Source organism: Oncorhynchus mykiss, chromosome 10 (assembly GCF_013265735.2).
Source record: "Oncorhynchus mykiss isolate Arlee chromosome 10, USDA_OmykA_1.1, whole genome shotgun sequence".
Classification (NCBI taxonomy): domain Eukaryota; kingdom Metazoa; phylum Chordata; class Actinopteri; order Salmoniformes; family Salmonidae; genus Oncorhynchus; species Oncorhynchus mykiss.
In genome coordinates, this window is record NC_048574.1 from 19,732,136 (window position 1) to 19,793,083 (window position 60,948).

The 60,948-nt window shown below is 43.6% G+C and overlaps 2 protein-coding genes across 3 annotated transcripts in view; one reads left to right on the top strand and one right to left on the bottom strand.

Annotated features, from left to right (window-relative positions):
- Positions 1–10,069, bottom strand: part of LOC110533464 (protein PRY2) — a 10,508-nt gene extending 439 nt beyond the window's left edge. The window contains exons 1-4 of one of the 2 annotated variants that reach the window (XM_021617693.2): positions 9,999–10,069; positions 2,443–2,535; positions 1,867–2,157; positions 1–1,102 (exon numbers count right to left, since the gene is read on the bottom strand). The exon at positions 1–1,102 is cut by the window's left edge and continues 439 nt beyond it. In XM_021617693.2, coding sequence (XP_021473368.1) covers positions 1,053–1,102; positions 1,867–2,157; positions 2,443–2,488 — 387 coding nt within the window. In that variant the 5' untranslated portion in view covers positions 2,489–2,535; positions 9,999–10,069 and the 3' untranslated portion in view covers positions 1–1,052. The remainder of the gene's footprint in view (positions 1,103–1,866; positions 2,158–2,442; positions 2,536–9,998) is intronic. The other variant, XM_021617694.2, reaches the window with a different exon arrangement.
- An 8,419-nt stretch (positions 10,070–18,488) lies between these two features.
- On the top strand, positions 18,489–59,859 carry LOC110533465 (ceramide synthase-like). The gene is made up of 5 exons (XM_021617695.2): positions 18,489–19,115; positions 44,130–44,216; positions 53,326–53,545; positions 55,338–55,433; positions 57,511–59,859. Exons 1-5 carry the CDS (start codon positions 18,994–18,996, stop codon positions 57,853–57,855), a joined length of 870 nt encoding a protein of 289 aa, XP_021473370.1. The 5' UTR covers positions 18,489–18,993; the 3' UTR covers positions 57,856–59,859.
- The last annotated feature ends 1,089 nt before the right edge of the window (positions 59,860–60,948 follow it).

Sequence of the window (60,948 nt, forward strand, 5' to 3'; positions counted from 1 at the left end):
GGGAGGGGAGAGGGGCCACATCCCTCAACTGGCACCTTCACCGCCACAAATAAAACACAACAAAGTCACACAACTACTCTTGGTCTTTATTTCAAAATGAGGTGTTTACATTGTGACCATAATACCATAATTATCATGGTATTTTGTTGTGAAATAAAGTGTGTGCATAATCATTTTTGAGGAAATAACATTCAAAATCCCATGTGATCATCCATTCTCATCTTAAAATGTTTAATGACAAAAAAACTAAATCATTAAATCAATCAACAAAAATCATTGATCATCTAAAAATGTTTAAAAAGACACTTAGCAGAAGGTTCAAAGCACGGTTAAGCTGTCACCACAAGATGTGCGGTGAACCATAATATTAAAATATATTTGCTACCATATATTAAATAAATACTGTAGCTATCATGTTATTTCATATTATCATTTGTCTTTTTCAGACACTGTTCTCCTTTTTCCCCATATACTGTATGCTCTCACTAGATAGGGAAAGCATATGCATCAACAGCTGAATGCTACATTGTGGCCATGCATAACATGTGATATACAGTTCAGTGTGTAATCGAATGCAAAGACACACACACACACACACACACATATATATATATATATATATATATATATATATATATGCATATCCTTTCCCTATATATATATATGCAGATTGCAGATTGCATTACAATCTGGAATTTTATACTGTGCTCAGTCGAGATAATATACTACTTCTACTGCTATATATATATATATATATATATATATATATATATATATATATATAGCAGTAGAAGTAGTATATTATCTCGACTGAGCACAGTATAACATTTCAGATTGTAATGCAATCTGCATTCCTGTATAGTTGTAAATTAAGGTCTCAATGTGTTGGTTGGCAGTGGTTTCAGATAGAGGAAGGTGAGAGGGCTCTGTTTTTTCCCACAGTGGTTGTGCAGTATGTAGAGTCTTGGACTGGTCTCAGGCCAATCGAATCTCCGATTACCAACCCACTCAGCTTATCTTTACCCAGCACTGTCCAGTCCCGTCTAGCAACACTAACCTGCCAGCTTACCACTAAACTTCAGACCAGCAAAGATCCCTCCACCTAGAGGGGAGAGGGGAGAGGGGATTATATAGATATTATATCATTATATTAGAAAGTTCGGTTTTATTTTTTGGGAAGAAAGTTGTAAGTCAATGTCATTAAGGAAGGCTATCACAAATGTTACATTTCCACACTACTGTACAAATTACATGAAACTGAGGGTTCACTTCACATAGAGGTGTTAAATATTTAGTTAGGCTCAGGCTTAGAAGGGAGGCTGTTATAACCCTGATATGCCTACATCCAGCCCATGTTAATGAAGAACCAAATGGAAGACAACAGACAGATGAATGATTACTTGGACTTCTCCATTAAGAAACGTTAATTTTGGTTTTCAAATCCTATTTTTTTTTAAAATTGCGCTGACAAACAAATTGCTGTTGCAGGAGTAGCCTGGAGCAGGCATTCTCATTGACATATGCATGTTTGTCTGTTTTGTTTGTAGGTCATCTTGCATTCTTTTTGAATCCTGTTGTGACCACAACTACTAGAGTTAGCCTTAGTAAACCAGGCCCTGCCCTCAGTATAGTCTGTTTACTTCCTTTGTCCTCTGATTTGGTAGTTGGGGCTGCCATAATAGAAGCATTTACATTAATTTGGTTACACAGGAACAGCATGAAACCATGATGATACCAGTGTGGTATCACTTTCATGGTTCAATATTGGGTTTGCCCTTCCTCTGTTCTGTTAATGAATAGATAAGGCCCAGGGTAATTGCGGTGAATGTGTTTGCGTGCATGTGTCGGTGTGCGTATTACACTCACCAATAGCCGCCACTCCAGCAATGCTGCCGACAGCAATGCCGGCTATCTCGCCAGTTGACAATATTGTCTCTGTGGCTTCTTCATTTGCCTGGTCGGATGTGGAGACCATGGTGCTCTTGGCCTCTGTGGGGTTAGATGTGGGGTCAGTCCCTGGAGCAGAGGTGTTAGTACCAGTGGTGGAAGGTGCGAGGGTGGACACATTGGCAGGAGTATCCTCTGGGCTTACAGATGGTGCTGTTGGGGTAGATGTATTGTTTGAAGATGCAGGATAAATGTCTGCACAGAGAATGGCTGACAATAAAAGAAGAGGAAAGAGTTAACAGTCACCATTGTTCACACAAGCACCTTCAAAAACATATAAAATTGTAGTTTTTTCAAATGAATTCATTACTCAATGCTCATTTGTTTTGATATGTGTGTAAATACATATTTATTTATATAGATTTGTGTAGATTTTTACAACTAATCAGGGTGGTATTCATTAGGCACCAAATGTAAGAAAATTGACTAAATGGTACAATAAGAAATGCTACATTTGTACTGAACACGTCACATGTCTAGGTGTCAAACCATTACCTGTGCCTAGCAGGCAAACAGTCAGAGTGGATAGGTTCACAGGCATGACCCTGGGTATGAAGTCTCCAAGCTAAGGAAGAAGCCTTGGTTTGTCTAGGGAGAGAGAGACAGAGAGCGAGAGAGAGAGACAGAGAGTGAGAGAGACACAGGGGGAGAGAGAGAGAGAGACCGATAGACAGGGAGAGAGAGACAGAGAGCGAGAGAGACAGGGAGAGAGAGAGACAGAGAGTGAGAGAGACAGGGAGAGAGAGAGACAAAGAGTGAGAGAGACAGGGAGAGAGAGAGACAGAGAGTGAGAGAGACAGGGAGAGAGAGAGACAAAGAGTGAGAGAGACAGGGAGAGAGAGAGACAGAGAGTGAGAGAGACAGGGAGAGAGAGACAGAGCGTGAGAGAGAGAGAGAGATACAGAGAGGGAGAGGCAGAATGTGGAGAAATAAATGTAATGTAAACTGATTTCCATGATAGTAGATTATCAAAGATAGGAGACATTGACAGACATATTCTGGAACAATTCCCCACGGGGGTTTAAAGATAAAAATCCCAAACAAGATGTTACAGTAGAGGGAGAATAAGGAGGTGAATTGTTGAAGGTTTGCCTCACAGTCAATAAGGTGTGGCAGATTTTTTTAAATCTTCATTAAAAGACTAAATGTAGGTACATCATCAATAGAAGGTCACAGTGCTCATGTAGTCTTGACTGTAACCAGACAGAAATAATTAAAATACTTTTATTTCTGTATATGAGACATGTTTTACAGTGATACTTCACTCCAGTGGTTCCCCACTGGTGTGCCTTGAAACTTTTCCTAATCTTTATATTTTTTTTGAAAACTCCCTTATAAATGTGACCTGTGGAATGCACATGGAATTTTGATATGGGAGCACTAGTGCCTGGTCAGATAATACATTCAATGGTTACATCTGTATCGTTGTTTCAAGTCCAGTGTGCTCAGGCTGTTACATTTTAAGAGTTTAATTCAGAAACGCTATGTATCCATTTTCAGAAATATTGGTAAATGAGCTTTATTGTTTAAAGAAAACATGAACGAGATGTGTGTGTGTTTTTTCACTAATTAATCATGGCATTGGGTTGTTCAATGCCATACAGTCACAGTTAAAACTTTGGACACACCTTCTCATACAAGGGTTTTCTTTATTTTGACTATTTTCTACGTTGCAGTAATAGTGAAGACATCAACACTATGAAATAACACATGTGGAATCATGTAGTAACAAAAAAGTGTTAAACAAATCAATATATATTTTATATTAGAGATTTTTCAAAGTAGCCACCCGTTGCCTTGATGACAGCTTTGCACACTTTTGGCATTCTCTCAACCAGCTTCATGAGGTAGTCACCTGGAATGCATTTCAATTAACAGGTGTGCCTTGTTAAAAGTTAATGCTGAAAAGAAACCACTACTAAAGGACACCAATAATATGAAGACACTTGCTTGGGCCAAGAAAAATTAGCAATGGACATTAGACCAGTGGAAATTTGACCTTTAGTCTGGAGTCCAAATTTGAGATTTTTGATTCCAACCGCCGTGTCTATGTGAGACGCAGAGTAGGTGAACGGATGGTCTCCGCATGTGTAGTTCCCACCGTAAAAGCATGGAGGAGGAGGTGTGATGGTGTGGGGGTGCTTTGCTGGTGACACTGTCTGTGATTTATTTAGAATTCAAGGCACACTTAACCAGCATGGCTACCACAGCATTCTCCATCTAATCTGGTTTGCGTTTAGTGGAACTATCATTTGTTTTTCAACAGGACAATAACCCAACACACCTCCAGGCTGTGTAAGGGCTATTTGACCAAGAAGGAGAGTGATGGAGTGCTGCATCTGATGACCTGTCCTCCACAATCACCCGACCCCAACCCATTTGAGATGGTTTGGGATGAGTTGGACTGCAGAATGAAGGAAAAGCAGCCAACAAGTGCTCAACGTATGTGGGAACTCCTTCAAGACTGTTGGAAAAGCTTTCCAGGTGAGGCTGATTGAGAGAATGCCAAGTGTGTGCAAAGCTATCAAGGCAAAGAGAGGCTACTTTGAAGAATCTAAAATCTGAAATATATTTTGATTACATATGTGTTCTTTAATAGTTTTGATTTCTTTACTATTATTCTACAAAGTAGGTGTGTCCAAACTTTTGACAGGTAGTGTACATGTACAGTGCCTTGCGAAAGTATTCGGCCCCCTTGAACTTTGCGACCTTTTGCCACATTTCAGGCTTCAAACATAAAGATATAAAACTGTATTTTTTTGTGAAGAATCAACAACAAGTGGGACACAATCATGAAGTGGAACGACATTTATTGGATATTTCAAACTTTTTTAACAAATCAAAAACTGAAAAATTGGGCGTGCAAAATTATTCAGCCCCTTTACTTTCAGTGCAGCAAACTCTCTCCAGAAGTTCAGTGAGGATCTCTGAATGATCGGCATATTCAGTTCACCCGCCACTTCCGGGCAGTCTTCGACCACCGGCCTGAGGGTAGGGCGGCGGGTGAGCGCCTCTTCCATCTGAGACAGGGGATGAGGAGAACCCAGGAGTTTGCCCTGGAGTTTCAGACCCTGGCTGCCGGCGCGGGATAGAACGACAGGGCCCTGATCGACCATTACCGGTGCAGTCTGCGCGAGGACGCCCGTCAGGAGTTGGCCTGCAGAGACACAACCCTCACGTTCCACCAGCTGGTGGACCTGTCCATCCGGCTGGATAACCTGCTGGCTACCGGCGGACGTTCAGATCGGGGTCTGTTGGTTCCATCCCCCCGCACCCCCTCTCCGATACCCATTAAGCTGGGAGGGCGGTGCGCAGGGAGACTCCAGCTCGTGCACCATCTGTGGCCGCAGAGGTCACACTGCCGGTCGGTGCCGGGTTGGTTCCTCTGGGTATCGAGGCAGCAGGCAGGGCGCTCTGGCACCACCCCAGGTGAGCCGGCACCATTCTCACCGAGAGCCCTCTGTTGCACATATGTTTGTGTATGTCACTTTCCCTGAGTTTTCCCCGCATTCCCAGCATAAGGCACTCGGTGATTCAGGCGCGGCTGGGAATTTTATAGATAAATCGTTCGCCCATAGTTTAGGGATCCCCATTGTTCCCGTGGCTATGCCCTTCCCCGTTCATGCCTCAGATAGTCGACCATTAGGGTCAGGGTTGATTAGGGAGGCCACCGCTCCTCTGGGCATGGTGACACAGGAGAGTCACAAGGAGAGAATTAGTCTCTTCCTTATTGACTCTCCTGCGTTTCCCGTGGTGCTAGGCCTACCCTGGTTAGTTTGTCATGACCCCACTGTTTCTTGGCCACAGAGGGCTCTCACGAGTGGTCGCAAGAGTGCTCGGGGAAGTGTTTAGGGGTTTCCGTTGGTGCTACTACGGTGGAAAGTCCAGACCAGGTCTCCACCGTGCGCATTCCCCCTGAATATGCCGATTTGGCTCTCGCCTTCTCCAAAAAGAAGGCGACTCAATTACCACCCCATCGACGGGGCGATTGTGCAATAAATCTCCTGGTAGACGCTGCACTTCCCAGGAATCACGTGTATCCCCTCTCACAGGCGGAGACAGAGGCTATGGAAACATATGTCTCAGACTCCTTGCATCAGGGGTACATTCGGTTCTCCACTTCACCCGCCTCCTCAAGTTTATTTTTTGTGAAGAAGAAGGAGGGAGGTCTGTGTCCGTGTATTGACTATCGGGGTCTGAACCAGATCACTGTGAGGTATAGTTACCCGCTACCGTTCATAGCCACAGCGATTGAGTCAATGCACGGGGTGCGCTTCTTCACCAAACTAGATCTCAGGAGCGCTTACAACCTGGTGCGTATCTGGGAGGGAGACGAGTGGAAGACGGCTTTCAGTACCATCTCAGGGCAGTATGAGTACCTCGTGCTGTACGGGTTGATGAATGCGCCATCAGTCTTCCAAGCCTTTGTAGATTAGATTTTCAGGGACCTGCACAGGCAAGTTGTAGTGGTGTATATTGATGATGTTCTGATATACTCCGCTACAGGCGGCGAGCATGTGTCCCTGGTGCGCAGGGTGCTTGGTCGTCTGTTGGAACATGACCTGTACATCAAGGCTGAGAAATGCCTGTTCTTCCAGCAGCCCGTCTCCTTCCTAGGGTATCACATTTCCACCTCAGGCATGGAGATGGAGAGTGACCGCATTTCAGCTGTGCGTAATTGGCCAACTCCCACCACGGTAAAGGAGGTGCAACGGTTCTTAGGGTTTGCCAACTACTACCAGAGGTTTATCCGAGGTTTTGGTCAGGTAGTGGCTCCCATTACCTCACTGCTGAAGGGGGGCCCGGTGCTTTTGCAGTGGTCAGCTGAGGTGGACAGGGCTTTAGTCACCTGAGGGCTCTGTTTACCTCGGCTCCCGTGCTGGCCCATCCGGATCCCTCTTTGGCGTTCACAGTGGAGGTGGATGTGTCTGAGGCTGGGATAGGAGCCGTGCTCTCTCAGCGCTCGGGTACGCCTCCGAAGCCTTTTTGTCGAAGAAGCTCAGCCCGGCGGAGCGAAACTATGACGTGAGGGACAGGGAGCTGCTGGCTGTTGTCAAGGCCTTGAAGGTGTGGAGACATTGGCTTGAGGGGGCTAAACATCCTTTTCTCATCTGGACTGACCACCGCAATCTGGAGTACATCCGGGCAGCGAGGAGACTGAACCCTTGCAAGGCAAGGTGGGCCATGTTTTTCATCCGTTTTGTGTTCACCCTTTCCTACAGACCAGGCTCCCAAAACGTGAAGGCAGATGCATTGTTCTGGCTGTATGACACAGAGGAGCGACCCATGGATCCCACTCCCATACTCCCTGCCTCCTACCTGGTGGCGCCGGTAGTGTGGGAGCTGGACACGGACATTGAGCAGGCGTTACGTGCAGAGCCTGCTCCCGTCCAGTGTCCCGCTGGGCATCTGTACGTCCCATCTGCTGTTCGTGACCGGTTGATCTATTGGGCCCACACGTCACCCTCCTCTGGGATCGGTCGGACAGTGCGCTGTTTGAGCGGGAGGTACTGTTGACCTATCTTGACTAAGGATGTGAGGGTTTATGTTTCCTCCTGCTCGGTGTGCGCCCAGTGTAAGGCTCCTAGGCACCTGCCCAGAGGGAAGCTACAACCCTTACCCGTTCCACTACGGCCTCGGTCGCACCTGTCTTACCGATCTACCCCTCACAGGGCAACACCGCGATCCTGGTCGTTGTGGATCGGTTCTCTAAGTCTTGTCATCTCCTCCCTCTGCCCAGTCTCCCTAAGGCCCTACAGACTGCAGAGGCCTTGTTTACGCATGTCTTCCGGCACAACGGGGTGCCTGAGGATATAGTGTCTGATCGAGGTCCCCAGTTCACGTCTAGGGTCTGGAAGGCGTTCATGGAACGTCTGGGGGTCTCGATAAGCCTTACTTCAGGGTTTCACCCCGAGAGTAATGGGCAGGTGGAGAGAGTAAACCAGGATGTGGGCAGGTTTCTGCGGTCCTATTGCCAGGACCGGCCGGGGCATTGGGCGGCGTTCGTGCCCTGGGACAAGATAGCACAGAACTCGCTTCGCCACTCCTCCACTAACCTCTCTCCCTTCCAGTGCGTACTGGGGTACCAGCCGGTTCTGGCGCCTTGCATCAGAGTCAGACCGAGGTTCCTGCGGTGGACGACTGGTTCAGGTGTGCGGAGGAGACATGGGAAGCTGTCCGTGTTCACCTTCAGCGGGCCATGCTGCGCCAAAAGGAGAACGCAGATCGCCACTGCAGTAAGGCCCCGCGGACCCTGCCGGAAGCTGGGTCCACGGTTTGTGGGGCCATTTATAGTCCTGAGGAGAATGAACGAGGTTTGTTATAGGTTACAGCTTCCAACCCAATTACCGTATTAACCCCTCGTTCCATGTGTCTCTCCTCAGGCCCGTGGTGGCTGGCCTGCTCCAGGAGTCTGAGGTTCCGGGACGTTCCTCCGCCCCCTCTGGACATTGAGGGGGCCCTGGCGTACTCCGTTCGCTCTATACTGGATTTGAGGCGTCGTGCTAGGGGCCTTCAGTATCTCGTGGAGTGGGAGGCGTATGGTCCAGAGGAAAGCTGCTGGGTTCCGGTCAAGGACGTGTTGGACCCTTCAATGCTGCAGGAGTTCCACCGTCTTCGTTCGTATCGCCCTGCACCTCACGCCATGACCGTAGAGAGCTTTTTATGTCTCTATTTTGGTTTAGTCAGGGTGTGATTTGGGTGAGCATTCTATGTTCATTTGTCTATGTTTTGTATTTCTTTGTTTTGGCCGGGTATGGTTCTCAATCAGGGAAAGCTGTCTATCGTTGTCTCTGATTGGGAACCATACTTAGGTAGCCTTTTCCCACCTGGGTTTTGTGGGTTGTTGTTTTCTGTTTAGTGTTCTGCTGACAGGACTGTTTCGGTTTAGTTTTGCACTTTGTTATTTTTGTTCTAGTGTTCAGTTGTTAATAAAAATCATGAACACTTACCACGCTGCGCTTTGGTCCGATCATTCATCAGACGACGACCATTACAGTAGTCCCCGAGGCCGGTGTCGGCGCGCGGCTGGGGGGGAGAGGGGTACTGTCACGACTTCCGCCGAAGTCGGTCCCTCTCCTTCTTCGGGAGGCATTCGATGGTCAGCGTCGCCGGCCTTCTAGCCATTGCCGATCCACCTTTCATTTTCCATTTGTTTTGTCTTGTATTCCCACACACCTTGTTTCAATTCCACAATTACATGTTGTGTATTTAACCCTCCGTTTCCCCCATGTCCTTGTCCGGAATTGTTTATTGTAAGTGCTTGTGCACGTTATGTCTGGTGTGCGACGGGGTTTTGTCCCATTGTGTATATTGTTTTTGTTCACGGTGATTTTTATTATTAAAACTGCGCCGTTGTAACACAGTCTTTGCTCTCCTGCGCCTGACTTCTCTGCCGCCAGTACACACTCCTTACAGCAACTTACAGTAAGTGCATTCATCTTAAGATAGCTAGGTGAGACAACCACATATCACAGTCAAATATAAAGGATACAAACATTCCATTCCAGCTAAACAATGGATATATATAGTGTATTGCAAAAAGAAAAAACATTTCCACACATCTAAAATCTATGAATAAAAAATCAGAGAAAAGTACAATTTTACACAAACATGAATCTACACATCTGATGAAAAAAGGCAATTAAAGGGGTACACACACCAATTAACCATCATGAGTAAGGAACTATGAAAATATGTCAAATAAACTCTATTTAATCTATTAAAAAAACTTTGTCACAGAAAATAGATTATTTTCAGTATGGATCAGATGAGATGGAGGGCATTACCACTAAATACATTAATAAGAAATTGTAAGTGTGCCACAGAATTTTATATCCCATCAAAGTGTGCCATGGTTAAAAAAAAAGGTTAGGAACCACTGCTTCACGCAACAAAATACTTAAATACAAAAGATAAATACTATTCATATATACATACTTACTCTGACAATTCAAATGTTGACCCAAAGGTCCCTTTCATCATATTGTTTGCATAACGAGTGACGTTACATTTTGTAGCATAACACAGTACACCAAGTTAGCCACACTAACCTGGAATAACAGCAACTGGTGTGTCCCTCTTTCTCTTCTCCTCTTATTCTCTTCACCCAGTTTCATCAGCTTTTATACCAAACTGTATCTGAGTCACGTCATCATATCCACATCACCATAAAATATTTTCATTTTTTGACTTAATAAACGGATGTCCATCCTCCTGTTCATGTTGGCAATTTATTGCCAGGAGAGCTGTAAAATTATATTGCACTATCAGTTTGCTGTCAACCTCTTATCTGACTTCAGGGCAATGAGGAAAGACAGGAGATAGACCTAACTGGGAACCATGCATTAAAACAGTACAAAACCATATCTTAAGGCTGTCAAAGGGAAAGATTATGATTATAAGAATATATATATTCAAGGTGTCCTTCATTAAAGTTTTTGTCATTTAGGACACATTCTTATACATAGCAACTTACATTCAGTGCATTCAACTAAGTAGAAAATAATAATAAACACATTACAATTATTGCAAGTACACCCTTCCTCAAAAATAGCCATTATCAGCCAAATCAGTTCCTTAACTGATCCAGGTGGTAAAAGCCAAGGTGATTGGATAAAATACATATACTATGTAATATAAGGATTTAAGGAATATGGTAGATACTGGGCACAAACATCAATTCAACATCTATTCCACATTGGTTTGACGTAGTTTCATTGAAATTACGTGGAAACAACATTGACTCAACAAGTGTGCGCCCGGGGGGTGATGAATGATAACTAGAGGTTTTTTCCTTCCTCTTGAATTCTTGAAATACAGTGTGTCTGTCATTATGGCAGTGTATTCATGTAGGGCCCTGAATGGTTGGAGCCAAGCTGTCAGACATTTTCCATTGGTGTCAATGGACAATGGGCTTCTTCATCTACACCTTGTGTCCCAAATGTCACCCTATTCCCTACATAGTGCACTACATAGGGCACCATTTGGGACGCACCCCTTGAATAGGCCCAGTAAAATGAACATGTGTTAATAAAATATATACTGCTCTGTGAATAGCATTGTGTTGATTATACAGAGTTCTACTGAATGATTCAAGACTAAGCCTACAGGTTGGTAGCCTGTGAGATGGTTGAAGATGAGTTTGTATGAGTATGAAGAGGAGATTTGCCCCCGGACCGTCATGGTAATGAGAGAAAGAGAGAGAATAGACTTTGCAGTTATTTGTGTTTTTGTTTTGTGTCATTGTGTTTAGCTCTCTTTTTGTTTTGTTTCCTTTTTAAATTATTTCAATAATTTCTGTAAAATAGCATGAAATACACTCATATACTTATCCACACACCCATGCAAAACTATGTGCACAAATTGGTTGTGCGGACACGCACACACACTACAGACACATGCATGCGCACCTACATTCCATAGATGGTCTCATTGTACTGATTCAATGTTTTATAGATATACACTGCATGACTTCATTGTACTGATATACATGTTCTTCTTTTTTAATATTTTTTTACTTATCAAAGCTAAATTATTTTTAGATTATCTCTACTATTTTTATTCATTTATATCATTTAAATCTTATTACTTTACAAAAAACTATATATTTTTAATCCCTTTGGTATTATTTTCACAAGTATGTGGTACATTTTCATAACTTTTAGTACAAAACTCACTGGTCACGCTTGTAACGAAGCCAGTCTTTCATTCAAAACCTGTCATTGTGCATTAATTTGGATCGTAAACATCTGTCACCACACAACCATGGATTCAAAACTTAAGTTTATCGTGAAATGTAATGAGAACATTGGTTTAATCACCAAAACACAACATAATGATACATTTTCAATTTAGTTGTTTTAACTACCAGTTAATCCAATAGCAAACCATGCAAGATACGTGTTTAAAAGTACTGAAAGTAATATGTTACAGTACTGTAAATTACAGTAGATTACACATTTTTCACATTAGGCAAAACACTTACATTATCCAACAAAATTGACAGAAAATCTATAATTTCCATAAGATCTATCCAACGTGTAATCAAAGGTGTGATCAATAAAGACATCCTCTACAATCATTCATGCAAAAAAACATTGCACTTTTCAGTATAATTGCAACATAGTTGTACTGTCTGTAATTAAATGTAAAAAACTAAATTAAACAACTTAAATGAATAAAAATAAAACAACGTGTAGTATGCATTCATTTGCATCAAGCATGTCTTGAGCATTTGGCCATCAATTCTCATCTACATGAATGTCCTCATTGTTAAAAATATTTGTTGGTCTGATGTGATTAATAAGGAGCATCCAGACGCTGCACTTGATTAATTAATTAAATTGAGTCTTCCAATTATTAATAAACATGCACCTGTTAAGAAACTGACAGTTAGAACTGTTAAGGCTCCATGGATTGATGAGGAATTGAACAACTGTATGTTTGAAAGAGATGGGGCAAAAGGAGTGGCTAATAAGTCTGGCTGCACATCTGACTGGCTGACTTACTGCAAATTGAGAAAGTATGTGACTAAACTCAACAAAAAGAAGAGGAAACAGTATTATGAATCCAAGGTCAATGATATAAAGATTGAAATGATGGGCAGAAAAACAAATTCAATTCCATCTTTCATTGAATCAGATGGCTTATCCATCAGAAAACCATTCGATGTTGGCAATAATTTTAATGATTACTTCATTGGCATAGTGGGAAAACTTAAGCTGGAAATGCCAACAACGAACAGTGTGTCGCATCTGCTCCTGCCACGCCCTCTAGTGCTCATCCGGTGTCTCTTGATCTGCCGCCACTCCCCTAGTGTGCTCTTCCTCTCTCTCTCTCTCTCTCTCTCTCTCTCTCTCTCTCTCTCTCTCTCTATGTGTGTGTGTGATTGTATGAGCGGAGACAGGTGTGTCAGAGCAGATCCCCACCAGCTGCAATCTGTTCCATAATCAAGACCTTTACAGACACTCAGCACTGCCACTTCCACACTGCCAGATCTCTGCTCAGTCAGTCTACGGTTCCCTACTATTTAGATCCTGTTGTGCCTGTTTTCCTTGCTTGATGCTGTTTTCTTCTCCGCTACAGTTCTGCCCGCTCTGATTCTGGTCCCTGTCTCCAGTCCGACTTCTCGTCAGTCCTGCTACTCTGTCCTGGATTCCCCACTCTACGCTCCCTTGGATTCCCCTCCGGATCTGCTTACCCTGTCCCCACACCTCTCGCTCCAGCCTGAGCCACCGCACCTGGTTTTCAGCAACCCACCCGAGCTTCCCCTGGCCTGCACTCAATCTTCCCCCCGTGTTTCAATAAATACCTTGGTTACCTCATCCCAGTCTATGAGTCTGCTCTTGGGTTCACCTGTTCCACTCCACATGTTGTTCCGTTACAGCCTTATTCTAAAATGGATTCAATCGTTTTTTTTACCCTTCATAAATCTATGCACATTTCCTTTTATTTAATTTTTAATGTTTCATTTAACCTTTATTTAAATAGGCAAGTCAGTTAAGAACAAACTCTTATTTACAATGATGACCTACCCCAGCCAAACCTGGACGACGCTGGGCCAATTGTGTGCCGCCCTATGAGACTCCCAATCATGGCCGGTTGTAATACAGCCTGGAAATGAGCCAGGGTCTGTAGTGACACCTCTAGCGCTGAGTTGCAGTGTCTTAGACCGCTGCACCACTTGGGAGCCCAACAATTCCCCATAATGACAAAGCAAAACAAGGTTTTTAGAATTTTTTACAAAAAATAAAGAAAATATAACATTTACATAAGTATTCAGACCCTTTACTCAGTACTTTCTTGAATCACCTTTGGCAGTGATTACAGCCTAGAGTCTTCTTGGGTATGATGCTACAAGCTTGGCACAACTGTATTTGGGGAGTTTCTCCCATTCTTCTCTGCAGATCCTCTCAAGCTCTGTCAGGTTGGATGGGGAGCGTCGCTGCACAGCATTTTCAGGTCTCTACAGAGATGTTCGATCAGGTTCAAGTCCATGCTCTGGCTGGGCCACTCAAGGACAGTCAGAGACTTGTCCGGAATCCACTCCTGCATTGCCTTGGCTGTGTGTTTTGGGTCGTCGTCCTCTTGGAAGGTGAACCTTTGCCTCAGTATGAGGTCCTGAGCTCTCTGAAGCAGGTTTTCATCAAGGATCTCTCTGTACTAGTCTCCCAGTCTCTGCCACTGAAAAACATCCCCACAGCATGATGCTGTTAGTACCATGATGCTGTTAGTACCGTAGGGATGGTGCCAGGTTTCCTCCAGACGTGATGCTTGGCATTCAAGTTCAATCTTGGTTTCATCAGACAAGAGAATCTTATTGCTCATGGTCTGAGAGTCTTTGGGTGCCTTTTAGCAAACACAGAGCAGGCTGTCATGTGCCTTTTACTGAGGAGTGGCTTCTGTCTGGCCACTCTCCCATAAAGGCCTGATTGGTGGAGTGCTACAGAGATGTTTGTGGTGCTGGAAGGTTCTACCATCTCCACAGAGGAACTGTGGAGCTCTGACAGAGTGACCATCGGGTTCTTGGTCACCTCCCTGACCAAGGCCCTTCTCCCCCAATTGCTCAGTTTGGCCAGGTGGCCAGCTCTAAGAAAAGTCTTGGTGGTTCCAAACTTCTTCCATTTAAGAATGATGGAGGCCACTGTGATCTTGGGGACCTTCAATGCTGCATAAATTGTTTGGTACCCCTCCCAGATATGTGTCAAAAAAGAATCCAGTCTTGGAGATCTACGGACAATTCCTTCGACCTCATGGCTTGGTTTTTGCTCTGACATGCACTGGGACCTTTGTTAGTCAGGTGTGTGCCTTTCCAAATCACGTCCAATCAATTGGATTTACCACAGGTGGACTCCAATCAAGTTGCAGAAATATCTCAAGTATGATCCATGGAAACAGGATGCACTTGATCTCAATTTCGAGCCATATAGCAAAGAGTCTGAATACTTATGTAAATAAGGTATTTCTAAAAAACAGTTTTCGCTTTGTCATTATGGGGTATTGTGTGTAGATTGATGCGTAAAATGTGTCATTTAATACATTTTAGAATAAGCCTGTAATGTAACAAAATGTGGAACAAGTCAAGGGGACTGAATACTTTCCGAACTGATAGATGCACACATAAAATACATGTTAATATTTTTAAATGTATGTAAATTGTAAAGTATCTTGTCTGTAACATCTTTTTCGTTAAATTGTGACCAATTGTTGTTACCACTATGTTAAATCAATTGGCAATAATGAGTAGTCAACATGTATGGTTGTCATGTACCATACATTGCATTCGGAAAGTATTCAGACCCCTTGACTTTTTCCACATTTTATTACGTTACAGCCTTATTATAAAGTGGATGAATAAATATAACATCTCATCAATCTACACACAATACCCCATAATGACAAAGCGAAAACAGATTTTTAGATATTTAATTCAGACCCTTTGCTATGCTTATTCAGACCCTTTGCCATGAGACTCAAAATTGAGCTCAGGTGCATCCTGTTTCCATTGATCATTCTTGAGATGTTTCTACAACTTCATTGGAGTCCACCTGTGGTAAATTCAATTGATTAGAAATTATTTGGAAAGACACACACCCCTTTATATAAGGTCCACAGTTGACAGTTCATGTCAGAGCAAAAACCAAGCCATGAGGTTGAAAGAATTGTCCTTTCAGTTCCGAGACAGGATTGTGTCGAGGCACAGATCTGGGGAAGGGTACCAAAAACATTCTGCAGCATTGAAGGTCCACAAGAACACAGTGGCCTCCATCATTGTTAAAGGGAATTTGTTTGGAACCACCAAGACTCTTACTAGAGCTGGCCACCCGGACAAACTGCTCAATTGGGGGAGAATGGCATTGGTCAGACAGGTGACCAATAACCCAATGGTACTTCTGACAGAGCTTCACAGTTCCTCTGTGGAGATGGGAGAACCTTCCAGAAGGACAACCATCTCTGCAGCACTCCACCAATCAGGCCTTTATGGTAGAGTGGCCAGACGGAATCCCCTCCTCACTAAAAGGCACATAACAGGTCGCTTGGAGTTTGCCAAAATGCACCTAAACACTCTCAGACCATGAGAAACAAGATTCTGCAATTACTTTACATTTAAGGTATTTCTAGATGAAACACTGATTAGGTTTGGTGAAAAAGTTACTGTGTGATTATGTGTGTTGTACTAAGTCAATTGAAAATGCACATAGTTTTGAAGTTTTGAAAAAACAGCATTGTTGAATATGTGTTTTAAGTTTTGTACTAACAGTTGTGACATTTTACCACAGACTAGTGAAAAAAGTACCAAGCAATAATATATATTTTTATTTATATATTTTTTTCCTCTTCCTCTAATCACCATTACTATTATTTATTTATTTATTCATTTACTGTTCTTGTTTATGTAATTATCTCACTTTGATTTAGCAACAGTGGCCTTGTCATTCATGTTAATAAAGTATATCTGAATCTGGGAGAGTGGGAGATAGCATGAGAGAGAGCAGTAACACCAACAGGATATCTCTCTCCCTTGTGTGTGTGTGTGTGTGTGTGTGTGTGTGTGTGTGTGTGTGTGTGTGTGTGTGTGTGTGTGTGTGTGTGTGTGTGTGTGTGTGAGGACTCAGTAGGGGTAAGTGGGCGGTGCTGGCTTTGGGAGCCCATGGGGCAGGGGCAGGATTAGGGGCTGTGACGGGCAGACTGGAGAACAAAGGGGAGCCTGTGTGGACTCAACAGCACTGGGTGACCTGTGGGTCACTAAGCCCTCACACCATGAGCCCTCCACCACTCAGTGAGCGCCACAGCCGGAGCGCCATTAATGCCACACTGCCCTTTACCCACCCCACCATACCCCCCTCAGCATGAAAACCTTCACTCACTACTTACTGTTGTCCCCCATCGTATACATTGATATGCAGTGCCTTCGGAAAGTATTCAGACCCCTTGACTTTTTCCACATTTTGTTATGTTACAGCCTTATTCTAAAATGTATTAATTAAATAAAAATCCTCAGCAATCTACACACAATACCCCATAATGACAAAGCGAAAACAGGTCGTTTATTTTATCTTAATTTGTTTTAAGTATTCAGACCATTTGCTATGAGACTCGAGGTTCAGCTCAGGTGCATCTTGTTTCCATTGATCATCCTTGAGATGACTATACAACTTGATTGGAGTCCACCTGTGGTAAATTCAATTGATTGGACATGATCTGGAAAGGCTCACATCTGTCTAAATAAGGTCCCACAGTTGACAGTGCATGTCAGAGCAAAAACCAAGCAATGAGGTTGAAGGAATTGTCCGTAGCGCTCCGAGACAGGAATGTGTTTTGGCACAGATCTGGGGAGGGGTACCAAAACATTTCTGCAGCATTGAAGGTCCCTAAGATCACAGTGGCCTCCATCATTCTTAAATGGAATTTGTTTGGAACCACCAAGACTCTTCCTAGAGATGGCCACCCGGACAAACTGAGCAATCGGGGAGAAGGGCCTTGGTCAGGGAGGTGACCAAGAACCCGATGGTCACTCTGACAGAGCTCTAGAGTTCCTCTGTGGTGATGGGAGAACCTTCCAGAAGGACAACCATCTCTGCAGCACTCCACCAATCAGGCCTTTATGGTAGAGTGGCCAGACAGAAGCCACTCCTCAGTAAAAGGCACAAAACAGGTCCCTTGGAGTTTGCCGAAAGGCACCTAAAGACTCTCCGACCATGAGAAACAAGATTCCCTTGTCTGATGAAACCAAGATAGAACTCTTTGAGACTAGTTAGGATCGAGGGAAAGATGAACGGAGCAAAGTACACAGAGATCTTTGATGAAAACCTGCTCCAGAGCGCTCAGGACCTGACTGGGGCGAAGGTTCACCTTCCAACACAACAACAACCCTAAGCACACAATGCAAGAGTGGCTTTGGGACATGTCTCTGAATGTCCTCGAATGGCCCAGCCAGAGGCCGAACTTGAACCCAATCTAATATTTCTTGGAGAGACCTGAAAATAGCTTTGCAGCGACGCTCCCAATCCATCCTGACAGAGCTTGAGAGGATCTGCAGAGAAGAATGGAAGACACTCCCCAAATGTAAACAATTTATTCATTTTTAGAATAAGGCTGTAACGTAACAAAATGTGGAAAAAGTCAAGGGGTCTGAATACTTTACGAAGGTACTGTACTTATACAGAATGTGGAGCAAATACAAAATTGACAGAGCTCTTTTGATACTTATATGTTTTATACAGCGTTTAAGGTGATTAGAAATAGCATGCACATTACATCAATACATATACAGAAAATACATAAAAATGTGGTGAATATTTATATTTCTACTTCTCTTTTGTGATACATATAAATAGAGTGTTTTTAAAGAAAATGCATGCTTTTATAATAATGCATAGTCTAATTCAGTGTTCTAGTGGAGACTAGTAAGAGTTGGCTACTAAAACAGCTAAATTCAGAATAATCAGGGTTCTGTAACGGTATGCAGCACAGGTCCGCTGCTGCCTAGATGGCGCTGTCTTGCGGAATGCACCTTGCAGTCCACAGTGTGTAGGGTCTGCACCGTCAGGCATAAAAGCGCTTGTCGAGTCGTTGATGGTTAGCAGCATAGCACCCCATCTCGAAGAAGCATAGGTCGAACCTTGCCTTTCCGCGGTTTAATTCACATATTTATGATATTCATCGTGGACTACCGGGCGCATGTTTTTGCTGGTTGAATAATCTCAAACCTCGTAATTAAAGTGTATTCTGCGGCATGTAGTTAGCGTGTTGGCTAACGTTACCGGCTTTGCGCCAGGGCAGGAGTGAAGACCAATCAATCACCGGGTACCTTCACCGCTAGTTTTTGTGTAACGGTACAGTGTGGTGCTGCTGAGGCAAGGGAAAAACGCAGCGGTCACCGGTGACTGGATCTTGTGGCGTGAGCACCAATGCAGTCTAGAAAACACGGCGAATCCCAGTCACCGGTGTAAAACACGGTGTGTAAAATACATTTAGTAGCCCTCGAACCAAATTATAATAATAGATAGGTCGCTAGCTTGATAGCAGGACAAGTGCAACGCAAGGATGTTGCAAGTGCTGGCTTGCGGCGTCGTAGTTTTTCCCGGTCTCTTCTTCATCTTTCGGAGAGTACTCCCTTCCATTTTCAAACAGTGGACCGATGCCGACGTTGTACTGGTCAGCGAGAGGTAATTATTCATTTCCTTTCTTTATGGTATATGTTTAACCCTGGACAAGCAGTAGCTGGCCCTAAGGCTATGCTAGCTAGCTAGCTGGCTAGCACGGTCGTGCAAGCTGATAAAACAAATTGAGTCTTGAGCTTGGCACAAGGTTTTAACCGAATTAGCCACATTTGCTCTTTCAAACAGCGCTAAAATATATTATTAGATTAGATATTATTTGTTTGTAAATTTGATTTGTCTTAATGGCCATTACATGTCGTACTCGAAAATCTTATTGTAGGTAGCGTTAGTAGCGTTATTATAACGGTGGCTAACCCAGTGAATTACAACATAATAACTAACACCTTGGGAATATTGCTCCGTTTTGGTCAAAATTACGCACTCACATGCGCAAGGGTCAATTCAATGTTCATTTGAACCCTGTCACTCTAGTTGGGAACCCTGTCACTCCAGTTGATAATCCCCGCCAACCTCCAGCGCTGGCTACTGAGTTATGCAATGTTAAGTGCTGAACTATACTGAGCGGATCGCTTGGTTTTAATAACGCTCTTATCAATTCGGTAATAATGCTCATCTAACGGGGAAAAAAAAAAAATAAAAATTACACGTGTGGATGCCCCAGGGGCTACATTCTCAGTAGCCCGGTAAACTCCGTTTGAATGCCTCTCCAGTTTGCTACAATGTTGTTTTCTTTAGAATAATTTTTACGTTATCTGTCTGCAATAACGGCTATAGGATAAGTTTTGTTTTCCGATCTGTTGGCCAGCAACTGTATGTGTTGTATTTATTTTACCTGCCTGTTAGAAGTGCCAGTGGGTCAGTGACCGTCTGGATAAGCTGCAGGATGTGATGCTTGAGTTGTTCTATCTCTAGCGGTATTTTAGCCAGTGATGTGTTTTACCGACACTGCATCTCAGTGCTAGAGGCGTCACTACAGACAACTGGTTCAAATCCAGACTGATTTTAACCTTGTCAGCTCAGGGTCACAAGTCCAACGCTCTAACCACTAGGCTACCTGCCACCCCTACAGGTGGGCTCAAGGCCCACCACCATGACAGAACATCAGGTAATTAATTCCCATGTACCCACACTGTTCGAATCCATGCTTTATGTAATAATCTAGGCCTCATATTAATTATAATATGGTAATTATGTCAACACGCTTATCCAATGAAACATACATTTCAATATATATACACTACCGTTCAAAAGTTTGGGGTCACTTAGAAATGTCCATGTTTTTGAAGGAAAAGCAAAAAAAAGTCCATTAAAATAGCATAAAATTGATCAGAAATACAGTGTAGACATTGTTAATGTTATAAATGACTTTGTAGCTGGAAACGGCAGATTTTTAAGTTGCTAAATTGTAATTACTTCGCTACTATGGCCTATTTTTTTTGCCTTACCTCCTCACGCCATTTGCACACACTGTATATAGACTTTATTTTTTTCTATTGTGTTATTGACTGTAAGCTAGTTTATTCCATGTGTAACTCTGTGTTGTTGTTTGTGTCACACTGCTTTGCTTTATGTTGGCCAGGTCGCAGTTGTAAATGAGAACTTGTTCTCAACTACCTTACCTGGTTAAATAAAGGTTAAATAAATAAAAAAAACTTCTGACTTCAACTATATATCCAAAGCAAAAAACATCTACATTTAAATGGTCTTAATATTATTTTGCATATATTTCCGTTAATTCCCACGGAAAGTTTCCACCTTCGAATATTCCCCAACATGTGCAACCCTAGTTGCACCATTCTCTGTTTACCCTAGACACTGGATCTGGCATTCCTGGCACCGACCATCATACCACTCTCAAAGTCGCTTAAGTCACTAATTTTTCCCATTCTAGAGGTCAATCGAACAGTAACAATGCCTCGATGCCTGTCTGCTTGCTTTATATAGCATGCGAATGCCACGTGCGATCCATTGTCATGAACTGGGTGGTGTGTATATAAAACATTAATAACACCTGCTCTTTCCATGACAGACCAGGTGAATCCAGGTGAAAGCTATGATCCCTTTTTTTTATGTCACTTGTTAAATCCATTTCATCAGTGTAGAAGGGGAGGGGACAGGTTAAATAAGGATTTTTAAGCCTTGAGACAATTGAGACATGGATTGTGTATGTGTGCTATTCAGAGGGTGAATGGGCAAGACAACATATTTAGGTGTCTTTGGATGGGGTATAGTAGTAGGTGCTGGGCACACTGGTTTGTGTCAAGAATTGCAATGCTTCTGGGTTTTCCACGCTTAACAGTTTCCCATGTGTATCAAGAATGGTCTACCACCCAAAGGACATCCAGCCAGCTTGACACAACTGTGGGAAGCATTAGAGTCAACATGGCCAGCATCTCTGTGGAACACTTTCTACACCTTGTGGAGTCCATGCCCTGGCAAATTTAGACTGTTCTGAGCGCAAAAGGGGTTGCAACTCAATATTAGGAATGTGTTTCTAATGTTTTGTACACTCAGTGTATATAGCCAACTATAGTCATTGTACATGGCTATTGGCCAACACAGTAGTAATATAGGCCTAATTAAATCCAAAGAAACATATTGTTATGACATTTATTCAATACAATACCTAAATCAAACCCACAGCTCAGCTATTTTGAGCCCCATGCTCCTCCAACCAACTGAAAATCATGCTGTATGTGGCCATTTCCACATTTGATATTTTTTGGCACAATGATACAACAGCATCAGGGTACCTATAGGCAAGACATGACCTTGCCCCAGTTTAAAAAGCACTGAGTTTATCTGGAATGGAGAACAGTTTCCTCCACAGTGACGGAGAGAGACATGGTCACAGCGTTGCACCAGAAGGTTTTCAGCTGCCCCATTTCTGCTATTATGTGAATGTCAGTTTTCAATGTGTGGCTGCATCCCACATTTTCCTGGAGTGTGCTCTTGACTTGTGTACTCCACTTACAATTAAAGCATGATTCTATGCTAGAGGGAGTTTCCACCATATTTTTCTTGTACCAGTCATTTCCATGGATGGGGTCCTGGGGTCCAGCAAAATGAAGGCAGTTATACATTTTAAAAACATTACAATACATTCATAACAGATTTCACAACATATTAAGTGTGTGCCCTCAGGCCTCTACTCTACTACCACATAGCATCTGTAACACAAAATCCATGTGTACATGTGTGTGTATAGTGTGTTTGTTATTGTGTGTTTGTATGCATGTGTCTTTGTTTGTGTGGCTTCACTGTCCCTGCTGTTCTGTACGTTTTTTTAAATACAATTTTACTTCTTGCATGAGTTACTTGATGTGGAATAGAGTTCCATGTAGCCATGGCTCTATGTAGTACTGTGCACCCCCCATTGTCTGTTCTGGATTTGGGGACTGTGAAGAGACCTCTGGTGGCATGTCTTGTGGGGTATGCATGGGTGTCCGAGCTGCCAGTAGTTCAAACATACAGCTCGGTACATTCAACATGTCAATACCTCTCACAAATACAAGTAGTGAAGAAGTCAAGCTCTCTTCCACTTTCAGCCAGGAGAGATTGACATGCATATTATTGTTAGCTCTCTGTGTACATCCAAGGGCCAGCAGTGCTGCCCTGTTCTGAGCCGATTGCAATTTTCCTAAGTCCTTTTTGTGGCACCTGACCACACGACTGAACAGTAGTCCAGGTGCGACAAAACTAGGGCCGGTAGGACCTGCCTTGTTAGTGCTGTTAAGAATGCAGAGCATCGCTTTATTATAGACAGACTCCTCCCCATCCTAGCTACTGTTGTTTCAATATGTTTTGACCATGGCAGTTTACAATCCTGGGTTACTCCAAGAAGTTTAGTCTCCTCAACCTGCTCAATATCCACATTATTCATTACAAGATGTCAAATCAAATTGTATTAGTCACATGTAGGGTTGCAAAGGGTAGGAAACTTTCTGGTAAATTTAAAAAAGAAAATCAGAAATTGTCCATGGGAAGTTAAGCTCGGGAATTTGGGGAATTTTGCTTAAATTCATCAAAAAAGCTAGCTTATAACAGTGAATGTTTTTTGTGGGATACACAAGGTAATTCTAGGTCTTGTGGCATATTTTGGTTACATTATCCCCAATTCAATGGAATTGCAATCCTCTGCATGCACAGTGCATTCTTCCATCACATGTGTAGTGCGCTCTTCCATCACATGTACAGCTGATTCTCAAGATCTTACACACTAATGAGATGCTATTGAGCCCACACTACCACACTGTCTGAGCCAAGGCCTACATGCTTTCTGGTAAGTTTTGATTACAATATTGGGTGGGGTGAATATATTTTATGTGACATACATTATATTTTGTTAACTAATAAATAGTAGCCTACGGCAAAGTGTGTTTAAATCATTTCTAACTTGTTAACAGTTTCTGCTAGTTATTTTTTGCTATCATGTGGATTTTTAGCTTGCTTGAGCCTGCTAACTGAGTGTTAATACACCTGTTTACATACTTATTTAAAATTAAACGTGTATCTTACAAAGGAGTTGTTTAATCTAACTGCTTAACTATTTATCTGTACATGGAATTGTATTTGTTGTTTTTTTTACTCTTTTTTTTCTCCTAATCTTTACAGGAAAATGCCACGGGCACTATCTGATGTGTGGAGACATTTACTGCCGCTAATGTAGAAGGAAAAGCTGTGTACATTTGCAAATACTGTGCCAAATAACATGTGAAGAATGCAACAAAGATGCAGAATCATCTGGCCAAGTGCATAAAGTTCCCTCAGCACTCACAACAAGCAACCTCTGACAAAAGTCCCTCTACTTCTATTCGAGGTGAAAATTATGAATCAGACACTTTATCGATAGCAACAGCTCATGGTTCTCCTAGAATCAGAAGTTTTTTTGACTCAATGGAGGATCATAGTCAGAGAAATGCTGATGAATGTCTTGCTCGAGCTGTATATGCAATTGGTTCACCTCTGATGCTCACAGGCAATGTGTATTGGACAAGATTTCTGAATGTTCTTCGCCCAGCACACACCCCTCCAACCAGACATGCTTTATCTACTCATTTGCTGGATGCAGAGTCCAACAGAGTTCAAGTGAATGTCAAGCAAATCATAGAGAAAGCAGACTGTATTGCATTCATCTCTGATGGGTGGTCGAACGTTCATGGGCAAGGAATAATTAACTACATCATCTCCACCCCTCAACCAGTATTCTACAAGAGCACAGACACAAGGGACAACAGACACACCGGTCTCTATATTGTAGATGAGCTGAAGGCAGTCGTCATTGTCCTTGGACCACAGAAAGTATTTGCACTGGTGACAGACAATGCTACGAACATGAAGGCTGATTGGTCTGAAGTTGAGGAGTCCTACCCTCCCATCACACCCATTGGCTGTGCTGCTCATGCATTGAATCTGCTCCTCAATGACATAATGGCACTGAAAACAAGAGAGCCAAGGAAATGGTTAGGTATGTGAAGGGTCATCAAGTTATAGCAGCAATCTACCTCACCAAGCACAGTGAGAAGAATAAGTGCACCACATTGAAGCTGCCCAGCAACACTTGTTGGGGTGGTGTTGTCATTATGTTTGACAGTCTCCTGGAGGGGAAGGAGTCTCTCCAAGAAATGGCCATATCACAGTCTGCCGATATGGACAGCCACATCAAGAGGATTCTCCTGGATGATGTATTTTGGGAGAGAGTGGAAAGCAGCCTGAAACTCCTATAGCAGTAGCCATTGCACGGATTGAGTGTGTGTTTTGTCTAGGGTTTTTTTGTAGGTTATGGGATTGTGGTTAGTGGGGTTGTCTAGGAAAGTCTATGGTTGCCTGGAGTGGTTCTCAATCAGAGGCAGGTGTTTATCGTTGTCTCTGATTGGGAACCATATTTAGGCAGCCATATTATTTGAGTGGTTCGTGGGTGATTGTTCCTGTCTCTGTGTTTGTTTGCACCAGATAGGGCTGTTTAAAAAAAATATATATATATATATATATATATATGTTTATGGTTTTGTATTGGTCGTCATTATCTTTATTAAAGATCAATCGAAATAACCACACTGCATTTTGGTCCTCCTCTCCTTCGACGGAAGAAAACCTTAACAACATGAGAACATATGAAAGCTGGTGGTTGAATATTCCCAGTTCTTCAATATTCCCAGTTAAGTTTTAGGTTGTAGTTATTATAGGAATTATGACGCGTCGACTATTTCTCTCTATACCATTGTATTTCATATACTTTTGACAATTGGATGTTCTAATAGGCACTTTAGTATTGTCAGCCTAATCTCAGGAGTGGATAGGCTTGAAGTCATTAACAGCGTGTGAATCAAGCACTGCTAAGAGCTGCTGGCAAACGCAGTATAGTTTGAATGAATGCTTACGAACCTGCTGCCCCCTACCACCGCTCAGACTACTCTATCAATTATCAAATCATAGAGTTTAATGCTAGCTAGCAACTTACCTTGGCTCCTTGCTGCACTCACGTCACAGGTGGTCAGCCTGCCACGCAGTTTCCTCATGGAATGCAATGTAATCGGCCATAATGTGTCCAAAAATGCTGATTAATCGATCGACCTCTAGTTCAGACTTTGCTTGCAGATGTAAGAGAAATCCGTACTGTCCTGCCCACTTCACTGTTGCTCCAAGCAGAGGAAACTACAGTTCTGAAATGCATCAAAAAGTGTGAAGACTTCTGCCTGAAGCCCATACATGCCGCAGCGTACATGTAGGACCCCAAGTATGCTGGCAAGAGCATCCTGTCTGGTGCAGAGATCAACAAGGCCTATGGTGTCATCACTACTGTCTCGCCACCTTGGCCTGAATGAGGTCAAGGTTCTTGGTAGTCTGGCGAAGTAGAGTTCCAAGCAAGGGCTTTGGGATTGAGATGCAATATGGCAGTCGTGCTAAGATATCTAATCAGCCACCTGGTGGAAGCGACTTTGTGGATCTGAGGCTCTTTCCCCTGTTGCCTCCATCATTCTCCAAATCCCACAAACATCAGTCACCTCAGAGCACAACTGGTCCTTGTTTGGGAACACACACACCAAAGCACGCAACAGGCTGATCAATACAAGGGTTAAAAAATTGGTAGTCATCCGGGCAAATTTGAGGCTTTTTGAGCCTGACAACGAGCCATCCTCGACAAGGTTGGAAAGTGACAGTGAAGATGAGGCCTCAGAGTCTGATGATCAAGAGGTGGACATTGAGGAGGTCCAGGGAGAAGACATGGAAGCCTGAGAGGAAGACAACCAAAGCTTTAGTTTCTAGACTATAATTTTACACATATGTTGAAAACGTTTTTGAGAGATGCAATGGATCATTGGAGATCATTCAATATTCACTTTTGTTGTTCAGTGAAATCATCTCATGTGAAGTCAACTAATTTAATTACAGTTCAAGTCCGTAACTAAATAGTTTTTCTTTATTTCTATTGGAAGGATTTAATAATTTGCAATTATGTCTACTTATGATTAGGTAAAAGGTTTATGTTTCTGTCTCCCTATGAAATGGTAAATATATCCAATGCAAAAACTTCTACATTTAAATGGTATTAATATTAATTTGCACATATTCCCAAATATTGCCATTAATTCCCACGGAAAGTTTCCACCCCTGAATATTACCCAAAATGTGCAGACCTAGTCACATGCCTTAATACAACAGATGTTGTTTACTTACAAGCCCCTAACCAACAATGCAGTTTAAAAAATACAAATAAGAAATAAAAGGAACAAGTAATTAAAGAGTAGCAGTAAAGTAACAATAGCGAGACTATAAACAGGGGGTACCGGTACAGAGTCCATGTGCAGGAGCACCAGTTAGTCGAGGTAATTGAGGTAATATGTACATGTAGGTAGAGTTATTAAAGTGACTAGGTATAGATGATAACAGAATAGCAGCTGTGTAAAAGAGGGTGGGCAATGCACTGCAAATGGTCTGGGTAGCCATTTGATTAGATTTTCAGGAGTCTTATGGCTTGGGTGTAGAAGCTGCTTAGAAGGCTCTTGGACCTAGACTTGGTGCTCCGGTACTACTTGCCGTGTGGTAGCAGAGAGAACAGTCTATGACTAGGGTGGCTGGAGTCTTTCACAAATTGTAGTGCCTTCCTCTGACACCGACTAGTATAGAGGGCCTGGGTGGCAGGAAGCTTGGCCACAGTGATGTACTGGGCCGTATGCACTACCCTCTGTAGTGCCTTGTGGTCGGAGACCGAGCAGTTGCCATACCAGGTAGTGATGCAACCAGTCAGGATGCTCTCGATGGTGCAGCTGTAGAACCTTTTGAGGAAACTCTCTTGAGGGGGAATAGGTTTTGTCGTGCCCTCTTCATGACTGTCTTGGTATGCTTGGACCATGTTAGTTTGTTGGTGATGTGGACACCAAGGAACTTGAAGTTCTCAACCTGCTCCACTACAGCACGGTCAATGAAAATGTGCTCGGTCCTCCTTTTCCTGTAGTCCACAATCATCTCCTTTGTCTTGATCACATTGAGGGAGAGGTTGTTGTCCTGGCACCACACGGCCAGGTCTCTGACCTCCTCCCTATAGACTGTCTCGTCGTTGTCGGTGATCAAGCCTACCACTGTTGTGTCATCGGCAAACTTAATGATGGTGTTGGAGTCGTGCCTGGCCGTGCAGTCATGAGTGAACAGGGAGTACAGGAGGGGACTGAGCACGCACCCTTGAGGGGCCTGTGTGTTGAGGATCAGCGTGGCTGATATGTTGTTACCTACCGTTACCACCTGGGGGCGGCCCGTCAGAAAGTCCAGGATTCAGTTGCAGAGGGAGTTGTTCAGTTCCAGGGTCCTTAGCTTATTGATGAGCTTTGAGGGCACTATGGTGTTGAACGCTGAGCTGTCGTCAAATCAAATTGTATTTTTCACATACTCATGGTTAGCAGATGTTAATGCGAGTGTAGTGAAATTCTTGTGCTTCTGGTTCCCGACAGTGCTGTAATATCTAACAATTCCCCAACAACTACGTAATACACACATATCTAAAAGGGGTGAATGAGAATATGTACATATAAGTATATGGATGGTCGAGCGGCGTAGGCAAGGTGCAATGGAGGGTATAAAATACAGTATATATACAGTGCCTTGCGAAAGTATTCGGCCCCCTTGAACTTTGCAACCTTTTGCCACAATTCAGGCTTCAAACATAAAGATATAAAACTGTAGTTTTTTGTGAAGAATCAACAACAAGTGGGACACAATCATGAAGTGGAACGACATTTATTGGATATTTCAAACTTTTTTAACAAATCAAAAACTGAAAAATTGGGCATGCAAAATTATTCAGCCCCCTTAAGTTAATACTTTGTAGCGCCACCTTTTGCTGTGATTACAGCTGTAAGTCGCTTGGGGTATGTCTCTATCAGTTTTGCACATCGAGAGACTGAATTTTTTTCCCATTCCTCCTTGCAAAACTGCTCGAGCTCAGTGAGGTTGGATGGAGAGCATTTGTGAACAGCAGTTTTCAGTTCTTTCCACAGATTCTCGATTGGATTCAGGTCTGGACTTTGACTTGGCCATTCTAACACCTGGATATGTTTATTTTTGAACCATTCTATTGTAGATTTTGCTTTATGTTTTGGATCATTGTCTTGTTGGAAGACAAATCTCCATCCCAGTCTCAGGTCTTTTGCAGACTCCATCAGGTTTTCTTCCAGAATGGTCCTGTATTTGGCTCCATCCATCTTCCCATCAATTTTAACCATCTTCCCTGTCCCTGCTGAAGAAAAGCACGCCCAAACCATGATGCTGCCACCACCATGTTTGACAGTGGGGATGGTGTGTTCAGGGTGATGAGCTGTGTTGCTTTTACGCCAAACATAACGTTTTGCATTGTTGCCAAAAAGTTCAATTTTGGTTTCATCTGACCAGAGCACCTTCTTCCACATGGTTGGTGTGTCTCCCAGGTGGTTTGTGGCAAACTTTAAACAACACTTTTTATGGATATCTTTAAGAAATGGTTTTCTTCTTGCCACTCTTCCATAAAGGCCAGATTTGTGCAATATACGACTGATTGTTGTCCTATGGACAGAGTCTCCCACCTCAGCTGTAGATCTCTGCAGTTCATCCAGAGTGATCATGGGCCTCTTGGCTGCATCTCTGATCAGTCTTCTCCTTGTATGAGCTGAAAGGTTAGAGGGACGGCCAGGTCTTGGTAGATTTGCAGTGGTCTGATACTCCTTCCATTTCAATATTATCGCTTGCACTGTGCTCCTTGGGATGTTTAAAGCTTGGGAAATATTTTTGTATCCAAATCCGGCTTTAAACTTCTTCACAACAGTATCTCGGACCTGCCTGGTGTGTTCCTTGTTCTTAATGATGCTCTCTGCGCTTTTAACGGACCTCTGAGACTATCACAGTGCAGGTGCATTTATACAGAGACTTGATTACACACAGGTGGATTGTATTTATCATCATTAGTCATTTAGGTCAACATTGGATCATTCAGAGATCCTCACTGAACTTCTGGAGAGAGTTTGCTGCACTAAAAGTAAAGGGGCTGAAAAATTTTGCACGCCCAATTTTTCAGTTTTTGATTTGTTAAAAAAGTTTGAAATATCCAATAAATGTTGTTCCACTTCATGATTGTGTCCCACTTGTTGTAGATTCTTCACAAAAAAATACAGTTTTATATCTTTATGTTTGAAGCCTGAAATGTGGAAAAAGGTCGCAAAGTTCAAGGGGGCCGAATACTTTCGCAAGGCACTGTATCTCACTAGTCACCCCCAAAGCCAATTCCTACTTTGGCCGCCTTTCCTTCCAGTTCTCTGCTGCCAATGACTGGAACGAACTGCAAAAATCACTGAAGCTGGAGACTCATATCTCTTGTTTAAAATGACTAGTGATCCATTTGTTAAAGTGGCCAGTTATTGAGTCTCCGTGTAGGCAGCAGCCTCTGAGTTACTGATTGCTGTTTAGCAGTCTGATTTCCTTTGAGATATAAGCTGTTCTTCAGTCTCTCGGTCCCAGCTTTGATGCACTGATACTGACCTCGCCTTCTGGATGGTAGCGGTGTGAACAGGCAGTGGCTCGGGTGGTTGTTGTCTGTGATGATCTTTTTTGCCTTCCTGGGACATCGGGTGCTATAGGTGTCATGCAGGGCAGGTAGTTTGCCCCCGGTGAAGAGTTGTGCAGACCTCACCACCCTCTGGAGAGCCTTGCGGTTGAGGGCGGAGCAGTTGCCGTACCACGCTGTGATTGTGGATTTGTAAAAATTAGTCAGGGTTTTTTAGGGTCGTTGATGTGTACGCTGAGGAACTTAACTTTCCACTTTCTCCACTGCTGTTCCTTCTATGTGGATAGGGGGTGCTCCCTCTGCTGTTTCCTGAAGTCCACAATCATCTCGTTTTGTTGACGTTGAGTGAGAGGTTGTTTTTCTGACACCACACTCCGATTGTCCGCACCTCCTCCCTGTAGATTGTCTCGTAGTTTTAAGTAATCAAGCCTGCTACTGTTGTGTCGTCTGCAAACTTGATGATTGAGTTGGAGGCGTGCATGGCCACGCAGTCATGGGTGAACAGGGAGTACACGAGGGGGCTGAGCACACACCCTTGTGGGGCTCCAGTGTTGAGGGTCAGCGAGGTGGAGATGTTTCCTTCCTTCACCACCTGGGGCTGCCTGTCAGAAAGTCCAGGACCCAATTGCACAGGGCGGGGTTGATGATGAGCTTGGAGGTTACTATGGTGTTGAATGCTGAGCTGTAGTCAATGAACAGCATTCTTACATAGGTACTCCTCTTGTCCAGATGGGATAGGGCAGTGTGCAGTGAGTGATATAGCGATTGCATCGTCGGTGGACCTGTTAGAGCGATATGCAAACTGAAGTGGGTCTAGGGTGGCCGGTAAGGTGGAGGTGATGTGAGCCATGACCAGCCTTTCAAAGCATTTCATGTTTACAGAGATGAGTGCTACGGGCCGGTAGTCATTTTGCCAGGTTACCTTAGTGTTCTTGGGCACAGGGACTATGGTGGTCTCCTTAAAACATGTTATTATTACAGACTCAGACAGGGAGAAAATGTCAGTGAAGACACATTCCAGTTGGTCAACGCATGCTCGCAGTACACGTCCAGGTAATCCGTCTGGCCCTGCAGCCTTGTGAATGTTGAACTGTTTAAAACTTGTTATGGCTGCAATCCCGCTAACGGGATCGATATGACAACTACCAGTGAAAATAGAGGGCGCCAAATTCAAACCACAGAAATCTCATAATTACAATTCCTAAAACATACATGTGTCTCATACCATTTTAAAGCTATTCTCGTTGTTAATCCCATCAAAGGGTCCAATTTCAAATATGCTTTTCACCAAAAGCGCTACAAACGTTTATGTTAGGTCTCCACCAAACCACAATAAGCACAGCCATTTTCCAGCTAAATATAGCATTCACAAAACGCAGAAATAAAGATTAAATTAATCACTAACCTTAATCATCAGATGACACTCATAGGACTTCATGTTACACAATACATGCATGTTTTGTTTGATAAAGTTTATATTTATATCATATATTTACATCTCCTTCCAGACTCATATCAAACATCTCCAATCAAATCAAATCAAGAGTCTGCTTTCTATTCCACAACAAAGCCTCCTTCACTCACACCGCCAAACTTACCCTAGTAAAACTGACTATCCTACCGATCCTCGACTTCGGCGATGTCATCTACAAAATGGCTTCCAACACTCTACTCAGCAAACTGGATGCAGTCTATCACAGTGCCATCCGTTTTGTCACTAAAGCACCTTATACCACCCACCACTGCGACTTGTATGCTCTAGTCGGCTGGCCCTCGCTACATATTCGTCGCCAGACCCACTGGCTCCAGGTCATCTACAAGTCCATGCTAGGTAAAGCTCCGCCTTATCTCAGTTCACTGGTCACGATGGCAACACCCATCCGTAGCACGCGCTCCAGCAGGTGTATCTCACTGATCATCCCTAAAGCCAACACCTCATTTGGCCGCCTTTCGTTCCAGTTCTCTGCTGCCTGTGACTGGAACAAATTGCAAAAATCGCTGAAGTTGGAGACTTTTATCTCCCTCACCAACTTCAAACATCTGCTATCTGAGCAGCTAACCGAGCGCTGCAGCTGTACATAGTCTATCGGTAAACAGCCCACCCATTTTTACCTACCTCATCCCCATACTGTTTTTATTTATTTACTTTTCTGCTCTTTTGCACACTAATTTCTCGACCTGTACATGACCATCTGATCATTTATCACTCCAGTGTTGTTAATCTGCAAAATTGTAATTATTCGCCTACCTCCTCGTGCCTTTTGCACACAATGTATATAGACTCCCCTTTTTTTTCTACTGTGTTACTGACTTGTTAATTGTTTACTCCATGTGTAACTCTGTGTTGTCTGTTCACACTGCTATGCTTTATCTTGGCCAGGTCGCAGTTGCAAATGAGAACTTGTTCTCAACTAGCCTACCTGGTTAAATAAAGGTGAAATTAAAATGAAATTAAAATAAAATAAATAAAAACATCTGAGTTTACATTGGCTTATTATATTCACTAGTTCCAAAAACATCAAGTGATTTTGCATAGCCACATTGTTTCAACAGAAATACTCATCATAAATGTAGATGATAATACAAGTTATACACAGGGAATTATAGATATACCTCTCCTTAATGCAACCGCTGTGTCAGATTTCAAAAATGTTTACGGAAAAAGCAACACATGCAATAATCTGAGACGGTGCTCAGAACAGAAGCCAAATTAGCCGCCATGTTGGAGTCAACAGAAACCAGAAAATAATATGATAAATGTTTCCTTACCTTTGATGAACTTCGTCAGAATGCAGTCCTATGAATCCCAGGTCCACAATAAATGCTTGATTTGTTCGAAAATGTCTGTTATTTATGTCCAATTAGCTACTTTGGTTAGCGCATTTGGTAAACAATTCCAAAGTCACAAAGCGCATCCACTATAACGTGACGAAATGTCCAAAAGTTCCGTAACAGTCAGTAGAAACATGTCAAACGATGTACTGAATCAATCTTTAGAATTTGGTTTACATACGCTGCTCAAAAAAATAAAGGGAACACTAAAATAACACATCCTAGATCTGAATGAATGAAATATTCTTATTAAATACTTTTTTCTTTACATAGTTGAATGTGATGACAACAAAACCACACATAAATTAACAATGGAAATCAAATTTATCAACCCATGGAGGTCTGGATTTGGAGTCACACTCAAAATTAAAGTGGAAAACCACACTACAGGCTGATCCAACTTTGATGTAATGTCCTTAAAACAAGTCAAAATGAGGCTCAGTAGTGTGTGTGTGGCCTCCACGTGCCTGTATGACCTCCCTACAACGCCTGAGCATGCTCCTGATGAGGTGGCGGATGGTCTCCTGAGGGATCTCCTCCCAGACCTGGACTAAAGCACAGTCTGTGGTGCAACGTGGCGTTGGTGGATGGAGCGAGACATGATGTCCCAGATGTGTTCAATTGGATTCAGGTCTGGGGAACGGACGGGCCAGTCCATAGCATCAATGCCTTCCTCTTGCAGGAACTGCTGACACACTCCAGCCACATGAGGTCTAGCATTGTCTTGCATTAAGAGGAACCCAGGGCCAACCGCACCAGCATATGGTCTCACAAGGGGTCTGAGGATCTCATCTCGGTACCTAATGGCAGTCAGGCTACCTCTGGCGAGCACATGGAGGGCTCTGCGGCCCCCCAAAGAAATGCCACCCCACATCATGACTGACCCACCGCCAAACTGGTCATGCTGGAGGATGTTGCAGGCAGCAGAACGTTCTCCACGGCGTCTCCAGACTCTGTCACGTCTGTCACGTGCTCAGTGTGAACCTGCTTTCATCTGTGAAGAGCACAGGGCGCCAGTGACGAATTTGCCAATCTTGGTGTTCTCTGGCAAATGCCAAACGTCCTGCACGGTGTTGGGCTGTAAGCACATCCCCCACCTGTGGACGTTGGGCCCTCATACCACCCTCATGGAGTCTGTTTCTGACCGTTTGAGCAGACACATGCACATTTGTGGCCTGCTGGAGGTCATTTTGCAGGGCTCTGGCAGTGCTCCTCCTGCTCCTCCTTGCACAAAGGCGGAGGTTGCGGTACTGCTGCTGGGCTGTTGCCCTCCTACGGCCTCCTCCACGTCTCCTGATGTACTGGCCTGTCTCCTGGTAGCGCCTCCATGTTCTGGACACTACGCTGACAGACACAGCAAACCTTCTTGCCTCAGCTTGCATTGATGTGCCATCCTGGATGAGCTGCACTACCTGAGCCACTTGTGTGGGTTGTTGTTATTTAACTAGGCAAGTCAGTTAAGAACACATTCTTATTTTCAATGACGGCCTAGGAACGGTGGGTTAACTGCCTCATTCAGGGGCAGAATGACAGATTTTCACCTTGTCAGCTCGGGAGATCCAATCATGCAACCTTACAGTTAACTAGTCCAACGCAATAACGACATGCCTCTCTCTGGTTGCACTCCACAAGGAGACTGCCTGTTACGTGAATGCAGTAAGCCAAGGTAAGTTGCTAGCTAGCATTAAACTTATCTTATAAAAAACAATCAATCATAATCACTAGTTAACTACACATGGTTGATGATATTACTAGATATTATCTAGCATGTCCTACGTTGCATATAATCTGACTGAGCATACAAGCATACAAGTATCTGACTGAGCGGTGGTAGGCAGAAGCAGGCACGTAAACATTAATTCAAACAGCACTTTTGTGCGTTTTGCCAGCAGCTCTTCGTTGTGCGTCAAGCATTGCGCTGTTTATGACTTCAAGCCTATTAACTCCCGAGATGAGGCTGGTGTAACCGAAGTGAAATGGCTAGCTAGTTAGCGCGCGCTAATAGCGTTTCAAATGTCACTCGCTCTGAGCCTTCTAGTAGTTGTTCCCCTTGCTCTGCATGGGTAACGCTGCTTCGATGGTGGCTGTTGTCGTTGTGTTGCTGGTTTGAGCCCAGGGAGGAGCGAGGAGAGGGACGGAAGCTATACTGTTACACTGGCAATACTAAAGTGCATATAAGAACATCTAATACAAATGGTATAGAGGGAAATAGTCCTATAATTCCTATAATAACTACAACCTAAAACTTCTTACCTGGGAATATTGAAGACTCATGTTAAAAGGAACCACCAGCTTTCAAATGTTCTCATGTTCTGCGCAAGGAACTGAAATGTTAGCTTTCTTACATAGCACATATTGCACTTTTACTTTCTTCTCCAAAACTTTGTTTTTGCATTATTTAAACCAAATTGAACATGTTTCATTATTTACTTGAGGCTAAAATGATTTTATTTATGTATTATATTAAGTTAAAATAAGTGTTTGTTCAGTATTGTTGTAATTGTCATTATTGCAAATAAATAATATAAAAATCGGCCGATTTAATCGGCATCAGCTTTTTCGGTTTCGGCGTTGAAAAATCATAATCGGTCGACCTCTACTTGGTACATCACCCATGACAGAGAACGGTTGATTTGTCAAGGGCAATGAATCCCATTATCTTGGCGTTAATGGATTTCACCTTTCAGTTCTCGCTGAAATGTTCTTACTCTTTCAAATGACTGCTCAACTTGTTGACTGCTCAATCCACACAGCACACATTGTGGGCTAGGTTAGCAATGCATCGTTGCACGTGTAGCGCATAATTTTATGTGGCGTCGTTACATCATGTACAGTTGAAGTCGGAAGTTTACATACACTTAGGTTGGAGTCATTAAAACTCATTTTTCAACGTCTCCACAAATTTCTTGTTAACAAACTATAGGTTTTTCAAGTCGGTTAGGACATCTACTTTGCATGACACAAGTAATTTTCCCAACAATTGTTTACAGATTATTTTACTTATAATTCACTGTATCACAATTCCAGTGGATCAGAAGTTCTGTCTCCTGGAGATGAACGTACTTTGGTGCAAAACGTGCAACTCAATCCCAGAACAACTCAATCCCAGACTTTGTGAAGATGCTGAAGGAAACCGGTACAAAAGTATCTATATCCACATTAAAACGAGTTCTTTATCGACATAACCTGAAAGACCGCTCAGCAAGGAAGAAGCCACTGCTCCAAAACCGCCATAAAAAATCCAGACTACGGTTCGCAACTGCACATGGGGACAAAGATCGTACTTTTTGGAGAAATGTCCTCTGGCCTGATGAATCAAAAATAGAACTGTTTGGCCGTAATGACCATTGCTATGTTTGGAGGAAAAAGGGGGAGATTTGCGAGCCGAGGAACACCATCCCAACTGTGAAGCACGTGGGTGGCAGCATCATGTTGTGGGGGTGCTTTGCTGCAGGAGGGACTGGTACACTTCACAAAATAGATGGCTTCATGAGGAAGGAAAATTATGTGGATATATTGAAGCAACATCAAGACATCAGTCAAGTCACGAAGGTAAAGCTTGGTCGCAAATGGGTCTTCCAAATGGACAATGACCCCAAGCATACTTCCAAAGTTGAGGCAAAATGGCTTAAGGACAACAAAGTCAAGGTATTGGAGTGGCCATCACAAAGCCCCGACCTCAATCCTATAGAACATTTGTGGGCAGAACTGAAAAAACGTGTGCGAGCAAGGAGGGCTACAAACCTGACTCAGTTACACCAGGTCTGTCAGGATGAATGGGCCAAAATTCACCCAACTTATTGTGGGAAGGTTGTGGAAGGCTACCCAAAACGTTTGACCCAAGTTAAACAATTTAAAGGCAATGCTACCAAATACTAATTGAGTGTATGTAAGCTTCTGACCCACTGGGAATGTGATGAAAGAAATAAAAGCTGAAAGAAATCATTCTCTCTACTATTATTCCGACATTTCACATTCTTAAAATGAAGTGCTGATCCTAACTGATCTAAGACAGGGAATTTTACTCTGGTTAAATGTCAGGAATTGTGAAAAACTGAGTTAAATGTATTTGGCTAAGGTAAACTTACGACTTCAACTGTACCTACGTTATATACAGTTGAAGTCGGAAGTTTACATACACCTTAGCCAAATACATTTAAACTCAGTTTTTAACTATTCTTGACATTTTCACAGAGGAGCTCTGTCAGAGTGACCATCGAGTTCTTGGTCACCTCCCTGACCAATCCCCTTCTCTCCCAATTGCTCAGTTTGGCTGAGCGGCCAGCTCTAGGAAGAGTCTTGGTGGTTCCAAACTTCTTGCATTTAAGAATGATGAAAGCCGCTGTGTTCTTTGGGACCTTCAATGCTGCAGAAATGTTTCGCTACCCTTCCCCAAGTCTGTGCCTCGACGCAATCATGTCTCGCCGTTCTACAGACAATACCTTTGACCTCATGGCTTGGTTTTTGCTCTGACGTGCACTGTCAACTGTGGGACCTTATATTGACAGGTGTGTGCCTTTCCAAATCATGTCCAATCAAGTTGTAGAAACATGTCAAGGATGATCAATTGAAACAGGATGCACCTGAGCTTAATTTTGAGTCTCATAGCAAGAGATCTGAAGGCTTATGTAAATAAGTGTTTTATATATATACATTTTCAAAAATATCAGTTTTCGCTTTGTCAATATGAGGTATTGTGTGTAGATGAGGGGAAAAAAATATTTAATCCATTTCAGAGTAAGGCTGTAACATAACAAAATGTGGAAAAAGTCAACGGGTCTGAATACTTTCCAAATGCACTGTAGATGGATAAGATCTATACTAGATGGGCTCGCAAACCCTGTTCCTGGAGAGCTACCGTCCTATAGGTTTTCGCTCCAACCCTAATCTTGCACATTACTAATAATTAACTGGTTGAAAAGCTGGATCAGGTTAGTTACAATTGGGGTTGGAGCAACCTACAGGGGGGTAGTTCTCCAGTAACAGGGTTGAAGAGCTTGGCCTAGAAACTAGATGGATAGATTGATAGACACTAGATAACAGCTGGTGCGCAATGTTTAATATTAGTATTGCTCGCCTGAGGTAGAATTCCTTATGATAAGCTGTAGACCACACTATCTAACAAAAGAGTTCTCATCTATATTATTTGTTGCCGTCTATTTACCACCACAGACCGATGCTGGCACTAAGACCGCACTCAACGAGCTGTATAAGGCCATAAGGAAAAAATAAAATGCAGAAGCGGCGGTCCTAGTGGCCGGGGGCTTTAATGCAGGCAAACTTAATCCATTTCACCTAATTTCAACCAGCATGCAACCAAAGGGAAAAAAACTCTAGACCACCTTTACTCCACACACAGAGATGCATACAAAGCTTGCCCTCACCCTCCGTTTGGCAAATCTAACCATAATTCTATCCTCCTGATTCCGAGTCACTTGGAAATACCAGTGACTCGCTCAATACGGAAGTGGTCAGAGGACGCGGATGCTACAGTACAGGACTGTTTTGCTAGCACAGACTGGGATATGTTCTGGGATTCATCCAATGGCATTGAGAAGTATACCACCTCAGTCATCGGCTTCATCAATAAGTGCATCAACGACGTCGTCCCCACAGTGACCATACATATCCCAACCAGAAGCCATGGATTACAGGCAACATCTGCATTGAGCTAAAGGCTAGAGCTGCCGCTTTCAAGGAGCAGGACACTAATCCTGACGCTTATACGAAAAACCGCTATGCCCTCAGACTAACCATTAAACAGGCAAAGCATCAATACAGGATTAAGATTGGACTGAATCCTACTACACCGGCTCTGACGCTCGTCGGATGTGGCAGGGCTTGCAAACTATTATGGACTACAAAGGGAAACTCAGACCAAATGGCTCCTTAACAGCTGTAGAACTGTAGACCCCAAGCCATAAGACTGCTGAACAATTAATCAAATGGCCACCGAACAAATTACTTTGACCCCCCCATTTGTTTTTACACTGCTGCTACTCACTGTTTATTATATATGTATAGTCACTCTACACCTACCTACATGTACAAATTACCTCAACTAACCTGTACCCCCGCACACTGACTCAGTACCGGTACCCCCTGTATATAGCCTCGTTATTGTTATTTTATTGTGTTACTTTTTATAATATTTTTTATTTAGTATATATTTCTTTTTACATTTTTTTTTGCTTTAGTTTTATTTGTTAAATATTTTCTTAGCTCTTCTTGAACTGCACTGTTGGTTAAGGGCTTGTAAGTAAGCATTTCACGGGAAGGTCTACACTTGTCGTATTCGGTACATGTGACAAATAAAGTTTGATTTGAGATATGCTTCTAGATACTGTAGATGTATAGATAGCTGTTAGATACTTATTTGTCCTTAGGGAAGAAATTATAGGCCTATAAACTTCAAAGGCTATTCATTGTTAACATAAAATGGGTGGATAGACTATAGAGTACAATATAATGAACCAAAGCACCACTGAATGAATCATTGTTCACCAGGGCAGTGTTCACTAGGGCATTGCAACGGAAGACTAAAATTAGTCCTTCCCGGTTTCAGTCCATGTTCTTCTATTTGGTACCTACCTAGCCTACATGAACATGAGCCAGTACTAAGTAACCATGTAGGTTAATCCACATCACTCCATCCCTTCTGAACAGGCCTCGGGGTCTTCTCATCTTACTAAAGCCAGGAAATTGTGGATTGTGATGATTTTGGTTGTGTTAGGAGAGGCAACCAGTAGCCTTGTTTGTTTTGTCAATAGCTTCCAACCAGTTATTATAGTGTCCAGTTTAGGGGATGAATGAATTGAGCACAACAGGCTCGGCTTAATCTGTGTATGAGGAGAGAGCGAGAGAGAAAGGGGGAGGGACAGAAAGAGTGCAGGGCTGCTGGACTCGCTACTGTCTGTGCCTTTAACCTTTCTGGGATATTCGGGACGGCCCCACTCCGCCAACAGCCAGTGAAAGTGCAGGGCGCCAAATTCAAAACAACAAGAATCTCATAATTAAAATTCCTCAAGCATACAAGTATTTTACACCATTTTAAAGATACAATTCTCGTTAACCCAGCCACAGTGTCTGATTTCAAAAAGGCTTTACAGCGAAAGCACCACAAACGATTATGTTAGGTCACCACCAAGTCACAGAAAAACAGCAATTTTTCCAGCCAAAGAGAGAAGTCACAAAAGCAGAAATATAGATAAAATGAATCACTAACCTTTGATGAGTTTGGGGCGGCAGGGTAGCCTAGTGGTTAGAGCGTTGGACTAGTAACCGGAAGGTTGTGAGTTCAAACCTCCGAGCTGACAAGGTACAAATCTGTCGTTCTGCCCCTGAACAGGCAGCCCACTGTTCCCAGGCCGTCATTGAAAATAAGAATTTGTTCTTAACTGACTTGCCTGGTTAAATAAAGGTAAAATAAAAATAAAATAAAAAATGATCTTCATCAGATGACACTCATAGGACTTCATGTTACACAATACAGGTATGCTTTGTTCGATAAAGTGCATATTTATATCCAAAATGGATTATGTTCAGTAGTTCCAAAACATACAGTGATTTTGCAGAGAGCCACGTCAATTCACAGAAATACTCATAATAAACATTGATCAAAGATACAACTATACATGGAATTAGAGATATACTTCTCCTTAATGCAACCGCTGTGTCAGATTTTTTTTTAACTTTACGGAAAAAGTCCAAATCAACCAAAGAAATATCTGCCATGTTGTGTATTCTACATTAATCAGAAATAGCATTATAAATATTCACTTACCTTTGATCTTCATCAGAATGCACTCACAGGAATCCCAGTTCCACAATAAATGTTTGATTTGTTCGATAATGTCCATTTATGTCCAAATAGCTACTTTTGTTAGCGCGTTTTGTAAACAAATCCAAAGTCAGGAAGCGCGTTCACTAGGAGCAGACGAAATGTCAAAAAGTTCCGTTACAGTCCGTAGAAACATGTCAAATGATGTATAGAATCAATCTTTAGGATGTTTTTAACATAAATCTTCAATAATGTTCCAACCGGAGAATTCCTTTGTCTGTAGAAAAGCAATGGAACGGAAGCTACCTCTCTCATGACCGCGCGTCACGAGCTTGTGGCACTCTGCCAGACCACTGACTCAAAGAGCCCTTATGAGCCCCTCCTTTACAGAAGAAGCCTCAAACAAGTTTCTAAAGACTGTTGACATCTAGTGGAAGCCTTAGGAAGTGCAACATGACCAATATTCCACTGTATCTTCAATAGGGAATGAGTTGAAAAACGACCAACCTCAGATTTCCCACTTCCTGGTTGGATTTTTTCTCAGGTTTTCGTCTGCCATATGAGTTCTGTTATACTCACAGACATCATTCAAACCGTTTTGGAAATGTCAGTGTTTTCTATCCAAATATACTAATTATATGCATATTATAGATTTTATGGCTGAGTAGCAGGCAGTTTACTCTGGGTACCTTATTAATCCAAGATACTCAGTACTGCCCCCTAGTCACCAAGAAGTTAATGAGTGTTGCTCTGTTTGCTCTTTTCCTCTCACTCTGCACTCTTTTCCCGGTCGGCCCGGGCAGGCACCAGTGCACTGTGCTGCTCTAAATTACACACACCATGAACCATAGGAGGAGAAAAACACTGCTCCTGACTCAGAGAGGGCGGAAGGGAGAGAGAGCGAGAGGGTAGTCTTCAAAACGTGGCCCTGCCACACACAGTAGCCATAAAGAAAGAAAAGGAAGACCGACCGACTCTGTTCTGGGAAAAGGAAGCCAAGGGTAGGGAAGAAAGGGAAACATGACAAAACATGGCAACCCACCTCCCTCTCTTCCCCCTCAAGTCCTTTAAAGGGAGGACACAATTGTGAGTTTTGAAAATCTAGGTCTCGTGACCGAGTGTGCAGCCCAAGGAGGCAGTGAGGCGTGGAGGTAAAAACAGGGGGGGGGGGGGGGGGGGGGGGGTGTATGGAGGGCAGTTGGGGTGGAGGAAGGCAGGGGGGGATGGTGAAAGGGAGGAGGGGAGGTTGGTAGTCTTATCCAGCTACGGGCTGGTAGGGTCACCACTGTCGTCATCACGACGGCCTGCGTTCCCGAGGAGAAGGGTGGCGGGCCTCCGGACGAAACAGCTCTGTGTGTGCCTTCTCTCTCCCTTCCTCCCTCTGACCTAGCCTGGACTGAGAGACTCCATTGTACTGCTAAATAGAATCACCCCTTTAATCATTTGGAAATCGTGCAATGCATAAAAGGCGTAAATAGCGAGTGGCTGTGGTAAGGGCGAATTAATGAGATTTCCGTAATATTTCAGAGCTGCTTATTGCCAGAGGTGCCAAGATCTGTCAAACTAAGCTGGGAGGTGGAAGTGCCTGGTTGAACAAGCCATTTTTCCACATTTTAAAGGGGAACTCCATTGCTGTGTCTGAAATTGCACGCTATTCCCTATAGTGTACTACTTTTGACTAGGGCCCATAGTGGTGCCATCTCTGCAGCACTCCACCAATCAGGCCTTTATGGTAGAGTGGCCAGACAGAAGCAACACCTCAGTAAAAGGCACATGACAGCCTGCTTGGAGTTTGCCAAAAGGCAGCTGAAGGTCTCTCACACTATGAGAAACAAGATTCTCTGGTCTGATGAAACCATTCTTTGGCCTGAATGCCAAGTGTCACGTCTGGAGGAAACCTGGCACCATCCCTATGGAGAAGCATGGTGTTGGCAGCATCATGCTGTGGGAAAGTTGTTCAGCAGCAGGGACTGGGAGACTAGTCAGGATCGAGGGAAAGACGAACGGAGCAAAGTACAGAGATCCTTGATGAAAACCTGCTCCAGAGTGCTCAGGACCTCAGATTGGGGCAAGGTTCACCTTCCAACAGGACAACGACCCTAAGCAAACAGCCAAGACAACGCAGGAGTCGCTTCGGGACAATTCACTTCATGTCCTTGAGTGGCCCAGCCAGGGAGACCTGAAAATAGCTGTGCAGCGACGCTCCCCATCCAACCTGACAGAGCTTAAGGGGATCTGCAGAGAAGAATTGGAGAAACACCCCAAATACAGGCGTGCCAAGCTTGTAGCGTCATACCCAAGAAGTCGCGAGGCTGTAATCGCTGCCAAAGGTGCTTCAACAAGGGTCTGAATACTCATGTACATGTGATATTTCAAAAAAATGTTTTTAGAAATGTGCAAAACAAACAAAAAAAATCATTATGGGGTGTTGTGTGCAGATTGATGAGGAAAATAAACAATTGAATCCATTTTGAACAAGGCTGGAAAAAGTCAAGATTCTAAATACTTTCCGAATGCACTGATCTAGCCGCGGACCCCCTGCAGTACCTTTGCGGACCCCCAGGTCTAGAAAGTAGCCTGTACAATCGGTGTCCTCTAAGAAATGATTGTCTGGTTTTTGCTTTTGTCTAAAGATTGGGTCAAAAGATTTGTACGGTTGGGGTCAATTCGAACTGAGGTCACCCAATTCAGGATGTGATTTTGAATTATAATTCTAAAATGGAAAACTTTTTAAAATAAATTAATTATTTATTTGTTGCAACACCTGTGAATGTGAGCCAATTGCTGACATTTTGCGTGACATCCCACATTACAGACATGGGGTGCAAACAGTTTCAATGAAGGCAGGTCCAGAAGGAAAGGGAGAAGTGAAACTACAATGAAACGGAGTACTCCATTATGCTACATGTGAATTGCACCCCAATCAATAATGTAGTTAATAAAAGTTTGCAGTTCAAGACCAAATGGAACAGTAAACTGATAAAATGGACTTTCTATTAGCCTGCCATAATAAATGCTTGTGAGACAGGATACGGAGTAGCCTAGCCTGGGTAAAATGCTTACATCCTTAATTTGCCTGAAGAAAAATGATACTCTGTCTATTTGCAACTTGTGAAGTGACATACTTCCTTTAGAAAATGGAGAGTATGATGATGCTGTCTAGTTCTGCTCTCCCTATGATTTTCTTGTCTCTTCTTGAAATCTAACATACATTGATAAAAAAGTTGACAGCTTTTCATATGACTATTGCCTGTAAATACTGTTTCTGGTCATTGACATTCTGGTAACTGCTATTATTAATGCAACTGGTATTATTAATGCAAGCTGGTAATTATAGTAGTGAACCGACGGTTTCTCCTGAAACTTCACATTTCTAGTTGTCTTAATTGCGTGTTTGAAACATTTCTCCCCTTTTTCTCAGGCTGGTGTCCTCCATCCACGCCATCATGGCCACCACGGCGGGAGTCATCGTGGTGTCGGCGTGCAGCGGTAACGTCATGACTGACAGGTAGGACAGCCACTCACAGACTGGGACAAGCACAAAATTAACAACCGCCACCCGCCAAATGTGGGTAGATTTAGGTATTGGCAGGTAAGAATGTCTATTTCACCAGCCACGTTGGCAGGTGGTCAGTTTGCAGGGCTCTACAGTGATTTTATTTTATTTATTTATTTCACCTTTATTTAACCAGGTAGGCTAGTTGAGAACAAGTTCTGCGACCTGGCCAAGAATAAAGCAAAGCAGTTTGACACATACAGCAACACAGATTTACACATGGAATAAACAAACTTACAGTCAATAATACAGTAGGAAAAAATATATTTACAGTGTGTGCAAATGAGGTAAGATAAGGGAGGTAAGGCAATAAATAGGCCATGGTGGCGAAGTAATTACAACATATCAATTAAACATTGGAGTGATTGATGTGCAGAAGATGAATGTGCAAGTAGAGATACCTTTGGGGTGCAAAGGAGCAAGATAAATAAATACAGTATGCGGATGAGGTAGTTGGATGGGCTATGTACAGGTGCAGTGATCTGTGAGCTGCTCTGCCAGCTGGTGCTTAAAGCTAGTGAGGGAGATATGAGTCTCCAGCTTCAGTGATTTTTGCAGTTCGTTCCAGTCATTGGCAGCAGAGAACTGGAAGGAAAGGCGGCCAAAGTAGGAATTGGCTTTGGGGGTGACTAGTGAGATACAGTGCCTTGCGAAAGTATTCGGCCCCCTTGAACTTTGCGACCTTTTGCCACATTTCAGGCTTCAAACATAAAGATATAAAACTGTATTTTTTTGTGAAGAATCAACAACAAGTGGGACACAATCATGAAGTGGAACGACATTTATTGGATATTTCAAACTTTTTTAACAAATCAAAAACTGAAAAATTGGGCGTGCAAAATTATTCAGCCCCTTTACTTTCAGTGCAGTAAACTCTCTCCAGAAGTTCAGTGAGGATCTCTGAATGATCCAATGTTGACCTAAATGACTAATGATGATAAATACAATCCACCTGTGTGTAATCAAGTCTCCGTATAAATGCACCTGCACTTTGATAGTCTCAGAGGTCCGTTAAAAGCGCAGAGAGCATCATGAAGAACAAGGAACACACCAGGCAGGTCCGAGATACTGTTGTGAAGAAGTTTAAAGCCGGATTTGGATACAAAAATATTTCCGAAGCTTTAAACATCCCAAGGAGCACTGTGCAAGCGATAATATTGAAATGGAAGGAGTATCAGACCACTGCAAATCTACCAAGACCTGGCCGTCCCTCTAAACTTTCAGCTCATACAAGGAGAAGATTGATCAGAGATGCAGCCAAGAGGCCCATGATCACTCTGGATGAACTGCAGAGATCTACAGCTGAGGTGGGAGACTCTGTCCATAGGACAACAATCAGTCGTATATTGCACAAATCTGGCCTTTATGGAAGAGTGGCAAGAAGAAAGCCATTTCTTAAAGATATCCATAAAAAGTGTATTTTAAAGTTTGCCACAAGCCACCTGGGAGACAAACCAAACATGTGGAAGAAGGTGCTCTGGTCAGATGAAACCAAAATTGAACTTTTTGGCAACAATGCAAAACGTTATGTTTGGCATAAAAGCAACACAGCTGAACACACCATCCCCACTGTCAAACATGGTGGTGGCAGCATCGTGGTTTGGGCCTGCTTTTCTTCAGCAGGGACAGGGAAGATGGTTAAAATTGATGGGGAGATGGATGGAGCCAAATACAGGACCATTCTGGAAGAAAACCTGATGGAGTCTGCAAAAGACCTGAGACTGGGACGGAGATTTGTCTTCCAACAAGACAATGATCCAAAACATAAAGCAAAATCTACAATGGAATGGTTCAAAAATAAACATATCCAGGTGTTAGAATGGCCAAGTCAAAGTCCAGACCTGAATCCAATCGAGAATCTGTGGAAAGAACTGAAAACTGCTGTTCACAAATGCTCTCCATCCAACCTCACTGAGCTCGAGCTGTTTTGCAAGGAGGAATGGGAAAAAATTTCAGTCTCTCGATGTGCACAACTGATAGAGACATACCCCAAGCTGTAATCGCAGCAAAAGGTGGCGCTACAAAGTATTAACTTAAGGGGGCTGAATAATTTTGCACGCCCAATTTTTCAGTTTTTGATTTGTTAAAAAAGTTTGAAATATCCAATAAATGTCGTTCCACTTCATGACTGTGTCCCACTTGTTGTTGATTCTTCACAAAAAAATACAGTTTTATATCTTTATGTTTGAAGCCTGAAATGTGGGAAAAGGTCGCAAAGTTCAAGGGGGCCGAATACTTTCGCAAGGCACTGTATACCTGCTGGAACGTGTGCTACGTGTGGGTGCTGCTATGGTGACCAGCGAGCTGAGATAAGGCGGGGCTTTACCTAGCAGAGAATTGTAGATGACCTGGAGCCAGTGGGTTTGGCGACGAGTATGAAGCGAGGGCCAGCCAACGAGAGTGTACAGGTCGCAATGGTGGGTAGTATACGGGGCTTTGGTAACAGAACGGATGGCACTGTGATAGACTGCATCCAATTTGTTGAGTAGAGTGTTGGAGGCTATTTTGTAAATGACATCGCCAAAGTCGAGGATCAGTAGGGTGGTCAGTTTTACGAGGGTAAGTTTGGCAGCATAAGTGAAGGATGCTTTGTTGCAAAATAGGAAGCCGATTCTAGATTTAATTTTGGATTGGAGATGCTTAATGTGAGTCTGGAAGGGGAGTTCACAGTCTAACCAGACACCTAGGTATTTGTAGTTGTCCACATATGACATAAGTCAGAACCGTCCAGAGTAGTGATGTTGGACGTGTGGGCATGTGCGGGCAGCGATCGGTTGAAGAGCATGCATTTAGTTTACTTGCATTTAAGAGCAGATGGAGTCCACGGAAGGAGTGTTGTATGGCATTGAAGCTCGCCTGGAGGTTAATTAACACAGTATCCAAAGAAGGGCCAGAAGTATACAGAATGGTATCGTTTGCGTAGAAGTGGATCAGTGAATCACCAGCAGCAAGAGCAACATCATTGATGTATACAGAGAAGAGAGTCGGCCCGAGAATTGAACCCTGTGGCACCCCTATAGAGAGGTCCAGACAACAGGCCCTTCGATTTGACACACTGAACTCAGTGTATCAGCGAAGTAGTTGGTGAACCAGGCGAGGCAGTCATTTGAGAAACCAAGGCTGTTTAGTCTCCTGAATAGAATGTTGCATAAATTGCATAGTAGAGAAGGTATGGTGGGATTCGAAATGGTTGGTAATCTGTTTGTTAACTTGGCTTTCGAAGACCTTAGAAAGGCAGGGTAGGATAGATATAGGTCTGTAGCAGTTTGGGTCTAGAGTGTCTCCCCCTTTTGAAGAGGGGGATGATCGTGACAGCTTTACAATTTTTGTGAATCTCAGATGATACGAAAGAGAGATTGAACAGGCTAGTAATAGCATTACAGTAATGATAGCATTACATTAATGATAGCATTACATTCTCAAATAAAATTGTCAAAAGTCAAGTATGAGCACATGAGTATTTCTGCTGTTTTGTTTTATAGCTGCTGATTGCACAAAATAAATATAAATCCCATATTTCACCTCACACAGAAACACTGCCTGGCAGGGGAACTGTGCGCAATGAGTGAAGTGCTGATAGATTAATTTTTGTAGGCGCTGCACACAGGCATAACAGTTGGTCTAATTTACTCAAAAGTCTACAAAGTGAGACTGTCCTCGTGGTTCTTGGCCATTTGCATTGTTTTTTTCACAAGCTCGGTTGTTTTTCAACGTTAGTTTGTCTGCTGCTTCAACTGATAGCGAAGAGACGCCCTAGTCAGATTCCAAATCTCACACACCCAGACAAGCATGACAGGACTGAGTGGCCCGATACCACAATAACATCCCGCCCTTAAAGGAGCAGCTGAACATTTTTTCTCTGATATTTTCGTTAATAGACTCCGGTCACAATTATTTTTCAAAGAAATTGAGCAATATATCACATTACTTCTTACTAATAAATGTATTGTTTTAGAAACATTACGAAGCATGGTCATCTGTTTGTGTTTTTGTGATATAATTATGGAGCAACAATATTTCGGCTAGTAAAACATCTGAGTGGCTGGAATATTTTTTTATCTACCTGCCACAGTGGCTGGAATATTTTTTTATCTACCTGCCACAGTGGCTGGAATATTTTTTTATCTACCTGCCACAGTGGCTGGAATATTTTTTTATCTACCTGCCACAGTGGCTGGAATATTTTTTTATCTACCTGCCACAGTGGCTGGAATATATTTTTCTCTACCTGCCACAGTGGCTGGAATATTTTTTTATCTACCTGCCACAGTGGCTGGAATATTTTTTTATCTACCTGCCACAGTGGCTGGAATATTTTTGTATCTACCTGCCACAGTGGCTGGAATATTTTTTTATCTACCTGCCACAGTGGCTGGAATATTTTTTTATCTACCTGCCACAGTGGCTGGAATATTTTTTTATCTACCTGCCACAGTGGCTGGAATATTTTTGTATCTACCTGCCACAGTGGCTGGTGGACCAAAAAGTTCATTTAGGCCCAGAACCCCTCTATCCTGAGTCAGATGGCCACCTGCTCAGTCAGTCAGTGGCAGTCAACAGCATAGCTTTAGCTTACTATCCGTATCCTTGACCTGGCCAGTGCTACCTAGCTGATGCTAATAGTGTATCTCGGTCAGATGGCCATATGCTCAGTCTGCAAGTAGCAGGTTGCTGTGTGGGCTAGTGTAGCTTAGGATCCTTATCCTTGTATCTCTATCTTGGCTTGGGCAGGGCTGTTTGGCTAATACTAACACCACTGCTAATGCTAATAGTCAGTGTAATCCAGCCAGTCAGTTGCCATAGCCCGGGATGCCTCTGACCATGGCCCAGCCTCAGTCAGTGCAATGTCCTTTCTTCCCCCTGACCTAACCCAGCATCAGTGCTCTGCTAATCCCCCCCCCCCCCCCGGGCTTAATTCCGCAACAGCATAGCGCAGAGCAGGCGCGCGAGTTGCCCGCCTGTAACATTGCAACACACACAGCCACGGTGCAAGGAGGATAGACTGTTTGTGTTATCCTTGTCATTTAGCTTAGACAGGCAGGCAGGCAGGCACACACACACACACACACACACACACACACACACACACACACACACACACACTCTTCTTCCGATAGACTCACTGCTGGCATGGGAGGGACCAGCAGAGGGTTAGTAACAACAACTAATGTGCTCTAATCAACTGAGCTAATTGTTCTACGCGGTGTGTTGTGTTTCAGTCTATACATTGCTACATTCCTACATATAGCTAGAGTTAATGTTATAAATAATTGCCACAAACACTAAACAGACACTTTTACACTCAATTCACTGAATAAATATTTTGTAACAGTACCAGTCAAAAGTTTGGACACACCTACTCATTCAAGGGTTTTTCATTATTTTGATTATTTTCTACATTGTAGAATAATAGTGAAGACATCAAAACTATGAAATAACACATATGGAATCATGTAGTAACCAAAAAAAACTATTAAACAAATCAAAACATATTTTAGATACTTCAAAGTAGCCACCCTTTGCCTTGAAGACAGCTTTGAATGCTCTTGGCATTCTCTCTACCAGCTTCACCTGGAATGCTTTTCCAACGGTCTTGAAGGAGTTCCCACATATGCTGAGCACTTGTTGGCTGCTTATCCTTCACTCTGCGGTCCAACTCATCATTAACCATCTCAATTGGGTTGAGGTTTGGTGATTGTGGAGGCCAGGTCATCTGATGGAGCACTCCTTCTTGGTCAAATAGCCCTTACACAGTCTGGAGGTGTGTTGGGTCATTGTCCTGTTGACAAACAAATGATAGTCCCACTAAGCGCACACCAGATGGTATGGAGAATGCTGTGGTAGCCATGCTTCAAGTGTGCCTTGAATTCTAAATAAATCACAGACAGTGTCACCAGCAAAGAACCCCCACACCTCCTCCATGCTTCATGGTGGGAACTACACATGCGGAGATCATCCGTTCACCTACTCTGCGTCTTACAAAGACAGTGGTTAGAAACAGAAGTCTCAAGTTTTGACTCATCAGACCAAAGGACAGATTTCCACCAATCTAATGTCCATTGCTTGTTTTCCTTGGCCCAAGCAAATCGCTTCTTCTTATTGGTCCTTTAGTAGTGGTTTCTTTGCTGTTAATCGACCATGAGGGCTTTAATCACACAGTATTCTCTGAACAGTTGATGTTGAGATGTGTCTGTTGCTTGAACTCTGAAGCATTTATTTGGAATGCAATTTCTGAGGTTGGTAACTCTAATGAACTTATCCTTTGCAGCAGAGATGAATGTAGGTCTTTCTTTCCTCATGAGAGACAATTTCATTATAGCGCTTGATGGTTTTTGCGACTGCACTTGAAGGAGCTTTCAAAGTTCTTAAAATGTTCCACATTGACTGACCTTCATGTCTTAAAGTAATGTTGTTTCTCTTTGCTTATTTTAGCTGTTCTTGCCATAATATGGACTTGGACTTTTACCAAATAGGGCTATCTTCTTTATACCACCCCTACCTTGTCACAACACAACTGATTGGCTCAAACGCATTAACGCATTAAGAAGGAAAGAAATTCCACAAATACATTTTTAACAAAGCACACCTGTTAATTGAAATGCATTCCAGGTGACTACCTCATGAAGCTGGTTGAGAGAATTCCAAGAGTGTGCAAAGCTATCATCAAGGCAAAGGTTGTCTATTTTGAAGAATCTCAAATATAAAATATATTTTGATTTGTTTAACACTTTTCTGGTTACTACATGATTCCATATGTGTTATTTCATAGTTTTGACGTCTTCATTACTACAATGTAGCAAATATTAACAAAGGGAAAAAAAACTTGAATGAGTAGGTATGTACAAACATTTGACTGGTACTGTATGTATGTGATCCCTGAGGGAATTGAACCCACAAACTTTTTGCCCACTTGGCTCACACTTCTCTTACCAACTGAGCCACTCCAGGACCAAGAGAAACTCACTAGCTTTACTACCCAGTTTATCCTAAGCACTTCCTGGCATGTTAAGCCATCATGGCTGTCTGGTGACCTTATAATACAGGGTGAAGGTTGAATCTACTGAGGGGGTCAAAGGTCACCAACGCTGTTCTGGCCGGTCATGATATGAACCAGTAGCAATCTGCTTTTATTAGGGGCAGTCTGCTCCTGTGCTGCTCACTCCCAAGCTCTTCATTTCTTTATTACAGTTGCACCATAAGCTTAGCTGCCTGTATAGCCCTGTTGTTGTTTACATGATCACTCATGTGTCTGAGAGTGCTTGCTTGCTCATATGAGTTTTGCAGGAAAATGTGTAATGCTGTATCAACAGAAACACAGGATGAAACTTCCTCAAGACTTCTCACTCCCATACACACAGAAAGAATCTGGGAAATGGAAAGGCAATACCTAGTCAGGTGCACAACTGAATGCATTCAACCAAAATGTGTCTTCCGCATTTAATCCAGCACCTCTGAATCGGAGAGGTGCAGGGGGCTGCGTTATTCGACGTCCACATCATCGGCACCCGGGAGCAGTTGTTGTTGGGGGTAAACTATAGGCTTTGGTGGTATACAGATTTTCATATCGTCATACTGACCATCTCTCATCCCGGGATTTATGGTATTACCGGCATAGCACACAGGGGGGCGCTAAAGAAGCAAATAAATCCCATTGGGCCTCTTTTACCAGAATCCTGAAAAAAATTGCACAAACTAATAGCAAAATCGCATAGACGCTGTTAGCTAAATGCTAACAAGCGAAAACAAACAAACTAATTGCAAAGACAGGCAAATCCAGCTCATAAAGTTATATAAGCATAGCAAGTAGCTACCGAATGTAATTTTCGGTGAGTGGACATTTTACAAGCAAAAGGGAATGAGATAAATTGTACAAATGAATAAAGTTTTGATGCACCTGGCCACCTTGGCTAGCGTACACTGCGCCCAGCCCGCCACAGGAGTGCGATGAGACAAGGACTACCGACCAAGCCCTCCCTAACCCGGGCGACGCTAGGCCAATTGTGCGTCGCCCCACGGACCTCCCGGTTACGACAGAGCCTGGGCGCAAACCCAGGACTCTGATGGCACAGCTGGCGCTGCAGTACAGCGCCCTTAACCACTGCGCCACCCGGGAGGCCATGTATGCTTCTTTGAAGGAAGAGCAGTATGTGTACACGGAGCAGAGGGGAGAAGATTGGAGGATAGGAAAAAAATTCTAATAGCAACACAGGGAAAAAATAGCAACAGAACTGTACAGAACTGTACAGAACTCATCCAGAGCTCTTTGACTTCTGTCAGAAAGCCATTATTAGATAGCTGATGGCTAACATGTAGTAGTGGATTGCATATGTAGAACGCCAGCTCCCACTTTCTCCCGTTGTGCTTTTTACATACGTGACTGGCTTAACTGTTCTGGGGAACTACGGTAAGCTTCATAATGTAAAGTAATGTGACAGGTGAAATGAGGAACGCAATGCTTTATCTCCTAACATATAGCACAAGTTGACTGCAGTTATTAGCTTAAAAAGTAACTACAAATATTCAAATCTTTTGACAAACTTAAATAGTTTTGACGGTATTTAAAAACCATCCCATAGATTTTTCCAAATACCCCGGTATACGGTATACCGCCCAAGCCTGCCTTGCTCAAGGGCAGAACGGCCGATTTTTTTCCACCTTGCGGGCTGGGGTTTCACCTTTCGGTCACTGGCCCAAAGCTCTTAACCGCGAAGCTACCTGGGCCCTTTTTTGGAGTATACAATGTTACAGAACATTCAGATAGAAATGTATCGTGTTATTATTAATATTGTATGCCAGATCAGCACTATTCACTATTCATACTATTCTATCCATTTTACGATACTCTGAACTTTTCACATCACTGAACACACCCACACTAGGTCTTAATCACTAGGAACATACGGAACCAAAGGGGCCATCATGTGGAGGGACAATCTGAAGTCACTAATGAACATGACCTTGGGTTGTATTCACTAGGAACCAAACACAAGCAAACAGCCAGAACGGGGAGGGACTAACCTGAACGTGTCCAATAAGAAACGCTTGTTTCCCTCTCTCTCAGGTACTGGCTGGCCACCTACTTTGTCATCTGGTACGGCGTGCCCTACATGACATACGATATCTATGCCATGTACCTAAGCCACTACTACCGCTTCCGGGTCAAGGGCCACGAGGAGTACAAGGAGCACTCGCTGACCACGGTCAACTCGTTTGTCCGCCGCGAGTTCCTACTGGTGCTCCACCACATCGCCCTGCTCACCATCTTGCTTCCCGTCACCCTGGTCAGTAACACACACACACACACACACACTCAGACAGACACACACACACACACACGCACACACAGACTCTCTCTGGCCTCAGTCTCATGCCTCTCTTGTCCCTGTCTCTGCCCGTCACCCTGGTCAGTAACACACACACACACACACACGCACACAGACTCTCTCTGGCTTCAGTCTCATGCCTCTCTTGTCCCTGTCTCTGCCCATCCCCCTGGTCAGTAACACACACACACACAGATTCTCTCTGAGGCCAGAAAAACAGGGAGATTTTAATGCCCTGCTGAACATTCTGCTGCCTGCCACTGACGAGAGGAGGAGGGGAGACGTGGGAGAGGAGGAGGGGAGACGTGGGAGAGGAGGAGGGGAGACGTGGGAGAGGAGGAGGGGAGGGAGATGAGAGGAGGGTAAGTGAGTGATAAAGTGACATGGGCCTTCTGACCATTGTGCTGCTCATCACTCTTGTGAGAGAGAATATAGAGAGAGGGAGGGAAGGAAGGGGGAAGACAGGGATACCCTGTTGACCATTCTGCTTCCTGACATTGATGAGAGGGAGAGTCAAAAGAGGGGAGAGAAAAGGGATGAGTGAATGATGGAGGGAGAGGCTAAGAGAGATATGGCACTAACCCTATTTGACAAGTGCTTTGACAATGATACAAGAGGTAGAGACTAGCTGATATTTTCCTTCTATTAGTTTGCCGTCTTCAGTCTTCCCCTCCACAGCATTTTCAGTCAAATGCTAGCTAATAGCCGCATAACGACAGATGAGTGCATAATACAGTAATCAACAGCGAACCTACCTACACAGACACACACACACAGATTGTGTTAGCGTCCATTTCATGTAGCGAGGAGGCCAGGTGCATTGGAAACCTGACCCCTGTGTTTGCAGTGGCTGTCAATGGTGATATGAGATCACCTTACCCCCCCTCCATTATTCAGGCTCCAGCTACTGTAATCCTCCTCTCTTCCTCCTCTTCCCTCGCTCCCTGCTTTGTTCCCCTCCCACACACGCAGGTAACACACACTGATATGTATTACACACACACACACACACACACACACACACACACACACACACACACACACAGAGGCCTGGTCCAGCAGGAAGGTACAGTGGGTAGGTAGGTGTGTGTAGGTAGGTAGGTGTAGTGTTACATAGCAGCAGTGTGTGCTGCAGGTCATCCTTCCATTGGGCAGATGGCAGAGTTTGTGTCTTACCCTTCGCACCCGCACGCTACTGGTTTATTCATCATCACATCACACGCACACACAGCCATGTCTAACGCACACACACACACACACACACACACACACACAGACACACACACACGCACAGCCATATCTAACACACACACACAAAACACACACAGAGCCCTCTCTGTTTGGCATCCTTGTCTGCAGCTTCCATCAATACACTCCTCCTTATGTTTACTCATAGTGATCCATTCTCTTCCCGTACTGACTGGGCTCATGGCATAAGTCTGGCTTGTATTCATTAGTGTACTCAACAGAAACCTTTTACAATGAAATACGAGTGTTTCTTATTGGAGTTTCTGGGCCTGGTTTCTCTTCTCTGTTGGTTTGTGGCCTTGTTGGTGTTATTGAGCCGGGTCCTGACTCCTGTTTTTGTATGTGCAGCCATAGGGACAATCCATTCTCCAAGTCCTTTCTGTTCTAAAGTACTGGGGGGGGGGTTGTGTGTGTGTGTGTGTGTGTGTGTGTGTGTGTGTGTGTGTGGTCTTGTATCAGACTGTAGTAACGGTGTGTCATCTCCCTCCCTGTGCCTTTTCAGTTCTTCAGGAGGGACCAGGGAGACTACTTCATTGGCTGCCTGTTTCTCACAGAGCTCAGCACGCCCTTCGTCTCCCTAGGGAAGATCCTCATCCAGGTGACACACACCTAACAATGTATAGATACGCTATATACACACAAGTATGAGACACCCTTCAAATTAGTGAATTCGGCTATTTCAGCCACACCCGTTGCTGACAAGTGTATAAAATCAAGCACACAGGCATGCAATCTCCATAGACAAACATTGGCTGTAGAATGGCCTTACTGAAGATCTCAGTGACTTTCAACATGTCACCGTCATAGGATGCCACCTTTCCAACAAGTCAGTTTGTCAAATTTCTGCTTTGCTAGAGCTGCACCGGTCAACTGTAAGTGTTGTTATTGTGAAGTAGAAATGTCTAAGAGCAACAACAGCTCAGCCACAAGGTGGTAGCCCACACAAGCTCACAGAACGGGACTACCGAGTGCTGAAGTGTGTAAAAATCATCTGTTCTCGGTTGCAACACTTACTACCAAGTTCTAAACTGCCTCTGGAAGCAACGTCAGCACAAGAGCTGTTGTAGGGAGCTTCATGAAATGGGTTTCCATGGCCGAGCAGCCGCACACAAGCCTAAGATCACCATGCGCAATGCCAAGCGTCGGCTGGAGTGGTGTAAAGCTCGCCGCCATTGGTCTCTGGAGCAGTGGTAAAGCATTCTCTGGAGTGATGAATCATGCTTCACCATCTGGCAGTCCGACGGACGAATCTGTTTTTGGCGGATGCTAAGAGAACGCTATCTGCCCGAATGCATACTGCCAACTGTAAAGTTTGGTGGAGGAGGAATAATGGTCTGGGGCTGTTTTTCATGGTTCGGGCTAGGCCCCTTAGTTCCAGTGAAGGGAAATCTTAACGCTAGAGCATACAATTACATTCTAGACAATTCTGTGCTTTCAACTTTGTGGTAACGTTTTTTTCAGCAGGACAATGCCCCGTGCACCAAACGAGATCCATAAAGAAATGGTTTGTCGTGATCGGTGTGGAAGAACTTGACTTGCCTGCACAGATCCCTGACTTCAACCCCATCAAACTTTGTTGGGATGAATTGGAACACCGACTGCTAGCAAGGCCTAATCACCCAACATCAATGCCCGATCTCACTAATGCGCTTGTGGCTGAACGGAAGCAAGTCCCCGCAGCAATGTTCCAACATTTAGTGGAAAGCCTTCCCAGAAGAGTGGAGGCTGTTATAGCAGCAAAGGGGGGACCAACTCCATATTCATGCCCAATGAGATGTTCGACGAGCATGTGTCCATATACTTTTGGTCATGTAGTGAATGTACTTGTATTCGTACAGCCACTCACTAAATGCACACTTTTGGTATGTGTGTATCACAAAAAAAGCAGAGCAGTGAGCAGGCAGTCCTCTTGGCCTCCAGCTCCCTTTCTGCTGACATCTGTCTCTTCAGTCTGTAGGGCCGCCCGCCACAGATAGAACAATGTGACAGATATTTCACTGGATGTTTAAATGTGAAGCATCCGGTTGGCGTTCCCACTCACTACCATATGGTAGTGAAAAGGGGAAGCCCAGTGGCCGTGCAAAGGCAAATTGAGTTATTGCACAGGTGCATTTCACAGAGTAGGCGTTCCCTAACGGAATAATGCAGATTATGCTAGAACGCACCAATAGGATCTCGCTAGCTTGTGCTTGGCTCTGCCCCCCTCCTTGCTTGTTTTGCCTACTATGGCTCATTTGTTCCCATTGTAAACGACAGGCTGTGGGTTATCTTGGTTTAGTTATAAAAATCTTTGGGGCCACTCTCTGTCTTTACTCACACCTCCCTCTGGTGGACTGGTTGGGTACTGCAGAGCCACTGTCACTTATGGGCCCTGTTAGAATGCCTCCTTCCCTTCCTGTAATGGTGTATCAAATGATCTATCATTATGCATGGGTACCACATCATAGAGTTCACCAGTTCGGTCGTGTCAGATCAGTAATTTCATTATGGAAAGGAGGAAGGAAGGAAGAATGCATTTTCAAAGTATTTGAACAGGCCCAGGTATTCCAACCCAAGTTTTGCTCACTTAGAATTTCAACACTGTTTGACCATATATTGACCTCTTTTCTCTCTTTTTGTCTCTTTTGAATATTTTCCCAACACATCCTTCCCTTCTCTCCTCTTGTTTGTCATAGCTGGGTCTGCAGGACTGCTGGGTCCACAAGGCCAATGGGGGCATGGTGCTGCTCAGCTTCTTCCTGTGTCGAATTGCCCTTTTTCCCTACATGTACTGGGTCTACGGCCGCCACTACGGCATCCCCATCTACGGCGTGCCGTTCCATCTGACACTGTCGGTCAACCTGGGCAACTTATGCATCCTGGCGCCGCAGGTCTACTGGTTCGTGCTGCTTTGCCGCAAGGGCTGGCGGCTCTACCAGCGCCAGCGTCACGCCACCGCTGCTGCCGGCAGCCAGGACTCCTCCCCCCTGCCCCCACCTAGCCCCTCCCTCACGGACAACCAACCCAAGGGAGACCATTAGAGCTGGAGAGCTCACTCTGTCACCATTGCGCTCTCTCGGATCTTTCTTGTTCTCTCTACTCTACCTGCGCTCGAGTCACACAAAAATGAACCACCATTGACTACTATTTACTACTTACTACTACTACTACTGCAAAGGCACTATGGCTACTTACCACAGTCTCCCCAAAACAACTACTACTACTACTACTACTACTATTATCACTACTTCTACTACTATCGTTACTACTATGATTACACTAGCTACTGCTCTTCCACCCATGCCCAGTCCAAGCGATACTGATGATGATTTTTGACCCCCCCCCCCCCCCCCCCCTTAGATATTTTTGGGAGTTCCTACCCCCCCCACCCCCCTCTTTCTGGATTATAGGGACTGGACATGGGTTATATTTGGAGTGCTACAGTGGAGTTTCCGAAAAGGATATGAAGAAGACTGAGAATGGAACTCCTGGCTTTTTTTGATGGAGGGGATTGGGGGGGGGGGGGGGGGGGTCTTGCTTCTTCCCCCATATTACGTGACCTGTTTAGTATTGAGTCACTCCCCCAGCCTCGCCCCCTCTCTATTACTAGATCTGCTGATTGGAAGGTCTGTTACAGTGTAGATGAATGTGTATGTAGAATTTATTGATTTGTTCTATTTGGTGTCAATGATTTTTAAGTGTCAAGTTTTGAAGATCCCCATTTTATGAAGTGTTTGTCCACCCACCCAGTCCTGATCTTTAAAAGACCGGAGGGAAAGGAGGAGAAGCGGGTAGGGGGCTCGGCATGCAGATAGAAATAGTGACAAGGCTGGGTGGAGGGACAAGGGGTGGGTTGGAGGGGTGGGATGGGATAGACTAAGCTAGGTACGGGTGTCAGCATCCACATTTGAAGGAGACAATGAAGTAAAAATGTTTGCTCCAAGCTCTTTGCACCAGCATAGCTACACAAAAAAAACATTTAATGTGATTGGATTGTGGAACCCCACACTCCTTTATCCACTTTGACACCTCCCATTGTCCTTTCTCCTCATTTGCCTGTCTCTATGGCTGCTGCCGCTGGCCAATCGGTGCGCCTGCAACGCTCCCGTCTTCCTCCTTTGTTGTTTATGGCCCAACAGAGTTATGTGTGCTGCCCTGCTGCGTCTGTTTACAGTAAGTCTATAAGCCCCACCCCTCAGTATCACACAGGGGGTGGGGCATCACAAGCTCCACCCCTCCCAAGAGAGGGGGAGGAGCCTCTATATTATGCGCTGTGACCTACCTGCCTAAAGGGGGAGGCTTAGCAAAAGATTAGTCCGTATGTTTACACACGCAGGACTTCTCAGAGACGGAAGAGCAAGCGAGATATCCCACTCCCTCATTTTTTCTGTTTCAATGGAAGTCCACGAACGAGGTAGACCAGACCCAGCTGCTATTACATTGGTGTCTATGGGAGAGCCACCCCCTTAAGTACATCTGAACTGGAAAAAAAATGATATGGTAAACGGCCTGAGTGAACTATCTTCATTTATCCACCATCTTTGGACTTCTCTGGGAGCGCTGTAGCGGCATTAGAAGGAATGGGGTAGGTTGTTTAGTCCCGGGTTCGGCTCGGTTGCTACAGCGACAACTGAAGCTGCTTTTAATGGGTGGAGACAAGACTTTACGGTCACTCGAGGTCAAGTTTGCCGGGTGTGGGTGATCCGGTGCTTCTGTTAGGTACATTTTGCCCTCCGGCAAAAGGTGTCAGGGGTGCTTCTGTTAGGTCAATGCTGCCCTCTGGCAAAGGGGGCTGGGGCCACATGGGAGGGGCTTGTATACCACTGGGCATCCCATTTAAAGTGGAACTGACACCGTTTTAACTACTTTGCAGATATGAAACAGACAATCATAATATCAATCAATTCCCAGTTTATCCCTCAAAACCAACTTTATAAGAGGTTATTTTAATATATATTTGAATATATATATCAGTCAAAAGTTTGGACACACCTACTCATTCCAGGTTTTTCTTTATTTTTACTATTTTCTACATTGTAGAATAATAGTAAAGACAACAACACTATGAAATAACACATATGGAATCATGTAGTAACCAAAATAAATGTTTCACAGAGTTCAAGTAACAGACATTTCAACATCCACTGTTCAGAGGAGACTGTGTGATTCAGGCCTTCATGGTCGTGTCAGGCCTTCCAACCGCCGTGTCTTTGTGATACGCAGAGTAGGTGAATGGATGATCTCCACATGTGTGGTTCCCACCGTGAAGCATGGAGGAGGAGGTGTGGGGGTTCTTTGCTGGTGACAGTCTGTGATTTATTTAGAATTCAAGGCACACTTAACCAGCATGGCTACCACAGCATTCTGTAGCGATACGCCATCCCATATGGTTTGCGTTTAGTGGGACTTTTCATTTGTTTTTCAACAGGACAATGACCCAAAACACAACTCCAGGCTGTGGAAGGGCTATTTGACCAAGAAGGAGAGTGATTGAGTGTTGCATCAGATGACCTGGCCTCAAAAATTACCCGACCTCAACCTAATTAAGATTTGGGATGAGTTGGACCACAGAGTGAAGGAAAAGCAGCCAACAAATGCTCAGCATATGTGGGAACTCCTTCAAGAAAAGCATTCTCATGAAGCTGGTTGAGAGAATGCCAAGAGTGGGCAAAGCTGTCATCAAGACAAAGAAGGGCTATAAAATATATTTAGATTTGTTTAACACTTTTTTGTATGTTTTCCATATGTGTTATTTCATAGTTTTGATGTCTTCACTATTATTCTACGTAGTAGAAAATAGTAAAAAATTAAGAAAAACCCTTGAATTAGTAGGTGTGCCCAAACTTTTGACTGGTACTGTATATATAACTTAGATTTTACTCAAAATTCCATGACTTATAGTCTGGTATTGGTGGCAGAATAGATGGATGCAGTCAATGCATGATTAATATATTTTACCAATACGTTCCTGGCAGTGTAAAAAATATTGCTATCAGGTTGTATGAGCTGTGATTGACATTGTTTGCTGCTTGCAGCCATTCGAGTGATGAACTGTCGTAAGTTTCACTCGCTCAATATTTTCGACAAAGCTACCAAGGGCAATGATCACAAGTCAACGTGGCTAATAGGCTATC

Bases quoted from the DNA above. Each gene is read 5' to 3' on its own strand.
- LOC110533465 (XM_021617695.2), top strand. From the start codon at position 18,994: ATGTTGCAAGTGCTGGCTTGCGGCGTCGTAGTTTTTCCCGGTCTCTTC. The intron at 53,546-55,337 runs GTCAGTAACACA...GTGCCTTTTCAG, and splicing joins TCTTGCTTCCCGTCACCCTG to TTCTTCAGGAGGGACCAGGG. The intron at 55,434-57,510 runs GTGACACACACC...TGTTTGTCATAG, and splicing joins TAGGGAAGATCCTCATCCAG to CTGGGTCTGCAGGACTGCTG.